Source organism: Myripristis murdjan, chromosome 8 (genome assembly GCF_902150065.1).
Source record: "Myripristis murdjan chromosome 8, fMyrMur1.1, whole genome shotgun sequence".
Taxonomy (NCBI): domain Eukaryota; kingdom Metazoa; phylum Chordata; class Actinopteri; order Holocentriformes; family Holocentridae; genus Myripristis; species Myripristis murdjan.
The window spans coordinates 33,673,889-33,741,029 of NC_043987.1; the positions used below are offsets into that span (position 1 = coordinate 33,673,889).

Genomic DNA, 67,141 nt, shown 5'->3' on the forward strand with positions numbered 1-67,141 from the left:
ATACAATCCATCAAAGAATAAATAAATAAATGAATGAATGAATGAAGTATCTCTCACAAATAGATAACCAGAACTTTGAAGTGTGTTTTAAATTCCTCAAACAAGGCAGTGATAGACAGCCAGAAAAATTGTGACTATATAAAAATATAGTGTCGGTGCTATAAACACTATTAAGTTTAAACTGATTTAATCAATAACTATCAAATACGTTGGACTGAACCCAGAATAGTGCCATTCAAACAGAACACATTTTTCTTCTATCTGTTTTCAACTTTAAGTTATATAAATTAAATATGATGAATGGTTTTTGATGCTCAAAAATAATACTGCAATGCAAGCTATGGACACACAATGCATTTTTATACGGACATTTGTTTTTTATAATTATTTTAATAATGAAAGTTTGATTAAATCTTTTGAGAACCAATTATTTCCCTTTACCCATTGGAACAAATAATATTTGTATAAAATTGTATGGGGGTGTGGGATTAAACCATTAAATGAAACTGCTGGTGTTTTTAACGACGACTTAGGCTACATCTGCAAGTTGTCTCTTAATATCCACAGTATGGATACATCTGTATCAGTCGCTTCCGATCTGTGTGTAGTTATAACCTACCTGGAGACGTGACATGTTTGGAAACAGCATCCTTCCTCAGTCGTCACCAAAAGTTAATAGTTAATAGTCAATAAGTCTGTGTATAGTTCTTTTACAACCATCCTGGAGACGTGCAGTGTGTGGGGATATGTCTACCAAACTTATCCAACTGTATGACACATCTCTTCATTTGACTGAGTAACTTTACTCGATGTCTAAATGGTCAATTTTCTTCCCCTCTATCAGAGAATAAGGTCCTAGGAAATACGTCTTTATACCTTTTCTCCTTGCTTTTTCCACGAGTGGCCAGAGTTTTTCTCTGGCCACTCGGTCCTCCGGGGAAAGTGCCTCGGTGAGACACAGCTTGTTGCTACTCTCAAGTAATTTTACGGGGCCAGGGCCACTGTTGCGTGTCTCCACCGCAGCAATTACCCCGAAGGAGAGAGTTCCTGAACTTTTACAGGCGCTAAAAAAGTCCCTGCCTCAGGGTAGGGACTCTAAGCGACCCTGAAAAACTCCCGGGCGGGGCTTGGGGCTGCTGAATGGATTTACTCACGGCGCGATGCGGTGTCAACAGAAAGAGACAAAATAGCCGGGCGCTAGCGTTAGCTTTAGCTAACGTTAGGCGTCCCTAGCAACACGGCCAACACTAACAAGCTAACGCTAACAACACACTTTTTAGCCGGCATTTCAAGGGACGCTAACGTTAGCTTTAGGGAACGTTAGCTAACGCTAACAACAGGCTTTTTTGCCGGCATTTTAGGGACGCTAACGTTAGTTTTAGTGGACGTAAGCTAACGCTAACAACACGCTTTTTTAACAACACGCATTTTAATGCCCTGGTCATGGTCGGTAACTTTACAGGAACCTTCCTCCTACTCGGCCCTCTCAGTTGGCACACGGCAGTTGAGAGGGCCGAGCGAGAGGACGTTCCTGTAGTGGCTCCTGCCCCCCAAATACTACCAGGAACACTGCAGAAGCCCCAGCCGCATGTTGTCTGGACTCATCCACGTTCGCGCTACTGGTGGGACTCCATTGTTCTGGATTTCAGCGCACAACAGTTTATACACAATTTCCATGTGTCCAGAGAGTCGTTCCAGTACCTCTGCGATCACATCAAGGATTTCCTGGCAAAAAAAAAGACATCAACTACCGATTGTGTGTCCCTGTCCAAAAGCGGCTTGCCATCGCCATCTGGAAGCTCGCTACCAGCGGTAAATACAGGACCATCAGCCATCTTTTTGGAGTGAGCCTGAGCACTGTGCTCAACTGTGTCCAAGAATTTTGCGACGTTGTTATCCGGGTGCTTCTTCTTGTGCACATTGTGTTTCCAGATGCCACAAAACTGACTGAAATGGCCAGGTTCTTCTGCAGCAGTTGGAGGGTCCCACAGTGTGTGGGTGCAGTAGATGGCAGCCACATCCCAATAATTGCACCACAACAATACCCGTTGTACCACTTGAGCCGCCGAGGAGACGCTGGCTCAGCTGGAGGAGACGCTGGCCGAGTACCAGCTGCAAAACTCTCACCTGAAACTGAAGGTGGAAAGGCAGCAGAGGCTTTTGGGCGCCATCTTGCTGCCAGAGGTGCGAGTGCTCAGAGGTTTGTATGTTTTAAATGCCATTTTTCACATCAGCGACTCACCTGGACCCTGACAGGCGAGGCTAACCGCCACTTAAGATTCAAAAGAAAACACTGAGACAATCTGCAGCATCTGTTAGATAATTATATCAATATCAATGAATGATAATAACAACTAATGATATCAATATTAATCCATGATAATAACAACTCTAAAGGACCAACTTCACAGGCTAATATGATAGCGGGTCTGTTCAGCCACAACTTTCAGATCATTTTAAAAACAAATCGTTAATTCTGAATGGAAATTATCAGCAATTAGCAATTTATATATTGGCAATTTCCATATTTTACCACAGGATCCTGCGCTTCATCTTTATTTTCCATCACCCGTTTATCGGTGCTGTCGCCTCCTGGAGAATCAAAAAATGATGCAATGGTCATTATATTTTCGGTTAATAATGAACAAATAATAAACAATAAATGAATATAAGACACAAAAGCAAGCTACAATGGTCTAATACTGAGGAATTTCAATATTCGCGAGTGGTAGCCCCATGTTTGGGATAGGCTATAAAAAAAAAATAAAAAATGAAGAACTTGCATAAAGAAAAATAGTTGTATATCCCAAGAAAGAGTAAGCTTTGAACTTTAAATTAAAACAGAGATCAGATTTTTTTAATACATTCCCACATGCAGTTATGGGCCAATGAAAATCTGACATGAAAACTTTTTTTTTGGATTTGGAGAGGCTTCCATCCAGAACTCAGTGCATATATCTGACTCCCCATTAATGCTTTGAACAGTCCATGTGTGTATCTCAAAGCTCTGAAAAAATCAAGAAGCTGGGGCAAATACAAAGTTGTTTTCTGAAGGCCCAAACATGGTCAACCATGAAACTCGTGTAAAAATTTTTTTTTTTTTCCATTTTTGAGGGGCTGGCATGCCTACCAGTTATGATGTATGACAGATGTTTTTGTATATTCTGAGAGTTGGTAGATGTAAAAATAAGGATGCGCGAAAACAGCACCAAAATCGACGCATACCCCCCTCACAAAATTGGCCGTATCTCAAAAAGTATCCATCCGAGCAAACTAAAATTTTACAGTGTGCCTATTGGATAAATAAGGAACAACTGGTGAATTTTTCAGAATTTTTTGAGACCCAAGTGTGCGGGCCATTTGTTGAAATGACATGGAATGAACCATATACTCCCTGCGACAAGCAGTGCAGTGGACAGTCCACCAGGTAGGTCTAAACATTTTATTACAACTGTAATAATTATGAATAAAATATGTTAGTTTTTGGATGTGCACATTTTGAACATCATAGATAAAGGCTAAAGAGAAAAATAATTATTGTGGGGAACAGTGGAAAGGTCAATTTTCAGGCTTGCAAAACTAGGTAGTTAGCTTGGAACATGTAGCTAGCTTGGAATGTAGCAAAGCTGTAGCAAGGCTGAGTGTGGGAGAGTAAGACACTGCAAAATTATGTATTGTAGAATGTTGATGTCACACCCGGGTGGCCGTAGGGCTTAAAACAATGAAAACCTAAGACTAATAAAACTAGGCTTCGTAATAATAATATTTTAAAAGGACTAAAAATGACAACGCCACCTAGGAGAGAGACTAGGACTCTGGAAACAGGTTCTTTAAATCAGGATGTGCAGAGCTTTAAAAGAAACAACAGACTAAAAATACACCAGAAAGAGTTTATTTATGCCATCGACCCCAACCCCACAGTCACCACGGATCCGGGAGATTTGCAACGTCTCCTCTGTTCGCCCACGCAGTCCTCTCCAGCCTGTCGGGTCCGGACGCCGCACCAATCCTCGGGGTCCGCTACAGCACCAACCCTGTGAAAATAGAGGACAACTCTGCGAATATGGAGTCCAACACTATCCTGGCGGGTTTCAATGCTAGTCTCAGGGGGAAGCGCAGGCCGCCATACATTGACAGGTACTCACACATTTCCTGGGTCGTAGTCCTAGACTAACGACCCAGGCCGGAGTAGATCGCCGTTGGCGGAACAACTGCAGCTCGGTGGCGTCGTTCGGAGAAACCCCTTCTCCGTCTCGGCCGCTGACCCAGCTCCTGCCGACCCACGGTGTCGCCCGCTACCGCTGCCATGCGCCAACCGCCTTCCTCCAAAACATGTGCTCCCATCTCTGCCTTGGTCGCTTCCACCACAGCTCCCGCTTCCCTCGACTCCGCTTCCCTTGACTCCACCTTGGGCCGTCCGCCTCGGGTTGGCCGGTTGGCCTCTCTGGCCGCTCTGGACGGCCGACACCTCCCCTTCCGTTCCTCCGGCCCCCTTTTGTCTTTCCTTCCGGGGCTTTTCACCTTGCTGCCCCGCAGGTGAGGCCCACCTCCCCGGCACTGATTGGTGGTGGAGGTCTGCTCCTCTTTCCCCAGTGGCTGTCCATCACAACAACTCAGGTGCAGGTAGTTCTCTAATCAGACTATCAATTAACAGAAGTGTGCAACTAAAACAAGCATGCAAATAAAACCAAGGATAAAAACACAATACATATAAAACCAAATTCAAATAAAATCATGCATAAATACTAAAAACAAAAGCATGCATAAACTACAAAATAAAATCATTAACACACACTTCTGCCCTGTGACATTGACATTTCAACAAAATTACATTTTGATAGATAGTAGGGGTGTAAGAAAATATTGATATTCTTTGAAATGCTGTATTGATAATGCTAAAAAAAAAAAAAAAAAAAGCCATGTCGTTAGTGACAGCAAACAAGCCATATTTATTATACTGTAGTTTTGTGACTGTTTGAGCTAAAAAAAAAAAAAAAAAAAAAAAAAAAAAACACTTCCTGAAACCAAGAAACTTAATTTACTTTCATTGTTACATTGTGCCTTCGCCCTATGTGCGCTGGGATAGGCTCCAGCAACCCCCCGCGACCCTAGTGAGGATAAGCGGTTTACAAGATGAATGAATGAATGAATGAATGAATGTTACATTGTTACTTTCATATGCTTTTTTAGAACTTAAATGTCTCCTTTACCCATGTGGTTCTTTTTTAATTATTTATTTTATCACCCCATCACTGTCACACACCTCAGGACAAGGATTTTGCCCTTGTAGAATTTTTAAAATACAAGAGTCGTAGACTGTGAAGGGGAATGTGAGAGCCTATTAAGTTTATGTTCTGTTCTGTTACATTGTAATAAAGCTTTTTCCCACTTTAAAATGTCTCTAAATTATATTTGTGATGCTGAAAACATGAAACGGGAGTTGTAGGGTAGGCATAGCATTCCATGCCAGTAACCACTGGCAGCCAGTTTTAAAAATGGCTGCCACAGTCATCAGAAAAAAAATTGCAGTGGCCCAATATCCAGATTCATTCAACATATATTCAGCTATGAGTGTACCAAATTTGGTGCTTTTATCACAAAATGAACGATACTTTAGCTATGCCGCCCCACTATTTAGTCTGACTGTTGCTTAGTTCTGTCTTGATTTGGTGTTACACTTTCCATCATGACATGGACTTTTCTTGGCTGCATTTGGACTTTGACTTGAGACAGACTTATTGGAATAAGTCAGCAGTCCTTATCAGTTTGAACAAACTGTGTTTATGGGTGTCATGCCCAATTTACAGACAAAGCCCTTGTTAATTGTAGCAGCTCCATGGCACATGTGGCGTTGTTTTATAGTGCCGCTACAAGGTGTTAGCAAATGTTACAGGTGTTAAGGTTTTGTAAACTACATAACACTGTCATTAACTTAGTCGTGATTTTGATTTCTTTCAGGTCTTGATGTTATAGTCAGACAAGAATCTGTGGAGAAATTCACCTCTAATGGAATTATGATCAGTGGCTCTGTTTGCCTAAATCTCTTGAAGGAAAATATCTCCAGTGTTGATGGCAGGCAGGGCAATGACTTTGCCCCTCAAAAAAGTATTGTATTGTACTGGATTGGATTGGACTGGATTGGATTTGGATTCCCATTAGTCACAGTAGTCATGAAGATCAAGGTTGCCATCACTCTTCCTGGGGTCCACCTAGTCAAAACTTGTTCAACTTCACATCCTAATGCACCCAAATCCAATAAGTAAATAAACCAATATATAGAAAGAAAGAATCGACAACAATAAACTGTTGTATAATGAGGCTTTATTAGCATAAACATGTGTTTACAGGCAACTCTGGGTCAGGTTCAAGATTGAAGATCCTCAGGTGGTCGGGCATGTCTGGGGGTCCCGCTCAGGCCCCGACCCCTCAAGTTCCCCCCACAAGTTTAAACTGGGGGTTCTGTCACCGTCTCAACAGTGCCTGCTTCCACGTCAGGCTGAGGCACCTGCGGCCCTTCGTAGGTCAAAGTCGCGACCCACCTTTGTGGGTCTCGGTCTACGGTGGCTGTAAGGGGGCCACAGCTGATCCCTATTGGGAAACGGCGGTCGGAGCCGAGAGCTCCGTGGAGAGTTTTCGGGGCGCAGCGGACTACGGTGGCAGGGATGAGGTCTCTCCAAGTCCAGTTGCTCATGTTCTCCTGTGTAATGTGTGAGTTGCACAGTGCATCATAGGTGCATTACAGTATGAAGTGTGAAGCAGTTTAATACTTTGAATTCTTTGAGACACGCAGAGAGAATATTGAACATGTAGTTAGGGCACTGACTGCTGGATGTGAAGACCGTCCAGGATGTCTGTGGCAGTCACAGCACACTGCTCCTTCTGATGTTTCAGACGCGAAGCCTCTCCGGAGTGGCCGCTTGCTGCAGTATATCAAGTGTGGAATCTGCGGGTGCGGCTCGGTGGCCTCGGGGCAGCTCTGCGTGGAGTTCTCAGGGCCCAGCAGCAGTCGGCACCGGGGAAGACGTGTGTGTCTCTCTCTCTGTCAGTCAAGTTGTGGGCTTCCAGGCGCGTTCCAGTATGAAGCCTGAAGCAGCTTAATAGTGTGAATTTTCGGCTCAGGCAGGCCGAAAGAATAGTGAAGTTGCTGGCACCTGGCCGGGGAATCGAACCGGCCGTCCCTCGCACCGCAGCATGGCGCACTACCCAGTGCACCACTCGACCAAGGTGTGGGGAGGAGCTCACAATCGTGCTTATATCTTGTGGTGCAGTGGCTATATCGCCACTTCACACAGTTTTTATAAGATAAGATAAGATATTCCTTTATTAGTCCCACGGTGGGGAAATTTCACTGTCACTTGGAGGTAGCACGGCGGCAAAACCCTCTCACAGGAATATCATTCACATGGTTTTGTAAACTACGTAACACTGTTATTGACACTGTTATTGACTTGCTCATGAGTTTAATTTCTTTTAGGTCTTGATGTTATAGTCAGACAAGAATCTGTGGAGAAATTCACCTGTAATGGAATTATGATCAGTGAATCTGTCCGCCTTAATCTCTCGGAGGAAAATATCTCCAGTGTTGATGGCAGGCAGGGCAATGACTTTGCCCTTCACAGATTTATTGTATTGTATTGTATTGGATTGGATTTGATTTGGATTCCCATTAGTCACAGTGGTCATGAAGGTCAAGGTTGCCATCACTCTTCCTGGGGTCCACACAGTCAAAACATTTTCAACTTCACATCCTAATGCATCCAAATCCAATAAATAAATGAACAAATACATAGAAAGAAAGAATCGACAACAATAAACTGTTGTATAATGGGGCTTTATTTGCATAAACATGTGTTTACAGGCAACTCTGGGTCAGGTTCAACATTGAAGATCCTCCAGTGGTCGGGCATGTCTGGGGGTCCCGCTCAGGCCCTGACCCCTCAAGGTCCCCCCAAAAGTTCAAACTAGGGGTTCTGTCACCGTCTCAACAGTGCCTGCTTCCACGTCACGCTGAGGCACCTGCGGCGCTTCGTAGGTGAAGCTCAGGAGCCACCTTTGTGGCTCTCGGCGGAAGGTGGTTGTAATGGGGCCCCAGCTGAGCACTACCTGGAGATGGCAGAGAGACCCCAGGAGAGCTGGGGACGCGCAGCAGACAATGAGCACATCAAGCCCCCAGACAGCCGGCCTTGAGCGACAAGTGGGGTACATGGTTCGCAACGATTCCCGGGGTGCTGCTGACAAGGTTAGTATCTTGAATCTGCAGGAAGAGCTGGGCGCCCGCGTTCTCTCATGGCTCTGGGTGGTGGTGGTGGTGGTGGTGGTCAGAGCTGAGAGCTCAGTGGAGAGTTTTCGGGGCGCAGCAGCTGTCGGCGTCGGGGAAGACGTCTCTGTGTTTCTGTCTCTGAGTCAGGTTGTGCGCTTCCCAGTGCGTTACAAGTTGAAGCCTGAAGCAGGTTAATACTTTGAATTTTCGTTTCAGGCAGGCCGAGAGACAGAAGGTGGCTGTAAAGGGTAGTTCTCTCGTGGCTCTGGGTGGTGGTTGGAGCCGGAGCTCAGTGTAGAGTTTTCGGGGCGCAGCAGCTGTCGGTGTCGGGGATGTCGTCTCTGTGTCAAGTCGTGGGCTTCCCAGTGCGTTACAGTATGAAGCCTGAATCAGGTTAATAGTTTGAATTTTCGGCTCAGGCAGGCCGAGACAATGGAGGAAGTTGTTGGCGCCCGGCTGGGGAATCGAACCGGCCGTCTCTTGCCCCACAGTGCTGCGCCGTAGCCGTGGGTGTGGCTCACACTCATGCTCATATCTTGTGGTGCACCGGCCATAACGCCACTTCAGAGACTATTTCTATCCGGGCATGTCACTTGCAGGCAGCACGGCGGCAAAACTCTCCCCCAGGAATATCATTCACATGGACATATGAAGGGCCCGATTTTTGCAATTTATTATTAAGCATTTACCCTCATGGATCCACGATCCCGACATGGTTATTTCATTTTGTTTCATTTTACTGGGATTCCCATTAGTCACAGTAGCCATGAAGGTCAAGCTTGCAAACACTCTCCCTGGGGTCCACACAATCAAACCTTTACAACTTCACACCCTAATGCATCCAAATCCAATAAATCAATGAACAAATAAATAGAAAGAAAGAATCAACAACAAGACTCAAGCGCTGTATAATAAGGCTTTATTTACCCTCATGGATACACCGTCCCGACATTTTTATTTTATTTTGTTTCATGTTATTTCATTTCGAAGATCCTCCAGTGGTCAGACTTGTCTCAGGCCCAAACCCCTCAAGTTCCCCCCACAAGTTTAAACTGGGGGTTCTGTCACCGTCTCAACAGTGCCCGCTTCCACGTCAGGCTGAGGCGCCTGCGGCCCTTCGTAGGTAAAAGTCACGACCCACCTCGGTGGGTCTCGGTCTACGGTGGCTGTAAGGCGGCCACATCTGATCCCTATTGGGAAACAGCGGAGGGAAGCCAGGAGAGCTCGGAATGTGCGGCAGGAAATGCGCACACAAAACCCCCAGACGGCCAGGCTTGAGGGACAAGCGGGGTACATGGTTCGCAGCGGGTCCCGAGGAGCTGCTGTCAGAGCCGAGGGCGTTGTGGGGAGTTTGCGCAGCGGACGAATCTGCAGGACAAGCTGGGCGCCCGCTTTCTCACGTAGCTCTGGGCGGTGGTGATGGTGAAGCAGGTTAATAGTTTGAACCTTTTTCGTCCAGTCGTGGGATTCCCGGTTCCTTACAGTATGACGCCTGGAGCAGGTTAATAGTTTGACTCTTTTTCGTCCAGTTGTGAGATTCCCGGTTCCTTACAGTATGAAGCCTGAAGCAGGTTAATAGTTTGAATCTTTTTCCTCCAGTTGTGGGATTGCCAGTGCCTTAGAGTATGATGCCTGGAGCAGGTTAATAGTTTGACTCTTTTTCGTCCAGTTGTGGGATTGCCAGTGCCTTAGAGTATGAAGCCTGGAGCAGGTTAATAGTTTGAATCTTTTTCCTCCAGTTGTGGGATTGCCAGTGCCTTAGAGTATGAAGCCTGGAGCAGGTTAATAGTTTGAATCTTTTTCCTCCAGTTGTGGGATTGCCGGTGCCTTACAGTATGAAGCCTGCATCAGGTTAATACTTTGAATTTTCGGCTCAGGCAGGCCGAGAGACAGAAGGTGGCTGTAAAGGGTAGCTCTCTCGTAGCTCTCTCGTGGCTCTGGGTGGTGGTCGGAGCTGGGAGCTCAGTGTTGAGTTTTCGGGGCGCAGCAGCTGTCGGCGTCGGGGAAGTCGTCTCTGTGTCAAGTCGTGGGCTTCCCTGTGCGTTACAGCTTGAAGCCTGAAGCAGGTTAATACTTTGAATTTTCGGCTCAGGCAGGCCGAGAGACAGAAGGTGGCTGTAAAGGGTAGCTCTCTCGTGGCTCTGGGTGATGGTGGTGGTCGGAGCCGGGAGCTCAGTCTTGAGTTTTCGGGGCGCAGCCTTTTTCCTCCAGTTGTGGGTATTGCCGGTGCCTTACAGTATGAAGCCTGCATCAGGTTAATACATTTTGAATTTTCGGCTCAGGCAGGCCGAGAGACAGAAGGTGGCTGTAAAGGGTAGCTCTCTCGTAGCTCTCTCGTGGCTCTGGGTGATGGTGGTGGTCGGAGCCGAGAGCTGCGTCGGGGAAGACCTCTCTGTGTCTCTGAGTCAAGTCGTGGGCTTCCCAGTGCGTTACAGGTTGAAGCCTGAAGCAAGTTTATACTTTGAATTTTCGGCTCAGGCAGGCCGAGAGAATAATGAAGTTGCTGGCGCCTGGTCGGGGAATCGAACGGCCGTCTCATGTCCGTAGCGCTGCAATGCTTACCCGTTTGCCTCCACTCGAGCAAGATGTGGGGAGGGGCACACAATCATGCTTATATCTTGTGTTGCACCGGCTATATCGGCACTTCACAGACAGTTTGGATCCGGACATGTCACTTGGAGGTAGCACGGCGGCAAAACCCTCTCACAGGAATATCATTCACATGGATATATGAAGGGCCCAATTTTTGCATTTTATTATTGCAAAAGGTTACAGGTGTTAAGGTTTTGTAAACTACATAACACTGTTATTGACACTGTTATTGACTTGCTCATGAGTTTCATTTCTTTTAGGTCTTGATGTTATAGTCAGACAAGAATCTGTGGAGAAATTCACCTCTAATGGAATTATGATCAGTGGCTCTGTCCACCTAAATCTCTTGAAGGAAAATATCTCCAGTGTTGATGGCAGGCAGGGCAATGACTTTGCCCTTCACAGATTTATTGTATTGTATTGTATTGTGTTGGATTTGGATTCCCAGTTGGTCACAATGAACATGAAGGTCAAGGTTGCCATCACTCTTCCTGGGGTCCACACAATCAAAACTTTTTCAACTTCACATTCTAATGCATCCAAATCCAATAAATAAATAAACAAATATATAGAAAGAAAGAATCGACAACAATAAACTGTTGTATAATGAGGCTTTATTAGCATAAACATGTGTTTACAGGCAACTCTGGGTCAGGTTCAAGATTGAAGATCCTCAGGTGGTCGGGCATATCTGGGGGTCCCGCTCAGGCCCCGACCCCTCAAGTTCCCCCCGCAAGTTTAAACTGGGGGTTCTGTCACCGTCTCAACAGTGCCTGCTTCCACGTCACGCTGAGGCACCTGCGGCCCTTCGTAGGTCAAAGTCACGACCCACCTTCGTGGGTCTCGGTCTACGGTGGCTGTAAGGGGGCCACAGCTGATCCCTATTGGGAAACGGCAGAAGGAAGCCAGGAGAGCTCGGGATGCGCGGCAGAAAATGCGCACACAAAGCCTCCAGACGGCCAGGCTTGAGGGCCAAGCGGGGTACATGGTTCGCAGCGGGTCCCGGGGAGCTGCTGTCAGAGCCGAGGGCGTTGTGGGGAGTTTGCGCAGCGGACGAATCTGCAGGACAAGCTGGGCGCCCGCTTTCTCACGTAGCTCTGGGCGGTGGTGATGGTGAAGCAGGTTAATAGTTTGAACCTTTTTCCTCCAGTCGTGGGATTCCCGGTTCCTTACAGTATGAAGCCTGAAGCAGGTTAATAGTTTGAACCTTTTTCGTCCAGTCGTGGGATTCCCGGTTCCTTAGAGTATGAAGCCTGGAGCAGGTTAATAGTTTGAATCTTTTTCCTCCAGTTGTGGGATTGCCAGTGCCTTAGAGTATGAAGCCTGGAGCAGGTTAATAGTTTGAATCTTTTTCCTCCAGTTGTGGGATTGCCGGTGCCTTACAGTATGAAGCCTGCATCAGGTTAATACTTTGAATTTTCGGCTCAGGCAGGCCGAGAGACAGAAGGTGGCTGTAAAGGGTAGTTCTCTCGTGGCTCTGGGTGGTGGTTGGAGCCGGGAGCTCAGTGTTGAGTTTTCGGGGCGCAGCAGCTGTCGGCGTCGGGGAAGTCGTCTCTGTGTCAAGTCGTGGGCTTCCCCGTGCGTTACAGCTTGAAGCCTGAAGCAGGTTAATACTTTGAATTTTCGGCTCAGGCAGGCCGAGAGACAGAAGGTGGCTGTAAAGGGTAGCTCTCTCGTAGCTCTCTCGTGGCTCTGGGTGATGGTGGTGGTCGGAGCCGAGAGCTCAGTGGAGAGTTTTCGGGGCGCAGCAGCAGTCGGCGTCGGGGAAGACCTCTCTGAGTCTCTGTGTCTCTGAGTCAAGTCGTGGGCTTCCCAGTGCGTTACAGGTTGAAGCCTGAAGCAAGTTTATACTTTGAATTTTCGGCTCAGGCAGGCCGAGAGAATAATGAAGTTGCTGGCGCCTGGTCGGGGAATCGAACCGGCCGTCTCATGTCCTGTAGCGCTGCATGCTACCTGTTGCTCCACCCGAGCAAGATGTGGGGAAGGGCTCCCAATCATGCTTATATCTTGTGTTGCACCGGCTATATCGGCACTTCACAGACTGTTTGTATCCAGACATGTCACTTGGAGGTAGCACGGCGGCAAAACCCTCTCACAGGAATATCATTCACATGGATATATGAAGGGCCCAATTTTTGCATTTTATTATTGCAAAAGGTTACAGGTGTTAAGGTTTTGTAAACTACATAACACTGTTATTGACACTGTTATTGACTTGCTCATGAGTTTCATTTCTTTTAGGTCTTGATGTTATAGTCAGACAAGAATCTGTGGAGAAATTCACCTCTAATGGAATTGTGATCAGTGGCTCTGTCCGCCTAAATCTCTTGAAGGAAAATATCTCCAGTGTTGATGGCAGGCAGGGCAATGACTTTGCCCTTCACAGATTTATTGTATTGTATTGTATTGTGTTGGATTGGATTTGGATTCCCATTATTCACAGGAGTCATGAAAGTCAATCAAAACTTTACAACTTCACATCCTAATGCATCTAAATCCAATAAATAAATAAACAAATATATAGAAAGAAAGAATCGACAACAATAAACTGTTGTATAATGAGGCTTTATTAGCATAAACATGTGTTTACAGGCAACTCTGGGTCATGTTCAAGATTGAAGCTCCTCCAGTGGTCGGGCATGTCTGAGGGTCCCGCTCAGGCCCCGACCCCTCAAGGTCCCCCCAAAAGTTCAAACTGGGGTTTCTGTCACCGACTCGACAGTGCCCACTTCCATGTCAGGCTGAAGCACCGGCGGCGCTTCGTAGGTGAAGCTCAGGAGCCACCTTTGTGGGTCTCGGCGGAAGGTGGCTGTAAAGGGGCCCCAGCTGAGCCCTACTGGAAGATGGCCTACTTCCATGTCAGGCTGAGGCACCTGCGGCGCTTCGTAGGTGAAGCTCAGGAGCCACCTTTGTGGGTCTCGGCGGAAGGTGGCTGTAAAGGGGCCCCAGCTGAGCCCCACCTGAAGACGGCCTGCTTCCACGTCAGGCTGAGGCACCTGCGGCGCTTCGTAGTTGAAGCTCAGGAGCCACCTTTGTGGGTCTCGGTGGAAGGTGGCTGTAAAGGAGCCCCAGCTGAGCCCTACCTTAAAACGGCCCGCTTCCACGTCAGGCTGAGGCACCTGCGGCGCTTCGTAGGTGAAGCTCAGAAGCCACCCCTGTGGCTCTCGGCGGAAGGTGGTTGTAATGGGGCCCCAGCTGAGCCCTACCTGGAGATGGCAGAGAGACCCCAGGAGAGCTGGGGACGCGCAGCAGACAATGAGCACACCAAGCCCCCAGACGGCCGGCCTTGAGCGACAAGTGGGGTACATGGTTCGCAACAATTCCCGGGGTGCTGCTGACAAGGTTAGTATCTTGAATCTGCAGGAAGAGCTGGGCGCCCGCGTTCTCTCGTGGCTCTGGGTGGTGGTGGTGGTGGTCAGAGCTGAGAGCTCAGTGGAGAGTTTTCGGGGCGCAGCAGCTGTCGGCGTCGGGGAAGACGTCTCTGTGTTTGTATCTCTGAGTCAAGTCGTGGCCTTCCCAGTGCGTTACAGGTTGAAGCCTGAAGCAGGTTAATACTTTGAATTTTCGGCTCAGGCAGGCCGAGAGACAGAAGGTGGCTGTAAAGGGTAGCTCTCTCGTAGCTCTCTCGTGGCTCTGGGTGGTGGTGGTGGTGGCGGTGGTCGGAGCCTAGAGCTCAGTGGAGAGATTTCGGGGCGCAGCAGCAGTCGGCGTCGGGGAAGACCTCTCTGTGTCTCTGTGTCTCTGAGTCAAGTCGTGGGCTTCCCAGTGCGTTACAGGTTGAAGCCTGAAGCAGGTTAATACTTTGAATTTTCGGCTCGGGCAGGCCGAGAGACAGAAGGTGGCTGTAAAGGGTAGCTCTCTCGAAGCTCTCTCGTGGCTCTGGGTGGTGGTCGGAGCCGGGAGCTCAGTGGAGAGTTTTCGGGACGCAGCAGCTGTCGGCGTCGGGGAAGTCGTCTCTGTGTCAAGTCGTGGGCTTCCCAGTGCGTTACAGCTTGAAGCCTGAAGCAGGTTAATACTTTGAATTTTCGGCTCAGGCAGGCCGAGAGACAGAAGGTGGCTGTAAAGGGTAGCTCTCTCGTAGCTCTCTCGTGGCTCTGGGTGGTGGTGGTGGTGGCGGTGGTCGGGGCCTAGAGCTCAGTGGAGAGATTTCGGGGCGCAGCAGCAGTCGGCGTCGGGGAAGACCTCTCTGTGTCTCTGTGTCTCTGAGTCAAGTCGTGGGCTTCCCAGTGCGTTACAGGTTGAAGCCTGAAGCAGGTTAATACTTTGAATTTTCGGCTCAGGCAGGCCGAGAGACAGAAGGTGGCTGTAAAGGGTAGCTCTCTCGAAGCTCTCTCGTGGCTCTGGGTGGTGGTCGGAGCCGGGAGCTCAGTGGAGAGTTTTCGGGACGCAGCAGCTGTCGGCGTCGGGGAAGTCGTCTCTGTGTCAAGTCGTGGGCTTCCCAGTGCGTTACAGCTTGAAGCCTGAAGCAGGTTAATACTTTGAATTTTCGGCTCAGGCAGGCCGAGAGACAGAAGGTGGCTGTAAAGGGTAGCTCTCTCGTGGCTCTGGGTGGTGGTCGGAGCCAGGAGCTCAGTGGAGAGTTTTCGGGGCGCAGCAGCAGTCGGCGTCGGGGAAGACCTCTCTGTGTCTCTGAGTCAAGTCGTGGGCTTCCCAGTGCGTTACAGGTTGAAGCCTGAAGCAAGTTTATACTTTGAATTTTCGGCTCAGGCAGGCCGAGAGAATAATGAAGTTGCTGGCGCCTGGTCGGGGAATCGAACCGGCCGTCTCATGTCCCGGAGCGCTGCATGCTACCTGTTGCTCCACCCGAGCAAGATGTGGGGAAGGGCTCCCAATCATGCTTATATCTTGTGTTGCACCGGCTATATCGGCACTTCACAGACTGTTTGTATCCAGACATGTCACTTGGAGGTAGCACGGCGGCAAAACCCTCTCACAGGAATATCATTCACATGGATATATGAAGGGCCCAATTTTTGCATTTTATTATTGCAAAAGGTTACAGGTGTTAAGGTTTTGTAAACTACATGACACTGTTATTGACACTGTTATTGACTTGCTCATGAGTTTCATTTCTTTTAGGTCTTGATGTTATAGTCAGACAAGAATCTGTGGAGAAATTCACCTCTAATGGAATTGTGATCAGTGGCTCTGTCCGCCTAAATCTCTTGAAGGAAAATATCTCCAGTGTTGATGGCAGGCAGGGCAATGACTTTGCCCTTCACAGATTTATTGTATTGTATTGTATTGTGTTGGATTGGATTTGGATTCCCATTATTCACAGGAGTCATGAAGGTCAATCAAAACTTTACAACTTCACATCCTAATGCATCTAAATCCAATAAATAAATAAACAAATATATAGAAAGAAAGAATCGACAACAATAAACTGTTGTATAATGAGGCTTTATTAGCATAAACATGTGTTTACAGGCAACTCTGGGTCATGTTCAAGATTGAAGCTCCTCCAGTGGTCGGGCATGTCTGAGGGTCCCGCTCAGGCCCCGACCCCTCAAGGTCCCCCCAAAAGTTCAAACTGGGGTTTCTGTCACCGACTCGACAGTGCCCACTTCCATGTCAGGCTGAAGCACCGGCGGCGCTTCGTAGGTGAAGCTCAGGAGCCACCTTTGTGGGTCTCGGCGGAAGGTGGCTGTAAAGGGGCTCCAGCTGAGCCCTACTGGAAGATGGCCTACTTCCACGTCAGGCTGAGGCACCTGCGGCGCTTCGTAGGTGAAGCTCAGGAGCCACCTTTGTGGGTCTCGGCGGAAGGTGGCTGTAAAGGGGCCCCAGCTGAGCCCCACCTGAAGACGGCCTGCTTCCACGTCAGGCTGAGGCACCTGCGGCGCTTCGTAGTTGAAGCTCAGGAGCCACCTTTGTGGGTCTCGGTGGAAGGTGGCTGTAAAGGAGCCCCAGCTGAGCCCTACCTTAAAACGGCCCGCTTCCACGTCAGGCTGAGGCACCTGCGGCGCTTCGTAGGTGAAGCTCAGAAGCCACCTTTGTGGGTCTCGGCGGAAGGTGGCTGTAAAGGGGCCCCAGCTGAGCCCCACTTGAAGACGGCCTGCTTCCACGTCAGGCTGAGGCACCTGCGGCGCTTCGTAGTTGAAGCTCAGGAGCCACCTTTGTGGGTCTCGGTGGAAGGTGGCTGTAAAGGAGCCCCAGCTGAGCCCTACCTTAAAACGGCCCGCTTCCACGTCAGGCTGAGGCACCTGCGGCGCTTCGTAGGTGAAGCTCAGAAGCCACCCCTGTGGCTCTCGGCGGAAGGTGGTTGTAATGGGGCCCCAGCTGAGCCCTACCTGGAGATGGCAGAGAGACCCCAGGAGAGCTGGGGACGCGCAGCAGACAATGAGCACACCAAGCCCCCAGACGGCCGGCCTTGAGCGACAAGTGGGGTACATGGTTCGCAACGATTCCCGGGGTGCTGCTGACAAGGTTAGTATCTTGAATCTGCAGGAAGAGCTGGGCGCCCGCGTTCTCTCGTGGCTCTGGGTGGTGGTGGTGGTGGTGGTGGTGGTCAGAGCTGAGAGCTCAGTGGAGAGTTTTCGGGGCGCAGCAGCTGTCGGCGTCGGGGAAGACGTCTCTGTGTTTGTATCTCTGAGTCAAGTCGTGGGCTTCCCAGTGCGTTACAGGTTGAAGCCTGAAGCAGGTTAATACTTTGAATTTTCGGCTCAGGCAGGCCGAGAGACAGAAGGTGGCTGTAAAGGGTAGCTCTCTCGTAGCTCTCTCGTGGCTCTGGGTGGTGGTGGTGGTGGCGGTGGTCGGGGCCTAGAGCTCAGTGGAGAGATTTCGGGGCGCAGCAGCAGTCGGCGTCGGGGAAGTCGTCTCTGTGTCAAGTCGTGGGCTTCCCAGTGCGTTACAGCTTGAAGCCTGAAGCAGGTTAATACTTTGAATTTTCGGCTCAGGCAGGCCGAGAGACAGAAGGTGGCTGTAAAGGGTAGCTCTCTCGTAGCTCTCTCGTGGCTCTGGGTGGTGGTCGGAGCCGGGAGCTCAGTGGAGAGTTTTCGGGACGCAGCAGCTGTCGGCGTCGGGGAAGTCGTCTCTGTGTCAAGTCGTGGGCTTCCCAGTGCGTTACAGCTTGAAGCCTGAAGCAGGTTAATACTTTGAATTTTCGGCTCAGGCAGGCCGAGAGACAGAAGGTGGCTGTCAAGGGTAGCTCTCTCGTGGCTCTGGGTGGTGGTCGGAGCCAGGAGCTCAGTGGAGAGTTTTCGGGGCCCAGCAGCAGTCGGCGTCGGGGAAGACCTCTCTGTGTCTCTGAGTCAAGTCCTGGGCTTCCCAGTGCGTTACAGGTTGAAGCATGAAGCAAGTTTATACTTTGAATTTTCGGCTTAGGCAGGCCGAGAGAATAATGAAGTTGCTGGCGCCTGGTCGGGGAATCGAACCGGCCGTCTCATGTCCCGTAGCGCTGCATGCTACCCGTTGCTCCACTCGAGCAAGATGTGGGGAGGGGCACACAATCATGCTTATATCTTGTGTTGCACCGGCTATATCGGCACTTCACAGACAGTTTGGATCCGGACATGTCACTTGGAGGTAGCACGGCGGCAAAACCCTCTCACAGGAATATCATTCACATGGATATATGAAGGGCCCAATTTTTGCATTTTATTATTGCAAAAGGTTACAGGTGTTAAGGTTTTGTAAACTACATAACACTGTTATTGACACTGTTATTGACTTGCTCATGAGTTTCATTTCTTTTAGGTCTTGATGTTATAGTCAGACAAGAATCTGTGGAGAAATTCACCTCTAATGGAATTGTGATCAGTGGCTCTGTCCGCCTAAAAAGGAAAATATCTCCAGTGTTGATGGCAGGCAGGGCAATGACTTTGCCCTTCACAGATTTATTGTATTGTATTGTATTGTGTTGGATTGGATTTGGATTCCCATTATTCACAGGAGTCATGAAGGTCAATCAAAACTTTACAACTTCACATCCTAATGCATCTAAATCCAATAAATAAATAAACAAATATATAGAAAGAAAGAATCGACAACAATAAACTGTTGTATAATGAGGCTTTATTAGCATAAACATGTGTTTACAGGCAACTCTGGGTCATGTTCAAGATTGAAGCTCCTCCAGTGGTCGGGCATGTCTGAGGGTCCCGCTCAGGCCCCGACCCCTCAAGGTCCCCCCAAAAGTTCAAACTGGGGTTTCTGTCACCGACTCGACAGTGCCCACTTCCATGTCAGGCTGAGGCACCGGCGGCGCTTCGTAGGTGAAGCTCAGGAGCCACCTTTGTGGGTCTCGGCGGAAGGTGGCTGTAAAGGGGCCCCAGCTGAGCCCTACTGGAAGATGGCCTACTTCCACGTCAGGCTGAGGCACCTGCGGCGCTTCGTAGGTGAAGCTCAGGAGCCACCTTTGTGGGTCTCGGCGGAAGGTGGCTGTAAAGGGGCCCCAGCTGAGCCCCACCTGAAGACGGCCTGCTTCCACGTCAGGCTGAGGCACCTGCGGCGCTTCGTAGTTGAAGCTCAGGAGCCACCTTTGTGGGTCTCGGTGGAAGGTGGCTGTAAAGGAGCCCCAGCTGAGCCCTACCTTAAAACGGCCCGCTTCCACGTCAGGCTGAGGCACCTGCGGCGCTTCGTAGGTGAAGCTCAGAAGCCACCCCTGTGGCTCTCGGCGGAAGGTGGTTGTAATGGGGCCCCAGCTGAGCCCTACCTGGAGATGGCAGAGAGACCCCAGGAGAGCTGGGGACGCGCAGCAGACAATGAGCACACCAAGCCCCCAGACGGCCGGCCTTGAGCGACAAGTGGGGTACATGGTTCGCAACGATTCCCGGGGTGCTGCTGACAAGGTTAGTATCTTGAATCTGCAGGAAGAGCTGGGCGCCCGCGTTCTCTCGTGGCTCTGGGTGGTGGTGGTGGTGGTGGTGGTGGTGGTCAGAGCTGAGAGCTCAGTGGAGAGTTTTCGGGGCGCAGCAGCTGTCGGCGTCGGGGAAGACGTCTCTGTGTTTGTGTCTCTGAGTCAAGTCGTGGGCTTCCCAGTGCGTTACAGGTTGAAGCCTGAAGCAGGTTAATACTTTGAATTTTCGGCTCAGGCAGGCCGAGAGACAGAAGGTGGCTGTAAAGGGTAGCTCTCTCGTAGCTCTCTCGTGGCTCTGGGTGGTGGTCGGAGCCGGGAGCTCAGTGGAGAGTTTTCGGGACGCAGCAGCTGTCGGCGTCGGGGAAGTCGTCTCTGTGTCAAGTCGTGGGCTTCCCAGTGCGTTACAGCTTGAAGCCTGAAGCAGGTTAATACTTTGAATTTTCGGCTCAGGCAGGCCGAGAGACAGAAGGTGGCTGTCAAGGGTAGCTCTCTCGTGGCTCTGGGTGGTGGTCGGAGCCAGGAGCTCAGTGGAGAGTTTTCGGGGCCCAGCAGCAGTCGGCGTCGGGGAAGACCTCTCTGTGTCTCTGAGTCAAGTCCTGGGCTTCCCAGTGCGTTACAGGTTGAAGCATGAAGCAAGTTTATACTTTGAATTTTCGGCTCAGGCAGGCCGAGAGAATAATGAAGTTGCTGGCGCCTGGTCGGGGAATCGAACCGGCCGTCTCATGTCCCGTAGCGCTGCATGCTACCTGTTGCTCCACTCGAGCAAGATGTGGGGAGGGGCACACAATCATGCTTATATCTTGTGTTGCACCGGCTATATCGGCACTTCACAGACTGTTTGGATCCGGACATGTCACTTGGAGGTAGCACGGCGGCAAAACCCTCTCACAGGAATATCATTCACATGGATATATGAAGGGCCCAATTTTTGCATTTTATTATTGCAAAAGGTTACAGGTGTTAAGGTTTTGTAAACTACATAACACTGTTATTGACACTGTTATTGACTTGCTCATGAGTTTCATTTCTTTTAGGTCTTGATGTTATAGTCAGACAAGAATCTGTGGAGAAATTCACCTCTAATGGAATTGTGATCAGTGGCTCTGTCCGCCTAAAAAGGAAAATATCTCCAGTGTTGATGGCAGGCAGGGCAATGACTTTGCCCTTCACAGATTTATTGTATTGTATTGTATTGTGTTGGATTGGATTTGGATTCCCATTATTCACAGGAGTCATGAAGGTCAATCAAAACTTTACAACTTCACATCCTAATGCATCTAAATCCAATAAATAAATAAACAAATATATAGAAAGAAAGAATCGACAACAATAAACTGTTGTATAATGAGGCTTTATTAGCATAAACATGTGTTTACAGGCAACTCTGGGTCATGTTCAAGATTGAAGCTCCTCCAGTGGTCGGGCATGTCTGAGGGTCCCGCTCAGGCCCCGACCCCTCAAGGTCCCCCCAAAAGTTCAAACTGGGGTTTCTGTCACCGACTCGACAGTGCCCACTTCCATGTCAGGCTGAGGCACCGGCGGCGCTTCGTAGGTGAAGCTCAGGAGCCACCTTTGTGGGTCTCGGCGGAAGGTGGCTGTAAAGGGGCCCCAGCTGAGCCCTACTGGAAGATGGCCTACTTCCACGTCAGGCTGAGGCACCTGCGGCGCTTCGTAGGTGAAGCTCAGGAGCCACCTTTGTGGGTCTCGGCGGAAGGTGGCTGTAAAGGGGCCCCAGCTGAGCCCCACCTGAAGACGGCCTGCTTCCACGTCAGGCTGAGGCACCTGCGGCGCTTCGTAGTTGAAGCTCAGGAGCCACCTTTGTGGGTCTCGGTGGAAGGTGGCTGTAAAGGAGCCCCAGCTGAGCCCTACCTTAAAACGGCCCGCTTCCACGTCAGGCTGAGGCACCTGCGGCGCTTCGTAGGTGAAGCTCAGAAGCCACCCCTGTGGCTCTCGGCGGAAGGTGGTTGTAATGGGGCCCCAGCTGAGCCCTACCTGGAGATGGCAGAGAGACCCCAGGAGAGCTGGGGACGCGCAGCAGACAATGAGCACACCAAGCCCCCAGACGGCCGGCCTTGAGCGACAAGTGGGGTACATGGTTCGCAACGATTCCCGGGGTGCTGCTGACAAGGTTAGTATCTTGAATCTGCAGGAAGAGCTGGGCGCCCGCGTTCTCTCGTGGCTCTGGGTGGTGGTGGTGGTGGTGGTGGTGGTCAGAGCTGAGAGCTCAGTGGAGAGTTTTCGGGGCGCAGCAGCTGTCGGCGTCGGGGAAGACGTCTCTGTGTTTGTGTCTCTGAGTCAAGTCGTGGGCTTCCCAGTGCGTTACAGGTTGAAGCCTGAAGCAGGTTAATACTTTGAATTTTCGGCTCAGGCAGGCCGAGAGACAGAAGGTGGCTGTAAAGGGTAGCTCTCTCGTAGCTCTCTCGTGGCTCTGGGTGGTGGTCGGAGCCGGGAGCTCAGTGGAGAGTTTTCGGGACGCAGCAGCTGTCGGCGTCGGGGAAGTCGTCTCTGTGTCAAGTCGTGGGCTTCCCAGTGCGTTACAGCTTGAAGCCTGAAGCAGGTTAATACTTTGAATTTTCGGCTCAGGCAGGCCGAGAGACAGAAGGTGGCTGTCAAGGGTAGCTCTCTCGTGGCTCTGGGTGGTGGTCGGAGCCAGGAGCTCAGTGGAGAGTTTTCGGGGCCCAGCAGCAGTCGGCGTCGGGGAAGACCTCTCTGTGTCTCTGAGTCAAGTCCTGGGCTTCCCAGTGCGTTACAGGTTGAAGCATGAAGCAAGTTTATACTTTGAATTTTCGGCTTAGGCAGGCCGAGAGAATAATGAAGTTGCTGGCGCCTGGTCGGGGAATCGAACCGGCCGTCTCATGTCCCGTAGCGCTGCATGCTACCTGTTGCTCCACTCGAGCAAGATGTGGGGAAGGGCTCCCAATCATGCTTATATCTTGTGTTGCACCGGCTATATCGGCACTTCACAGACAGTTTGGATCCGGACATGTCACTTGGAGGTAGCACGGCGGCAAAACCCTCTCACAGGAATATCATTCACATGGATATATGAAGGGCCCAATTTTTGCATTTTATTATTGCAAAAGGTTACAGGTGTTAAGGTTTTGTAAACTACATAACACTGTTATTGACACTGTTATTGACTTGCTCATGAGTTTCATTTCTTTTAGGTCTTGATGTTATAGTCAGACAAGAATCTGTGGAGAAATTCACCTCTAATGGAATTGTGATCAGTGGCTCTGTCCGCCTAAAAAGGAAAATATCTCCAGTGTTGATGGCAGGCAGGGCAATGACTTTGCCCTTCACAGATTTATTGTATTGTATTGTATTGTGTTGGATTGGATTTGGATTCCCATTATTCACAGGAGTCATGAAGGTCAATCAAAACTTTACAACTTCACGTCCTAATGCATCTAAATCCAATAAATAAATAAACAAATATATAGAAAGAAAGAATCGACAACAATAAACTGTTGTATAATGAGGCTTTATTAGCATAAACATGTGTTTACAGGCAACTCTGGGTCATGTTCAAGATTGAAGCTCCTCCAGTGGTCGGGCATGTCTGAGGGTCCCGCTCAGGCCCCGACCCCTCAAGGTCCCCCCAAAAGTTCAAACTGGGGTTTCTGTCACCGACTCGACAGTGCCCACTTCCATGTCAGGCTGAGGCACCGGCGGCGCTTCGTAGGTGAAGCTCAGGAGCCACCTTTGTGGGTCTCGGCGGAAGGTGGCTGTAAAGGGGCCCCAGCTGAGCCCCACCTGAAGACGGCCTGCTTCCACGTCAGGCTGAGGCACCTGCGGCGCTTCGTAGTTGAAGCTCAGGAGCCACCTTTGTGGGTCTCGGTGGAAGGTGGCTGTAAAGGAGCCCCAGCTGAGCCCTACCTTAAAACGGCCCGCTTCCACGTCAGGCTGAGGCACCTGCGGCGCTTCGTAGGTGAAGCTCAGAAGCCACCCCTGTGGCTCTCGGCGGAAGGTGGTTGTAATGGGGCCCCAGCTGAGCCCTACCTGGAGATGGCAGAGAGACCCCAGGAGAGCTGGGGACGCGCAGCAGACAATGAGCACACCAAGCCCCCAGACGGCCGGCCTTGAGCGACAAGTGGGGTACATGGTTCGCAACGATTCCCGGGGTGCTGCTGACAAGGTTAGTATCTTGAATCTGCAGGAAGAGCTGGGCGCCCGCGTTCTCTCGTGGCTCTGGGTGGTGGTGGTGGTGGTGGTGGTGGTCAGAGCTGAGAGCTCAGTGGAGAGTTTTCGGGGCGCAGCAGCTGTCGGCGTCGGGGAAGACGTCTCTGTGTTTGTGTCTCTGAGTCAAGTCGTGGGCTTCCCAGTGCGTTACAGGTTGAAGCCTGAAGCAGGTTAATACTTTGAATTTTCGGCTCAGGCAGGCCGAGAGACAGAAGGTGGCTGTAAAGGGTAGCTCTCTCGTAGCTCTCTCGTGGCTCTGGGTGGTGGTCGGAGCCGGGAGCTCAGTGGAGAGTTTTCGGGACGCAGCAGCTGTCGGCGTCGGGGAAGTCGTCTCTGTGTCAAGTCGTGGGCTTCCCAGTGCGTTACAGCTTGAAGCCTGAAGCAGGTTAATACTTTGAATTTTCGGCTCAGGCAGGCCGAGAGACAGAAGGTGGCTGTAAAGGGTAGCTCTCTCGTGGCTCTGGGTGGTGGTCGGAGCCAGGAGCTCAGTGGAGAGTTTTCGGGGCCCAGCAGCAGTCGGCGTCGGGGAAGACCTCTCTGTGTCTCTGAGTCAAGTCCTGGGCTTCCCAGTGCGTTACAGGTTGAAGCATGAAGCAAGTTTATACTTTGAATTTTCGGCTTAGGCAGGCCGAGAGAATAATGAAGTTGCTGGCGCCTGGTCGGGGAATCGAACCGGCCGTCTCATGTCCCGTAGCGCTGCATGCTACCTGTTGCTCCACCCGAGCAAGATGTGGGGAAGGGCTCCCAATCATGCTTATATCTTGTGTTGCACCGGCTATATCGGCACTTCACAGACTGTTTGTATCCAGACATGTCACTTGGAGGTAGCACGGCGGCAAAACCCTCTCACAGGAATATCATTCACATGGATATATGAAGGGCCCAATTTTTGCATTTTATTATTGCAAAAGGTTACAGGTGTTAAGGTTTTGTAAACTACATAACACTGTTATTGACACTGTTATTGACTTGCTCATGAGTTTCATTTCTTTTAGGTCTTGATGTTATAGTCAGACAAGAATCTGTGGAGAAATTCACCTCTAATGGAATTATGATCAGTGGCTCTGTCCGCCTAAATCTCTTGAAGGAAAATATCTCCAGTGTTGATGGCAGGCAGGGCAATGACTTTGCCCTTCACAGATTTATTGTATTGTATTGTATTCGTTCGTACTCGTTCCCGTTAACTCAGACACACATGCCCCAAATCCATCACCTGTATTGAGGTGTCTTTAAAATTAATTTAAAAATTAATTTGGACTTGTTTTTTCAATGTATATCATGAATTAACGCGCAATGAGGTCCGTGGCTGGGTAGGCAGGATCAGCCAGAGCTGAAGTCGCATAGTGCATGCATACAAAAATATATATATATTAAGTACAACTCAATATTAAAACCACTGCAAAGTCAATCAAGCTGCCGCTGACAAAAATGGAGTTAATGACATCGGCGGATTATAGCGCACACACAATTACTGCCAATTAATTATCTGAGACATACATTCACCTGCATTTCTGCAGGATTTACAGCCCAGGAGCTCCCAAAGACAAGATCACAACAAGAAATCAGCTGAAACTCAACAACACAGGACTTCCAGCTCCAGTGCAGTCTGGAAGACCAACAACAATACATGATAAACACTACCCGCTCCGATCACACACAGTTAAACCTCCCAGCACAACTAAGTCTGAAAAGCCTAAAAAGCTACTGAGTCACTCACATACGAGCACAACATAGGAAGACTTTATAACGAGAGAGAGAGAGAGAGAGAGAGAGAGAGAGAGAGAGAGAGAGAGAGAGAGAGAGAGAGAGAGAGAGGCTTTTAAATCTCCCTGTTAGCTTTTACCTTTTCATTGTGTGCACTGATGTGGAGCCTGAGCTGCTCCTCCAGCGCTGTGTCTGTGTCTGTGTCTGTCTGGCCCTTCCCAAAGGCCTTCAGGCTGATCAGAGAGCAGATGTGGGCTGTGGAGGTTTGGTGCTCCAGCAAAGCCTCAGCAGGTTGTGCAGGTCGCAGTCAGCCTCTCTCAGCCAGACGCTGCCGCGACCCGCCGAGCAAAGGAGACTCGGAGAGCAACAACCTGCTAGCTTGACTAATTCATCCACACAACCCAGTCGTTCTTTTTGAATCAATCCATTTGAAAGGTCCTCACAGTTTTTGTCGCTTCCTTTGGATTAAATCCTTGAGGTCAGGTGTTGGTTTCCCAGTTAATACTACGTTTCTTCCTCAAATATCCAGATAGAAAGTCTTTTCATATGCTGTTAGCCAAAAGCACTGCGCGCCGGTGACAACAGCATCGGGAGACCTTGTGGGGGGTTCAGGGCCTGTCGGGATTCCCGACATTCTTCATGAAGTTCAATTTTGTTTGGCAGTATTTTTGTTTTCTTATTCACCGGTTCGGACATGTCTGCAGATGCAAGCAGTCAATTCACAACAATGCACAACAATGAAACAGTTTTACTGGCTGATGTACAGTACACTGTATGTATTTGAATTGTGTGACGTCATATTTGATTGGATTAAAAATGTAATTATACAACACGTAGATCCGACCGAGCAATCTGATTGGTCAATCAGATGTTTAGAATGTGCTCAAATGAGCAATTGAGCACGGCTAGCCGTGCTCAAATGAAAAAAACCTCTTCACTGAAAATATTACTCCGCCCGGCAATGTTATTGCCCGAGTCTGTGTGGTTTCCATGGCAACAAGAAACGTTTCACTGGAAACCCGCATCAAAAGCCGCTGTCAACTTTGTTAGTCTACATATTGGACCGTTTTGTTGTCAATTTTGATTTATTTGGCGACCTAAGTTTGGATAAACGGCTGAACGAGGAAGACAAGACAGAAGAGAAAAAGGAGAGATACGCGAGAGTGACGAGTGAAGAGCTGGATCAGCTGGAGAGGTCAGGAAATGAAGCTGGTACGGCCCGGTCAGCGTCTTGGGCCGTCAAATGTCTACAAGACTACCTGACAAACACCGGGCAGACAGCTGATTTCTCACCTGTAAAGAAAGAAGAGCTAAACCAGATCCTCCGTGAATTTTATGGAGCTTTAATTTCTACAATAGAGAATGAAATGCGGAGTCAGCACCACGGACAGTAGGCTACCTGTAAGATTTTCCACGGAGATGTGCGGCTATAGCTTTTTTCTTGTTATTAATGTGTTAATGTTATCAGTTATTAATTAGCCTATTAATCGTTATTAATTTGTTTAGTCTTTATGAGTTGCCTAGGCCATTGATTGAATTAATTTGTCAATTTGTTTGCATCTGTACACTGAAGTGAACATTTAATAAAGCAACACATCTGTGAAAACTGTCGTCTTTATTTCAGAGGTAAATTGATAACAGCCTGATAAGGTGATTAGCAAAAGCCCCTGAAAGATGGGGTTGAAATTATATAGCCTAACTCTGTTCAGCCTTAATGTTACTGCTTAGGCCTACTGTTACTTTTGCTGCTTAGCCACATTAATCGGAGCTGACGTTAAACTGGAGTGACACACCGCCAGCTGAAATAAAACATCTGCCGGTGAGTTTATGAAAAGATTGTTTGTTGTGGTGCCGACACTGGAAAGCAGTAGCCTATATTTAAATATAGCCTAACTGTTCATATAACATGGTTGTAGATAGACTAAAGATCAGCTATGCTGCTGAGTCGCTGTCACGGCACCTGTTAGATTAAAAATGACTGAGAAGTCGGCAGAAGTATAACTATCAGTCCATGAAAAAAATATTTTTTTCCCAGCGGATATTCTAGTAACAACATGATTGAGCTATCAGAGCAGTTTTTTTGCTATCTATCTGTGGTATTTATTCAGTTTTGGGAAATCACGATGTCTAGAAAACATGGTAAGTCCAAGTTGGCTGGCTGACAGGGACTAGTTAACGTCAGATCTCTCAGATCTCCACTGAAACGGAGAGAATAGGCCTACTAGCAAAAAAAAACTTTTACATTTTGGCAGCGAAATGCCCACAGTATGAATACATTTTGATTATACATTTTATTTTGTTGGTAATAGTTGTATAATCGCATTATTACACGAGAGGGTGTGCTTGACCGTTATTATTGTCACTTCAGCGATGCTAACGGAACTCGGCGCAAGCGCCTCGTTCCTGGCCGCATCACTGTCGTGACAATAATAACGGTCAAGCACACCCTCTCGTGTAATAATGCTTAAATATTCCTCTTCTCTTGTTTTATGTTTATGTACTACGGAGCCGCGGAGGGGCCATTGAGAGAAAAATAAAACACACCAGGCTACGTTGTACTACATTGTGCAATAGGGCGTTTCCGGCGCCAGTGTTCTATAGTAAATGTGAATTCATAAGCAAATACATGTGTATGAGGTTAAATTCATGTGTGAACAAAAACAAATATTAAATAATACAGCTAATTCATTCTGTATTAATAACTTATGGTTTACAAGACAAACATTTCATTTACAGAGGTTTAAATATATTATATATATATATATATATATATATATATATATATATATATATATATATATTATATTTCATGCTAAGGTTAAAGAGGTAAAAAGAAGACACATAGGCCTATGTAGGCTATATATTATTACTAGTATATTAGTAGTCTATATTATACTGAATGTTTATTCATTGTTTTATGTTTTGTGTGCTGTATGTCAACAGTTCTCACGTTAAGGAATAAACCCCTAATCAGTAGACTTAAAGGACTGTTGTGCTGTCATCATTCACGTTACAACGGAGGGAGGCACAATTATCCATATCTGCCGACCCAGACCACACCTATTTTTCTGAGGCCCCACCTCTAGTATACTAATAAAAGCAAATGGAAAACATTTTTAAACAATGTAAAGTGGGATCAAAAGCTCTCTCTCTCTCTCTCTCTCTCTCTCTCTCTCTCTCTCTCTCTCTCTCTCTCGTCACTTTCACTTTCATTTGTGGTGTGACGCAGATCGTTTCAACACCAAAAGGTAAACAGCTCTGTATATCACGGCTCACAGTGTATTAAGTTTATTTAGTGCTCTGTGTATTTTACTGACTTTATCGCAGAGCAGATATTTTTCGGGATCCTATAATGTTTCCATCTCGTTTTGGTTTATTTCCGTCACTTTTAAGAGGAAGTCAACTCCGCGGTTAGGTATCTGTCTTGCTGACACCCGCTCATCAGCTTTAAACAACGCTCTTCTGACTGTTTCATGTACTACTAGTTTTAGTGATTGTTTAATGTGTCCGTTTTCTAATGAAAGTGTAATAATAATAATAATAATAATAATAATAATAACAGCAAAATAGATACACAATAAAACATCTAGCAGGAGGCTTTGTAACAGGGCAAGAATTAAAAAAAAAGTATAAATTTATTAAAATATGTTTCAAACCATAATCGACATTAAATTTGGCAGCAAGAAGGGTTGTGAGACGTGTTGCACATGATGACGCTCTGTCAGCAGTGTTCCTGATAGAGACAAGCTTACGAACAGGAAATGTGCAAACCCAGAACATGAAAACCAAAACAATCTAATCAGAGATACCGATTTTCCAAATGACCAATAAAAACTAATATCGTTGCTGCTGCTTCTGTTGTTGTTTTATTTCCTCTTGCGATGATACCGCTGACAAAAATCCCTTGCTCTAATAAAAGCTGGTGTGTTTTTGTGGTCAGGGTTCACAGGCGTTGAAACAGCTGGAGGAAGTGACGACTGTGAGTCAGTTTCCTGTTCCAAACTGCCGTTTCATGTATTTTATGAAACTTCATGTTCAAATCATGTCATTTTATTGAAGTGCCCTTTTGCTATTTTCTTTTAAAATTCTGTAAAATGTCGTTGTTTTTCGATGTCTGTTGTTTGTTGCGTCGCTCGTTACCAGAGTCTGACTGCCGTGTCCCTCGCTGACAGCTGTGATTTTTTTTTTTTTTCCTTTTTGATTTTCAAATAAACAACGCACTGGAGCCCCCTTGTGGTGATAATTAATGTTGCTACGGACCGGCAAGTTTTAGAAAGCGCAAGGGCGACTACAACAACTACTACTTCTGCTACTGCTTTTACTACAACAACAATAATAACAATAACAACAGCAATAATGACAATGATACATTACAATACATTGTCACTCTATCAATGAATTTTAATGCCAAAACAACTTTCAGAAAGTATCTGGATGTGATTTTAATGATCACGCGTACAAATGACTGAGTGGAAGTGCATCATATGATCCGGACTTTTCTCTGGTGTTTCTGTGTTTCCTGTAAAGACGCACACAAAGGAAAACTGACAGCAAACCATCAGTGACGTTAAAACACCTGACTGAGCTGATCTGGATGTGAATTCAGCAGAGAAGCAGCTTCCAAGGTAAAATGATCAATGTTTGATGAATGTAGTGTCTTATGTGTAAAGACCATATGGGGGAGATATGAACGGGGCTAGTTTTCTGCTTTTTCTCAAGGCATAAACATTCCTTCTGTCTGAAAAAAAAAAAAAAAAAAGTGTATTTATGGAAAGACCAGGTTTTCCATTTTTGATTTGATGTAATCTGACCTTTTAACGCCAAGTAAAACACCGAGGCTGAGGTGTACTATACTTTCTATAGTACATCTTTAGTCTTTAGTCTTTAGTCTTTAGTGTCCGATGCCAAAAAGAAAAAAAAAAAATGCAATCAGCATGTAATTTGATGCTTATGGTTATGTACAGTATTATGTTTATGTCAGCTGAGTCTGAGTTGTCCTCACTTAAATCAGCCCTTTGCAATTTTTGCAGAGTGCAGCTTATTAAAAAAAAAAGGTAATTATGACAAAAATCTAAAGGCAGACCCAGTTAATTTGCCCTTTTTTTTTTGCTGCTTTAATACCTGCTGCTCATAACGTTTTTTTTTTTTTTTAAAGGGCTCCAAAACGTTGAGCTCTTAGCTTCAACCTGGGGTCTGAAGCTCAGCCACTTCTGCATCTCTGCGAATGTTAAATTGTTTTTATCATGGCTTTCATTTTTTATTTGTTGTTTTCTTTTTCTTTTCTTTTCTTTCTTTCTTTCTTTCTTTTTTTGTTTGTTTGTTTGTTTGTTTGTTTGTTTTAAAGGGCGTACTTGGATTGCATGCCTACTTTTGCAGTGGTCAGATCAGAGTTCTGCTAAAGTACATGCCTGCCACCTAGTGGAGAGAGACAATAGCTTCCTGTTATAGGGACTGACAGCTCATAAATGTTGCTGGCTGAAATCCAGCACGTGTCATCCTGCGCTCTCACTTCTACATTCAGTGAAACCTGTTGTGTGTGTGTGTGTGTGTGTGTGTGTGTGTGTGTGTGTGTGTGTGTGTGTGTGTGTGTGAAGGTGTTCGCTCCACTATGAATGAGCCTGAGGAGAGAGAGGAGGGGCTCCCTGCCTCTAAAAGCTCTCGGTCTGGACAACATGACAGCCGGATCAAAGCTAAGAGGTAAGACGAGGATCTCTGACTGTCCATGACTGCTCTCCATCCCAGAGCACATCATTACAGCAGCATTTTCACAATAAAAGCTCCGTCTGTGTTGTGTTGAAGCTGATAACTGATGATGAAAACCAATCACTACACATGCAAAAACATATATTTTAAATGGTGGTGACCCTTCATCTACTAGAGCCGGGCAGAACAGACCGGACTCCCCTGTTTCCGGCTGTGTGTCCATGAAGAGTGACCACTCAATGGATGCTATCCTTCATTTTAAAGGCGACATGTAAGTTTTATTTATTTATTTATATTTGAAAATGTATGGTTTCAAAACATACATAAACCCATTTATACCAATGGACCCAATACAGCCGCTTTCTCTTAGTCTTGGTCATTGCGACGGGATCAGAGACGGGACCGCAAAAGTCAGAATTTAAGATGGATGTCTCTCTCAGAGGGATCTGGTCCTTCATACTCTGTTGATGTCATCGTGATGTCACTATATAATTCCTGTCCATGACTGTTCTCCATCCCAGAGCAAATCATTACAGCAGCATTTTCACAGTAAAAGCTCTGTCTGTGTTGTGTTGAAGCTCAGTCCAGCAGGAGAGAACACACTCCCGTGAACCTGAGCCAGAACCGGAACCAGAACCTGAGCCTGAACCCAGCTGTGTGTCCATTAAGAGTGACCAGTCTATTGTTCAATCCTTAAACTTCAGAGATGGAAACCTCTCCACTGAGCACAGGTGAAAATGTATAAAACTGATGATGAAAACCAATCACTACGCATACAAAAACATGTATGTTAAATGGTGGTGACCCTTCATCTACTAGAGCCGGGCAGAACAGACCGGACCCCCCTGTTTCCGGCTGTGTGTCCATGAAGAGTGACCACTCAATGGATGCTATCCTTCATTTTAAAGGCGACATGTAAGTTGTTTTTTTTTTTTTTTTTTTTTTAAATATTTGTTTGTTTGTTTATTTATTTATTTGTTTATTCTTGAAATTTATGATTTTGTTTTACATTGTGTGTTTTCTTTTTTTTTTATTTTTAAATTTCAATTTATTAAAGAATTGTTTTCCCTGTATTATGCATTTACTGCATGCTCTTTTTAATACATAATTGAATACATTTCAAAACACACATTAACCCATTTATACCAGTGGACCCAATACAGTCGCTGTCTCCTACTCTTGGCCATTGAGACGGGATCAGAGACGGGACTCCCCTCACAGTCTGCTGTCAAAACCATGCCTCTCTAATATTATTAATATTATTACCTCCCTTGTATTCTCTATCGTTTCTAGAAAGCCCAGACTCCCCTAAACCCAGCTGTGTGTCGATGAAAAGTGACTGGTTGAGGGATATTTTATTTTTTATTTGTTTAACCTTTATTTACCCAGGGTTGCACCTCTCCTGCTCCACTTTCACTCAGTTCTGCACATTCACACCTGGAAGCTGCCCAGTCAACCTGCCCTCACTCCCAGGTCGTCAAACATGGCAGCCTGGTCACGCCCCTTTCCTGTTTCATACGACACCAAAAGGCACGCTCGGGCATCAGGATGAGTCAGTTCAACATATCTTAAAATTTAGTGGATGGATTGCCATGCAATTTTTGCTGAGTGCACGTATACTTCCTTTAGAATAAACCCCGCTGATCTTGGGCAATCCATGTCGCAGTCCATCACCGTGTGTAATTTGAACTGTAACAGGACATTTTGAGAGTGCATTCTGAATTTTAACGTGTGTCCATGAGGACTGACTGGGTGTCTTTATAACTTCAAAGATGGTCACTTCTTTTTTGAGTAAAGGTAAGAATTTAAGGTGGATGTCTCTCACAGGGATCTGATCCTTTATACTCTGTTGATATCATCATGATGTCAGTATATGATTCCTGTCCACCTGCACCTGTTGAAATTTTTCCCTTTTTTCCTCACAGTCAAATTGAGTCCCATCCCGCAGGAATCCCACTGTGTCTACAGAACCAAATACTTTGTCTTTTTCTCTGCAGAGTTTGTCAAGAGAGCTCAGAGGTTCCCCTTGGACAGTCTGCCGAGGAGTACCAAACAGAGCTGACCTCTATATTTATGGTATTTACAGCGCGCGCACACACACGCACACATTTCAAGGTCTGGGCTGGTCCTTTAATAAATACCTGTTTTCTGTAAGAAGTCAGTTGTTGTGCCATCCTTTTATATGTTTCAGTCTTCTGGTTCAGCCATATTTGTTGAGGCCGTAACATATTTTGGGGCTCGTCTGGGGATATGAATGGATATGGGTGTATTCCATGATTGAAAAGGAGGCTGTTGCCCTTTTCTCAGCCCTTAAACATTTTGAAGTCAGTGTTGGTTAATATACCTACTATTGTGTATACTGATCACAACCTCCTTGTCCTTTTTAATTAAACGTGGAATTCAAATCAGGGACTAATGGCCTGGGCACTCCTCATGCAAGAGGAGTAATAAGAGAACAAAGAGACTAATGGACTCTCAGTGAATAACTTATGGATCTAATGTGTTCTACAAATTAAAAATGAAATCTAAACTTTTATTTGTTCAATACCAGAAACTTGAGCAAGATATTACCATTTTTGTGAAGACTGAGCTGGAAAGGTCATTGAAGATTCTTCGGGGTTACCCAAAACACCAAGAGAAACAGACTGAAGAGGAGGACGTGGTGAACAGTGAAGAGGAAGAACAGAAAATGAGATGCAGAGAGGCTTTACTGCAAATCACATTGCAGTTCCTGAGGAACATGAAGCAGGGAAAGCTGGCTGACCGTCTGCAGAGCAGTAAGAGGCTTCAACAGATTTCACGTAATTGAAAGAGTAAATGTTCAGCAAATTGGGAGATGCCAATATTTGTTGGAAATGCCGAAAATTAAACATTTTTTATGTATTTAATTACAATTTGGAATGTAAATAATAACAATCTTCCTGTATTTTCTGATAAAATGTGAGTAAAATTGCCGAACACAGTAGAGTACATTAAAAACACCACCACAACATCTGCACACACAGTCAGGATCTATTTGTTAAACACTAATAACATGAATATGCTTTATATGTAATAGAGAGGAAACATCACCAGTAAAGAACGCCATTTCTCATCTGACACATTTTGTTTGCTGCTTGTTCATTCAGAAACTCCTGCTGCAGTGTGCCAACATAAACTCAAATCTCATCTAAAGGAGAGTTTTGAGTGTGTGTTTGAGGGGATTGCTAAAGCAGGAAAACCAACACCACTGAATCAGATCTACACAGAGCTGTACATCACAGAGGGAGAGAGTGGAGAGCTCAATGAGGAACATGAGGTCAGATGGATTGAAACAGCATCCAGGAGACCGGTGAGACCAGAAACACCAATCAAATGTGAAGATATCTTTAAACCCTTACCTGGAAGAGATCGACCAATCAGAACAGTGATGACAAAGGGAGTGGCTGGCATTGGGAAAACAGTCTTAACACAGAAGTTCACTCTGGACTGGGCTGAACACAAAGCCAACCAGCATGTCCACTTCACATTTCCATTCACTTTCAGAGAGCTGAATCTGCTGAGAGGGAAAAGGTTTACCTTGGTGGAACTTCTTCATCTCTTCTTCCCTGAGACCAAAGAAGCAGGAATCAGCAGGTTTGAGCAGTTCCAGGTTGTGTTGATCTTTGACGGTCTGGATGAGTGTCGACTTCCTCTGGACTTCAACAACAACCAGATCCTGACTGATGTTACAGAGTCCACCTCGGTGGACGTTCTTCTGACAAACCTCATCAAGGGGAAACTGCTTCCCTCTGCTCACCTCTGGATAACCTCACGACCTGCAGCAGCCAATCAGATCCCTCCTGAGTGTGTTGGCATGGTGACAGAGGTGAGAGGCTTCACTGACCCACAGAAGGAGGAATACTTCAGGAGGAGATTCAGAGATGAGGAGCAGGCCAGCAGAATCATCTCCCACATCAAGACGTCACAAAGCCTCCACATCATGTGCCACATCCCAGTCTTCTGCTGGATCACTGCTACAGTTCTGGAGGACGTGTTGAAAACCAGTGAGGGAGGAGACCTGCCCAAGACCCTGACTGAGATGTACATCCACCTCCTGGTGGTTCAGTCCAAAGTGCAGAACGTCAAGTATCATGGGAGAGCTGAGACAGATCCAGTCTGGACTCCAGAGACCAGGGAGATGATCCTGTCTCTGGGAAAACTGGCTTTTGAGCAGCTGGAGAAAGGCAACCTGATCTTCTATGAAGCAGACCTGGCAGAGTGTGGCATTGATATCAGAGCAGCCTCAGTGTACTCAGGAGTGTTCACACAGATCTTTAAAGAGGAACGTGGACTGTACCAGGACAAGGTTTTCTGCTTCGTCCATCTGAGCCTTCAGGAGTTTCTGGCTGCTGTTTATGTCTTTCTGACCTTCATCAACTCTGGTATCAATCTTTTACTAGAAGAACGGATAACGTCCTCACCATCCATGGTAACAAGAGATGAATCTAATATTCAGCACCTTTACCAGAGTGCTGTCGACATGGCGTTACAGAGTCCTAATGGACATCTGGATTTGTTCCTGCGCTTCCTCCTGGGTCTTTCACTGGAAACCAGTCAGACTCTTCTGCAAGGCCTGCTGACACAGACAGGAAGTGGCTCACAGACCAGTCAAGAAACAGTACACTACGTCAAAGACAAGATCAGGGAGAATCCCTCTCCAGAGAGAAGCATCAACCTGTTCCACTGTCTGAATGAGCTGAATGACCATTCTCTAGTGGAGGAGATCCAACAGTTCCTGAGATCAGGAAGTCTCTCCAGAGCCAAATTCTCTCCTGCTCAGTGGTCAGCTCTGGTCTTCATCTTACTGACATCAGAGAAGGATCTGGACGTGTTTGATCTGAAGAAATACTCTGCTTCAGAGGAGGCTCTTCTGAGGCTGCTGCCAGTGGTCAAAGCCTCCAGGAAATCTGTGTAGGTGTACAGATATATCAACAGATTAAAATGATTGAATGCAATCTGTTTTTTCACAGGAGGGAAAATTGTAATATTTTCAAAGTTTTTTTTTTTCTGATTTCAGAGTGAATGGCTGTAATCTGTCAGAGAGAAGCTGTGAAGCTCTAGCATCAGTTCTCAGCTCCCAGTCCTCTAGTCTGAGAGAGCTGGACCTGAGTAACAACAATCTGCAGGACTCAGGAGTGAAGCTGCTCTCTGCTGGACTGAGGAGTCCACAATGTAGACTGGAAAGTCTCAGGTAAGGTCAATATATTATGTTTCTCAATTCCTTTTAAGATTTTTTTTTCCCACACCATGGTCGGAAAAATAAAAACATTTTTGCCAGGTTAGTATTCCCTGGTTTGCAGTTTGTTATAATTTTCTCTTCAGAATTTTTCACTGCAATGAAACGAAAGTTTGGAATTTTTCCATAATGTATTTTATTCTGATCCAAATTTTAGCAATGACCGAAGTTCTTAAGGTCTTCATCAGAGAACTCCTGTCCAAAGACAATGCTGGACTGAGAGCCCACACTGCAGATAGCCAGCAGAAACTCATCAACCGGTTTGCTGCTGCTTGCAGTAACTTTGGACAAAAACTCTATTGGAAAACCAATATCATGGCTCAGGTTGCTATTGACTCTCCCTCCATATCCACTGACAACTACATCCATGAAGCTGTAGACTTCCAGACCTATCTTGGTTCCAGCAAGTCTTGGAACTTGCGGGAACTTGTGTATGTATTGTGATGATTGATTGCTTTGGAAGATGGGCTCCAGTTAGGCACCTTTTTTATCAAGCCAGTCTTCATTCTTCTGTCTGCTTACCAAACTAATGGTTAATGTTAATAGCTGTGCTGTAGGTGTGCCATAAATGGACTGTGATAAGTTGAGTGTGACCTACAAGGGAAGTCTGGCAGAGGTAATGCTAGGTTGATGTTTTTGTTTTACATGGTGTATCTTTTGAGGGCACAGTCTGACCTTGCTGGGTAGCAAAGACCAGTCGGTTGTCACAGACATCATTGTGGTAACTCTTTGTGGGGAAGACTGAACTGAGGAGTACTCTACTGATGACAAGATCCAGTGAGTGCCAGCAATGGGATGGGTTGAGGAGGAGATTGAGGCTGGAACAAACACCTTTCAGGGCCCCATATAAGTTGGGTGTGGCTGCCAGACACAGCTGTGGTAGGCACTGGTCATAGTTGGGGCACTACACAGTAGTGGGTTGCAGCAGGGAGGAGGTTCTTTTTACCTGTTACACAAACAGAATTTATTTTTTGCAGAAAGCAGTGTGATAAAATTTTGCCATGGGGAATTCAAAGTGTTTAACCATACATATACATACATCTTCATTAAGGCTGAGTGGCTGTAAGCTGTCAGAGAGAAGCTGTGAAGCTCTAGCGTCAGTTCTCAGCTCCCAGTCCTCCAGTCTGAGAGAGCTGGACCTGAGCAACAATGACATGCAGGACTCAGGAGTGGAGCTGCTCTCTGATGGACTGGAGAGTCCACACTGCAGACTGGAGGCTCTCAGGTATTGTTCAACCTGTTAAACAGATATCCAATAAATTGTGCTTTATAGTCGCAGTTTCATTCATGATGTTTTTACATGGTTTTTAAACAAGTTGTGACACAAATTGTTCAAACAGTTCTTGCAATCAAATTTCTGGCCAATGTGAATTACATTACTTGAGAATTTTTCATTATTTCATTTTTCATCAATTCATTCCACGTCTGTTGCAGAGATATAAATGTTAGAATGGGCTTACAAGATTGGTCAGGAAACTGAGCCAAGAAGATTTTAATTGAAATCTCTGAGCAGATCCACTGTATCTGTGGTCTAGCTGTTCTGGTATGGTTATGCATGTGTGTTTCCAGGCTGTCAGGCTGTCTGGTCACAGAGGAGGGCTGTGCTGCTCTGGCCTCAGCTCTGAGCTCCAACCCCTCCCATCTGAGAGAGCTGGACCTGAGCTACAATCATCCAGGAGCCTCAGGAGTGAAGCTGCTCTCTGCTGGACGGGAGAGTCCAGCCTGGAGACTGGACAAGCTCAGGTATGGAGAGGAAAAGTCTCATACAAGGCCGAGGGCTGACACACATTTTCTGTCACAATGAAATTATGAGGAATTTTCCACATATCTGAAGACGTTTCATGTCTCAACCAAGAAGCTTCTTCAGTTCTGACAGACTGCTGTGGAGTCCCCACTGGCCAGGCGTCCCAAACAATTGTCCACCGACCCCAACAACAGTCATCACAACACTAACAAGCCAACAAACTGGATAAAGTCCCCAATCCCTGTCAGAACTGAAGAAGCTTCTGAAATGTCTTACAGAATCAACAAATGAATCCAGCTGACCTCAGTTCAATTCTATGTGGAGAACCATGACCTGGATGACTGAGAGCCTCCACAGACATATGAGGATTTTTGTTTCATATTTAGCAGTGAAGATGCATGACGTCTTATGGCAAAACAGTTAGAAGAAAGGTTATGACGGTGCCTATAGCCAGATAGAACATGCTGATCTGACTGTCACTTCCCACCTCACAGTGTGGACTACGATGGAGTGCAGATGCTGAAACCAGGCCTGAGGAAGTGTAAGTGTGTATTCAGTTTCATTTATAAAAACGAAGCATCACAAATTCCACTTCTACTGCCTTGAAACCTCAAAACTTGAACTTGCATGTGCACCATGGGATGTGGCATACCTCCTGCCGCCGGTAGGGGCGGGCGTCATATTGGTGGGTAGTAACAAATGACCTGTGTGGTTGTGTGGGTTGTTGATTTATTCATTTTAATCCTAGTTTGAAAAAAAAAAAAAAAGATGCTGACAACTTTGTCATCATGAAGCTTTTAAGAAATTAACAGCTTGTGCATTACTAAATTAATAAATATGAGTCAGTGGTTAGTTCTGTTGGATCTACTATGTTGTGTTGTGTCCTGTCCATCAGATGCCTGTGAACCCAGACTGGACCCAAACACAGCACACAGCAAGCTCCGCCTGTCTGAGGACAACAGCAAGGTGACAGCAGTGGGAGAGAAGCTGCAATATCCTGACCACCCAGAGAGGTTTACCTACTGGGAGCAGGTCCTGTGCAGAGATGGTCTGACCGGCCGCTGCTACTGGGAGGTCGAGAGGAAAGGAATGGTTCATATAGGGGTGGCATACAGAGGAATCAGCAGGAGAGGGACGGGTGATGACTGCTGGCTCGGATATAATGACAAGTCGTGGAGTCTCGACTGCTGTGGCGATTGTTACTCTGCCTGGCACAACAACAGAGATACAGTCATCCACGTCTCCTCCTCTGACGCCGACAGAGTAGGAGTGTATCTGGACTGGCCCGCCGGCTCTCTGTCCTTCTACAGAGTCTCCTCTGACACACTGATCCACCTCCACACTTTCAGCTCCACATTCACTGAGCCTCTGTACCCTGCCTTCGGCTTTGGGTTCGTCTGTGGCTCCTCGGTGTCTCTGTGTCCGATACAGGAGTGAGAGTCGCCTCAATTCTGGTGCAATGAAGAGCTTGTGCCATGGCGATGCTGTGATCACTACACAGACATGCTGGGATCTGCTATATGCAGTCCATTGAGATGCATCCAACCTTACATCTACACACACCTTACCTAATGTGTGCAGACCACGAGTGCATTTGCAATATATGTTTTACAAACACTCTAAACATACCAAGATTATTATAATTCACTAAAACCAAACTAAAGCAAAAGCGTTTTAGTTAACTGAAATAAAAATACAAACTAGACTTTAGAAAAAAATGAAAATTTACTAAAATGATGCTAACAAAACTAACATGTGTTAAGCGTTGCTGTTGGTCAGTTTGGTGAAATGTGTGAGCACAACTAACTCTGAAACAAATAAAAACTCAACTAAAACTAAACAACTTTAAGGAATTAAAAACTAAACTGAAACCAGCAAAGCCCACTCTAGAAGCATACTGACAGTAAATTGAATTAAAAAATAAAAATTCAATTAAAAAAAAAAATAATAAAATAAATATAACTAATGACTAATACAAAACTGTGAAATCTCTGAGCCATAGCAGGCAAGCCAAACAGTCCGCCCCATCTTGGCTTCAAGGTTGTGTGTGTGTGTGTGTGTGTGTGTGTGTGTGTGTGTTTTATGACTGACAGTTTAAGGTGTCTCTCTTTTAGAGTTGTTACTATACTATGCATCAAATAGATCATTATTATTACTGTTACTATTGTTTTTGTATTATTGTTGTTTGCCTATACCCTTTTTTAATGTTTTTCTACCTTCCTTTATTGTTTACTCTGTAAAGCACTTTGAGCTGCACATCCTATTTGAAAGCCGATTTATACATTTATTACCTTCAGAGTTGTGCATTTCAGATTCAGATTCAGATTCAGAAAGCTTTATTGTCTGTCGTAACAGAAACATTTCTTCGACGTTGCTCAGCATATAAAAACAGCAGGGTTAGGGTTACAATACACTGACTGCAGATTTCAAAAACCATTTATAATCATTCAGTACATTCAGTATCATTTTTTTAACATTAAATTTGCGTGTATAGGCCTACATTTAATTATATTGCATTTAAAATTGATCACATTAATCAATCCAGATAAATCCAAAAAAAAAGTAGCCTGTGTTCACTATGTAGAGGGCTCCAAATACCCACCTACAACCTGCAATTTGCAGAAAAAGTTTCGAGATTGCAGAAAAAAATAAAAACAAATTGCAATTTTGCAGGCAAATAAATCCAGGTAATTTTGTCCTTTTTCACCCAATCTGGCTTTTAATAGGTCCAATAAAGATGGTTATAAACAGTTTTCAGTTTTCAGTGTGATTCCTTCTTAATAAAATCTGCGAATACCCGCAGCTAGCTAAATCTAATGCTCACATTTTTATATTTTAATTTTTTTTTAATTTTTTTTTTTTTAAAGTCTTTTTAACTCTTTTTACTGGACTTAACACCAGAATTGAAGATGTCTCAGCTAATGGCAACATATATACTCAAGCAAACATACATACATTAAAAAAAAACAAGTTATGCTATTAAGACTTGAGCACAAACCTGTATGATTTAATTTAGGCTCAGTAATTTTTGTATAGCGGCTTTTATGGCCTGCAAAGCACTTTTTGAATGAATTAAACTGACACATCTTTAACATTTATTTTATTGTATTTTATTATTAACTGTTAGAGCATTTTTGGTGTGCTTTTCGCTCTCGTCATTCTACTGTTGAGATCATCTGTTACTGACTTGTTTTTCACATTTTCAACTGTTTGCTGGACGGTTTTCCTCTTTCAGACAGTGACTGAGCAGCTGCCGATAGATAAGGTCAATCACAAATGAACAGACTGCTTGTTTGTTAATAAAGCATGTAAACTAAATATCTCTCTCTGCTTTTGTCTCGTGGTTTGGACTGGTTTGGACTTTAATACCGAAATTATCTTATCAAGGCTGCTGATTCATATTTATTTATACCAGTTACAAAGCTTTCAGTTTCCCTAATGTCAGAAGTCAGACGGTACTCATACCATGTTGGAGCAGGTGCATCAAAGGCTCAGAGTAGAGGAGAGGTTGGCATGCAATTTGATGTGTTTCTTTAGAAATATCTGTTATAGCAAACAGCCAGTTTGTCTGTACTCTCAAATACATTATGTGAGAGATTATCATAAGTTTTCTACCAGGCAAGCTACTAAGGGTCACATGGTTAAACAAAATTCCAGAACAAATGAAATATGTAGATCTGTAATCTATAGGGCCATTACAATATGGCATATGTTACCAACTATGATCACTGAAGCACCCAGTAAGGCAAGTTTTAAGAGGCTGCTAAAAAAATACATGATGACTAACCCTAATGTGAATGAACTGAACTGAACAACCACGATTGATAAGTTGAGGTGTTATGATGTTTGTTTTTATTTGACTTTTATTTGTCTTGGAAATGTTTTTATTACAATTGTTAACTGTTTTTTATTGAGATTTGTAATATGTGATAATTATTGTTGTTTGTTGTGGACCCCAGGAAGAGTAGCTGCTACTTCGGTGGCAGCTGATGGGGATCCACATAAAGAATAAAGAATAAAGGCAAACCACAGAGTGAATGAAGAGAAATCACACACTTTCCCAATCTTTAAAAAAAAAAAAAAAAAAAAAAAAAACCTCTTACACACATTGACAGTTAGGGTCACGTAGTTTTGTCTGTGTAGGTGGAGAAACATAACCGTCGACACAACTGGAAGAAAAATGAGAGCCGAGCTCCTCATAAGATCCATGAACTGCCCTGTGGCTGTACTGCCTGCAGATTTATTTTTATTTTTTGCTCCTATGGTGGAGAAAACTGTCTCTGCCTCCAATACAATGGATTTCTCCTTGTGTATTTATATCGATCGATCTATCTAGAGCAGGTTACTGAGCATGGTGTGCAAGCTATGTTTTACTAGATTCATGGTTAATTGATTGAATTAAGGAGATTAAGACATGGAATTTAATTTAATTCAATGTCAATGAGGCTGTTTGCTGCAGCTGGAGCCAAAAAGGATCTCGTCCTCATGGAGAATACAGATCAGGTTGATTATTTGGACAAAACACTTTTTAATTTGAAAAACAAACAAAAAAAACAAACAAACTGAAAAGTCACCGGCTACAATAAGCAGAGCACTGGACAGATGAGTTTTTTGTTTAAGTTTTCATTATTATTGCCGTAGTTAGTATTTATTTGCATGCATGGTTATGTGTCCCGGTCTTATTTGGAGTAATGTAAGTAAACAGGCTACAGTGGAAGTTGATGTGTCCATTCATTCATTCATTCATTCATTCACAAAAGGAAAAGCATGAGACGATAAAGACATGTCAGTGTTTATTTCATTGTTGCAGAGGGAAACCCAGCAGGTGCTCCATATTTTATGGAAACGTCGAAGGGCCGTAACCTTTTCTTCTCTCACTCGGCCTCCGCCTAAAAAGTGAGAAAGAAAATATTTTAATAATCATGCAGCTGTCAGTGATTATGTCAGTATTATCCTGTGTGACCTGTGGAGACGGACAACTGATGATGCTTAAAGTGCTCGACAAATCAAAGAGTGTTTTATAAAATATACATTTTTTCTGGCTAATGAAAGTTCATCGATAACCTGGAGAGAAAAAATGGGTAAGAGAGGAACTAAAATAAAATCTAGCAACCTTAATAAGTGACTGAAGACTTAAAGCTATCTGTGTCATCTAGTTGCCCACTGTAGCTTGCAAAAATTTCAGTCATCTATCATTTTCATGGTGAATGAATTCTCGACGCATTTTACTGATGTTTTGACCACATTTTTTATATTTATTGTGGTTCTTTGATTCCATCTATCCCCCCAAAAATTTACCACTTTAATCTCAGAGGGTTTTTTTTTCCTCAAAATATCACCTCACCTCCCTCCCCTGGCTGTGTAATTTTTGTTTCTCCTTACAGTGTCCCTAATTTTCTGTCATTGCTTTCAGTAATGCACTTAGCTTTTTTTAGTCAATATTTTTAGTGAGTGAATTCCCGTCATTTCAGGCTGCCATGATGGCCGAGGAAATTTTTCAAGATTAACGTAATATTTTTTTGTCTGAATGTTACCCCTCTCACCCGGCTCCACGTTTAATTGCCTTCAGTGGCCTTAATACACCATCATACAAATGAAACTTTCTTGGAATGTAACAGCAAATTGGAGGATGCTTGTTTTTTTTTTTTTTTCCTAAAAATTGAATTATTCCCTGTACTTCTTCCCTGAAAGTTGAGACTGTCTCATCAAGTGACTGCGTGCAGCGGTGCAGTGTCGTCGCAGCAGATACCTTTCCAGCCTCGCGGCTCTTGGCCCTCAGCTTGTTGACCTGCGTCTCGGCGATGTCAGCGCGCTCCTGGGCTTCTTCCAGCTCGTGCTGCACCTTCCTGAACCTGGACAGGTGAGTGTTGGCCTGCTCCTCCTGTGGACACAAGGCAATTTCATCACTTAGGTAAGGCAACATGTACTTTTCAAAAAAAGAATAATTCATCTTGAAATTAATCTCTTTCATGCGGCGGCATATTAGTGCTATTTGTAGGGGGTGAGGAATTTATCAGATTCACAAATTTATGACCAAAAATGTGTAAAGATGTTTTTTCTTATACTCTTATACCTTTTGGTCTTTAAGGGCTCAAACCACCAGGATTTCCTTGTTACTAAATCCCATAGTACACTAGAAAATATTTTTCATTGTTTTTTTTATAATCTCAGAATTTTCGAGTTTTTTTTCTCTCATAACTTTGTTTTTTTCTTTTAAATGTATGACTTCAGTCCCAGAATATCTGAGTTTTTTCTCGCAAATGTTTGAGTTCATAATCTAAGAATTTTGTCAGTTATTTCTCATAAATTTTCCACTTTAATCTTGGAAAATTTGATTTTTTTTTTTTTTTCAGAATATCACCCCCTCTACCCTTGCTCAAATTTTTCTCCCCTCCCTTCAATGGCCCTAATACACCGCCATATATTTTTCAGATATGAAGTAATATATTTAACGTACAGCCTCCTCGGCCTGCCGCTTGTAGGCCTTGACTTTGAGCTGCAGCTTGTCCACCAGGTCCTGAAGTCTGGTCACATTCTTCTTGTCCTCCTCAGTCTGAAAGATAAAGGATTGTTAGTGATGAAGGAGACAAAATGAAGGTTAAATAATGTTAATGAGTTTTATAGAGGCATCAGTCATACCTGGTAGGTGAGCTCCTTGACTCTCCTCTCGTATTTGCGGACTCCTTTAACAGCATCAGCTCCTCGCCTCTGCTCCGCCTCCACTTCACTTTCCAGCTCGCGCACCTGAAATGTGAGTAAATGTCATAAGGTGAGTACAACGTATTCCACATCGCAAAAAAGGTGATTTTTTTTACAACCGAAATCCTGCCTAATTGTAAGCATTTCGGTCTGAAACCTACCCTGGCCTCCAGTTTCTGGAGCTGCTTCTTGCCGCCCTTCATGGCCAGGTTCTCAGCCTCATCCAGGCGGTGCTGCAGGTCCTTCACCGTGACCTCCAGGTTCTTCTTCATCCTCTCCAGGTGAGCGCTGGTGTCTTGCTCCTTCTTCAGCTCCTCAGCCATCATGGCAGCCTGAAATGATTAAAATTCACTAAAAATGTAAAAATGTTGACGTAGAAAAGCTAATCGCATTATTGAAATCTACAGCAGCCTATTAGGGCCATTTTAGGAGAAGAAAACTACACAACAGAGGGAGTGGGGGTAATATTTTGAATTCTGGATATTAAAGTCATGAGTTTACAAGAAAAAAACTCAGATATTCTCTGAGATTAAAGTGGTAGATTTATGAGGACAAAACTCACAAATTGATAAGTTTTTCTTCCACTTCAGAAGAAAACAGTCTGGTGATTCTGGGCTCAAATCAGCAGGATTTCCTTGTGAGAAAGAACTGTTTTCGAGTATTTCTTTTTTTGTATTTTTGTGACTTTGTAATCTCAGAATTTTGAACCTGTTTCTCATAAATTTGTGAGTTTTTTTTTTTTCTCAAAAATTTATGAATAATATCTTGGAAATTCTTGGGATTTTTTTTCTTGGAATACTACCCCCCACCTCCCCCGGCTCTGTAATTATTCTTCCCCCACAGTGGCCCTAATAGGCTATCATAGAAATCAGTAAGCAGGATAATTAAAGCTAAAAATCTAAAATAAGAGAAGCATTGCAGGAAAAAAAAACTGCTGCTGAAAACTCACATCAGTGATGGCTTTCTTGGCCTTCTCCTCAGCGTTTCTTGCCTCCTGGACTGTGTCGTCCACCTCGCTCTGGACCTGGACGAGGTCCACCTCCAGCTTCTTCTTGGTGTTCAGGAGGCTGGTGTTCTGGAGGTGAGAACAAGGCAGAACAGCACTTTCACGACATGCCTTTTATGTTTCAGGAGGGGAAATGATTCAGGAGAGCGATGAGCCAGGAACCTGAGAGTGCAGCAGTCCCACGCGCTCGCTGGCGTCCACCAGCTCCTGCTCGGCCACCTTGCGGCCCCTCTCTGTTTGCTCCAGAGCGGCTCTCAGCTCCTCGATCTCAGCCAGCATCAGGCCATTCCTGCGCTCCACCATGGCGACCTGCTCCTTCATGTCGTCCTGTCCTCTGATGGCATCGTCCAGGTGCAGCTGAGCGTCCTGAAAACAAACGAGAAATGGATGGAAACTGCTTCAGCTTACCCATGAGCCTCACTGTAAACTGTGCTGCGACAACACGGCCTGTGCTCGGAAATGTGGATGTCTTCTATATGGATCCTTTTTTGAAAATGTTTAGATTGGCAACACAGACATAATATCTCTCTCTAGGTTTATTACCTTGAGCTGTCCCTGGATGTTCCTGAGTTGTTTCTGGGCCTCGGCGGCCTGCCTGTTGGCGTGGCTCAGCTGAATCTCCATCTCGTTCAGGTCTCCCTCCATCTTCTTCTTGACCCTCAGGGCGTCGTTCCTGCTCCTGACCTCGGAGTCCAGAGTGCTCTGCATCGAGTCGATCACCCTCTGGCTGTTCCTCTTGATCTGCTCCATCTCCTCGTCCTTTTCTGCCAGCTTCCTGTCGACTTCGCCTTTGACCTGGTTGAGCTCCAGCTGAACGCGGAGGATCTTGGACTCCTCGTGCTCCAGCGTACCCTTTCGGACAAAGTCAAGATTGGCGTTTGCAAAGACAAATAGGGCTAAATACATTACAGGTCTGTTGCTTAACCTCATATCCATACAGGATTATTCCAAGTAACTCCAACCTTGGACATACGTCATCCAAAATATTTTACCTCTGCCTCTTCCAGGGCTGTCTGAATTTCAACCTTCTCAGTCTCAACTGCTTTCTTGGCCTTCTCAAGCTCATGGATGCTCTTTCCGGTTTCACCAATCTGCTCTGTCAGGTCTGAGATCTCCTCTGCAGAAGAAAAACAACATATACACATTGTAATTCCCTTATAATTGTGCATGATTATGTTTATAGCAGTAGACGGAAGGTGACGTACGCTGCAGGTTCTTGTTCTCTCTCTTCGTGGTCTCCAGCTGATCCAGAGCCTCCTCATAGGAGTTCTTCATCTTGAACAGTTCGGTGCTGAGGGAGCGAGCCTCTTTCTGAGCTCCTTCCAGCTCCGCTTGGCCCTCCTCATACTTCTGTTTCCATTCTGCCAGAACCTAGCCGTGTATGATTAAATTAAAACCATTTAGCGAAACGCTGATGCTAGTCTCATCTAATGTATCAAGTTTTTTTCTGTCCTTTACCTTGTCAAAGTTCCTCTGCTTCTTATCAAGGTTGGAGGCCAGACCATTTGCTCTCTCCACATCGATCATGAGGTCCTCCACCTCACCCTGCAGCCTCTGCTTGGTCTTCTCCAGAGAGGCGCACTTTGAGTTCACAGCCTCGATGGATTCTTCGGCCTCCTGCAGACGCTGGGCGAGCTTTTTCCTGCAGAACAGAAGGTTGATTTTCTTCATGTTTCAGACAATTAAAGACATACTCCAATGTTTTGGACGAAATCCCCTTTTCCCACTTATACCCAGACTGAGACAAGATGTTGAAGTCTATGGCAGTCGTTAGCCTGGCTCCATCAAAGTGAAAATATAAACCTTAAAGCAGCTCTGAACTTTCTGATTTACACAGTGGATCATGTGAATTGTAAATACACCTCTTGTGATTAAAAAAAAAGGTAATATAGGAAAAGTCAGATGGTGGAGCTGTAACCGCTGAACACATTTATCCATTTATCGGTGAAGGTAGAAGAAGATCCACCACGAAATTTTCTTTTAATTCCAAGATGTGCTGAAGGTTTATTTTTTCACTTTGACAGAGCCAGGCTAACAACTCCATTGACTTAAAGTCTTTATGCTATGCTAAAACAAAATGCTACCTATAAGAACCGATCCACTGATCATAAAGAGGTGAAAATGGTATCCAACATCTTGTCTCAGTCGTTTTGCCCAAACTGTTGGGAGTATTCCTTTAATGCATTAAACCCTTGAAGGAGTGGGACATTTCTGTTTACTTTGCCTCCTCCAGCTCCTCTGTACGCTGGATAGCATCGGTCTCGTATTTGGTTCTCCACTGAGCGACCTCGCTGTTGGCCTTGGACATGCCGCGCTGCAGCTCGGCCTTCGCCTCCTGCTCCTCCTCGTACTGCTCCCTGAGCAGGTCGCAGTCGTGACGGGCCGACTGGACGGCGTGGGCCAGGGCGTTCTTGGCCTGTAAAATATTCAGTTAGACGTGTCATGGGCAACACTTTAACAAAGCCATGGCCAGCAAATGGCTCATAAACTAAAAAAAAAAAAAGATGATTAAGAAGATTTAACCATAGAAACCTTTGGTTCACGGCAAATCAGAGTATTTCCAGGCTCTTCACCCGGCAAACATGGATATATAAAGAGAAGAAGTTATTTTGAAATTATGCAGCTCGTTGAAAGCCAACTCATATCCTATGTCAGACTAATATTGAAATTAACTATTTAGATGTGAACTAAGTTAATTCTAATTAGCAGTGTTCATTTTCCAGTGTGAAGACAAACTGAGTGAGATACAACTGCATGCATTCACCTCAGCATTATTAACACTTATTTAGTTTTTTTATTTATTTATTTATTTATTTAAAGGCCCTAAAAAAAAAATAAATAAATAAATAAAAAATTACATGCAAATTCATACAGTCCTTTTTCCCAAGACACAACTGAGTAACCATAGGAATATTACAGAAATATTACTGTCGCCTGTATTAAATATTACAGGCGACAGTGTGAAAGGCATGGTGTAGTTTTTCAGGTGAACCACCTGGAAATGCTCTGATTGACTATGAACTGAACTGAAGGACCACCCGGGTTTTACCCATTCAACTTCAATGGATTTAACAGACTGGACATACCTTGACCTCCTCCTCGATATGCCTCTTGAGCTCTTCAATCTGCTGGGTGAACGCCTGCTTGCCCCTGGTCAGCTGGGAAACCAGAGCCTCCTTCTCCTCCAGCTGGCGACTGAACTCCCCTGGTCGACGACACGCTCACATGTTACACCGAAAGTGACCGATACCGCTTTATAAATGTGAAACTACAGGATACACACCGTTCTCTGTCGCAAGCCGCGCCTTTTGTGCACTCGTGTCGTTTAGCTGGCGGATGTTCTCGTCGTTTTTGGCCTTGAGCTCACTCAGCTGGTCCTCCAGAGTCCTGCACATTTTCTCCAAGTTGCCCTGTGAAGAATAAAAATCACGGAAAAACATTTAAATCTTATGCTGTGTTTGCTCAAACCGGTCCTTTGTCATTTTAATAATTGTACTGATTTTGGTGATCTACAATCTACAACAATTTGCCAATTCTGTACCAGTTCTGTATTTTTTCAAGAATTTTGAAAATGTAACCCTGTCCTGTGACAAGTCTATAATATACTGTCTACCCAATGAATATACTTGATGCTTAATTCCTGGTATACTGCAGCATAAAATATTGGTTTCTACGGTATCAGCGTTACAAGGCCATAATTTTCCCTAAAAAACTGTAATTTTCAACATTGTCCAGCAGATGGCGACATTTTTTACTCCTCACCCCTTTGTATAAATGCACAAAGAGGTTATTACTCCTAGTCTCCACTAGGGGCATTTCTCCTGTGTTGTAGATGACTGGAGGCAAATGGACTGAACTTCATTGGGGGAGAATGGGTGAGGAGAGAATGATCCCTAAGAGTAGTTTGTATGTGAGTGTTGAGAGCTGAACCCATAAAATGCAATAAACACTTATTTTATTATAATTTATATGGAAAACTATATTTTTTTTGTGTTTTCTTAATTAAAAAAATACAGTGGCATCTTGTACAAAACTGACATTTAAGGGGTTAACATTCTGAAAATGAATGAACGTTTGCAGTTATGATGAAGACTGATGATGATTAAAAAAATTAACTCAGTGAATGTCAGAAAAAATATTAATTCACGTTATTTTAGTCAGTTTTAAGAGGAGGACATTTTTGTCTTAACTCAAAGGTGATATTTGGTTAACACGGCACAATGGAAACAATGATATTTTTTGTTCTGCTAGTAATTTCTCATGTGGTCGTATCATAAAACAAATGACTCACCTTGGATTTGGCAACGGCCTCCATGTTGCTGGACAGGTCGTCGATCTCCATCTTGTACTCGCTCTTCTCCTTCTCCAGCTTCTGCTTGACGCGCTGCAGGTTGTCGATCTGCTCGCCCAGCTCCGCCACGCTGTCCGCCTGCTTCTTGCGGAGCGCCGCCGCCGTGGCCTCGTGCTGCAGGGTCGACTCCTCGAGGTCGCGCCGCAGCTTCTGGAACTCGGCCTCGCGCTTCTTGTTCATCTCGATCTGAGCGGCCGTGGCTCCTCCGGCCTCCTCGAGCCTCTCGCTGATCTCCTCGAGCTCCCTGGACAGGTCGGCCCTCTGCTTCTCTACCTTGGACCGGGCGGCCCGCTCAGCCTCGATCTCTTCCTCCAGCTCCTCAATGCGGGCCTACGATTTCGTGATAGTAAGGTCACAGTGCCTGTAGAACAAATTCCTCACTGATTTACGAGCCTGAACGTGCTGCTCGAGTGTTTTACCTGGAGCTCCTTGATCTTCTTCTGAAGCTGAGCGCCCAGGGACTGCTCATCCTCAATCTTACTCAGGAGCTGGCTGGTTTCAAAGTCTTTCCTTGAAATGAACAACACATAATGTCAATAAAAATAATTTTATTTTACAGTGGCCCACACCTGAAACATGTTCCTTGCTTCCCAATTTTTTTTATTTTCTTTTCAGTTGTTCTCATTGAGAGCATTCTCAGCTGTGGTAAACCCACATGCTGTCATATACTGGAAATCATTTTTATCTATCTAAATCCCATAGACTGGACGACTTGGTTTTGTTGAAGAAAACAACCAGTACATTAAAACGGGACTTTATGTCTAATTTTTCCTTGTCTTGGTCAATTTCATAAATGTTTACTCCTCAGGAAGGCACAGACAAAATATCCATGTTTGGTAACTTTTTTCTGTTTTCTCCAATACATTCATCTTTGAAATCATATGGTGAATGGTCATACTACACTATATGGTCATGTAGTGTTTTTTTTTTTTTTCAATCTAGATTCTCAGTCCATCAGTCAATTCTCAGTCAAATCTTTTTCTCCACTATTTGCCCCTTACACACTAATTTTGACACACAGGTCAAAGATTAATCTTAATATATAATATATACTTTGCTTAGAATTTCCCTGTACAAACCCTTCTCCGTGTGTGGGCTGAAGACTCAGGCAAATTTATTTCAAATCATACACATGTTTATAAAGATGACCATCATGATATTCATATTTGTTGATCATGCTTTTGTTGTTACATGTGGCTCATCTTGGATGTGGTTCAGGGTGAGGGAGCGGTCGGGCTGGATGACGGATGGGCGGGTTTGGAACTGCAACAACATGCAGTGCATTTTCATATCATTTACATTTTCAACAATGTTTTGTTTTTCCTTACTTCTTGAGTTTCTCTTCAGATTGCTGCTTGTCGTTCTCCAGATCCATTATGGACTCCTGGGCCAGTTTCAGATCTCCCTCAAGCTTCCTCTTGGCTCTCTCAAGGTCCATGCGGAGCTTCTTCTCTTGCTCCAGTGAACCCTCCAGCTGGTGGTGACAGTCAGTGTAATAGCGGTTACTCACTGCACACGGTTACCTTAAAAACACAGCATGGAAACGGCAGTTCTCTTACATCGTCCACTTGCTGCTCCAGCTTGGTCTTGGCCTTGGTCAGAGTGTTGACTTTGTCCTCCTCGGCCTGGAGATCGTCCAGTGTTTGCTGGTGAGCCTCTTGCAGGGCCTTCTTCTCCTTGGTTAACTTGGCGATCGCCTCATCTTGCGAGGCCATCTCCTCTGTCAGGTTCTTCACCTGATTGTGGCACAGAGCATGTGTGATTTAAAAAAAAAAAGAATGGAAAATATGAATGTAAATCTCTCTCTTTATAGATGTATAAAAGATATATATAAATAAAAGGAACCTTGTTTTCGGTGGCATGTTTCTCCTTCTCCACTTTGGCTAAGGTGAGCTCCAAGTCGTCGATGTCTTTCTTCAGCTCAGAGCATTCGTCCTCCAGTTTCCTCTTCTTGGCAGTGAGTTCAGCGTTGATTTCCTCCTCATCCTCCAGCCGCTCAGTTGTCTCTTTGAGTTTGGCCTCCAGCTGGATCTTGCTCTTAATGAGCCCTTCACACCTTTCCTCCGCATCAGAGAGGTTCTCAGTTTCCTGTGTGATCATATGTGGTGTTTATTAGCAATTTCTGATGAAAAGCATTGAGGAAATAGTAAATAGTGTGCTACAAATTGCTATTACTGTGTTTGACTTACAGAAGCTATTTGCAGTTGCAGGTCATTCTTCTCTTGCAGCAGGGAAACCATCTTCTCTTCTAACTCCTTCTTCTTGGCCAGCGCAGAGGCCAAGTCCGTCTTCATCTTCTCATAGTTCTCCTTCAGATTAGCCAGCTCCTTCTCAGTCTCGGCACTCTTCAGAAGAGGCTTGATTTTGAAGTACAGATTCATCCACGGCCAGTTTTTCACATTCATGAATGAACGGATGTTGTACTGGATGGTGAAGATGGATTCTCTAAAAAAGGGGAATAGAGACACGTTTGGCACTTCTGTTCTACTGTCTATGGGATTTTATGTTGGTGTCCAAAAATCCAAGAGTCCCATCTCAGTGTTTCTCTTGGTCTGTTGAAATGGTTATAACACCGCTACCACAATTTTGCATGTCAGGGAATTTCGATTACTTTCATTACTTGGTTACATAACAGTTTAGTCAAACTGTGGTTTACTCAAAATGTAGTTACATTATAGACACTTGCGTATGTATGAAGTAATTGCTCCTAATGGTTTTACAGCACAAATTCAGTTGCTGTCTGCACAATGGCATTGTTTGTTTCATTTCACAAGCAATAGTTTTGAGTTGCTGAGTTTAAATAAATCAGTTATTTAACCAATTATTTAAATTACTTATCAAACACTTACCAACTTAGCAGACCTGAACACACTGAAAGTGTTTAAAGAGTAACTAATCAGGCAAAGAACTTTTACAGCTGAATATCAATATATATGGATGATCAGTGATGATATTGATGGATCAGGTCCAATTCTTGACATTTTAGTATTGGAATTCTACATTTTGTGTTATAAATATGCCCTCCAGTGGTTGGAACCTGGCTATGGCTGTGTTATAAACTATATTATGATCGTACCTCCTTTCCATCATCTTGACAAACTCTCTCCTCATGAGGTAAGCTCTGCAGAGAGCCTGAGTCATGGTCACCAGCTCCGCCAGCTTGTCGTCTCTCATCTCCTCCAGGATGCCCAGCAGGCCAGCTTTGAAGAACACCTGGGATTTTTTTTTTTTTTTAATGAAAGGAAATTGGCCATCAGTACGCAGGAATAAATCAGAAAATAGAAATAAAATCTAATCATGTTCCCAAAAAAACACAAACCTTGGTGTGTCCAAACTTGTACTGAGTGTGGTCGACGTCAATGGAGCTCAAGAGTTTCTCTGAAGCTTTCTTGTTGTCAATGAACTGTCCCTCAGGAATAACGCTAGCATTCAATACTTTGTATCTGCAGGAGAAACAAATGATCAACTGGATTCAAAGCTTTTAATTACAACACAAGGATGTCAGATGGGTTTAAGTATTTTGTGTTTTTGGAAGTGAAATATGGGAAGATCACCTCTGCTTGAAGTCACCATAGAGGATTCTGCTGGGGAAGCCCTTTCTGCAGATTCGGATCCCTTCCAGCACACCATTACACCTCAGCTGGTGGATGACCAGGAAGTTCTCCATAAGACCTAGACATTGTATGCAAAAAAATGAGCAAACACTGTAATGTACTTCATATCTTGTATAAATGAGCAGCTGTTTTGTTCTTACCTGGGGTCTTTGTTTCATTCGGAATCAGGCATCGCACAAAATGAGGATGCGTGCTCCTCAGGTTGGTCATCAGTTTGCCCAAGTTCTCCTGGGAGGTGAAATTTAAATCATTTAAACAAAATTTGGCCTCAAGACTCAACTCACTTTGACAGAGGCATTTGTCCTAGTTCTTAAAGGAATACTCCAACGTTTTGGACAAAACACCCTTTTCCCGACTTCCTCAGACAGAGACTGGATGTTTGACACCATTTTCACCTCTGTATGTCCAGTGGTCAGTTCCTATGGGTAGCATTTCCTGTTAGCTTTAAAAAAACAAAGGTGAGCGGTTTGAGGAGAAGTTAATTAGTGGTGGATCTTCCTGTACCTTCAGTGGTGCGCAGATCACTGTGTTAGACGGAAGGAGAAATGTGTTAAAAAAAATCCAAAATGTGTATTTAGGGGAAAATGGTATCCATCATCTTGTCTAAGTCTGGGGAAGTCAGACAAAAGGTGTTCTTTTAAACAAATATGTGAATGTGTAACATACCCTGAAAAGAGCAGATACCGTCTGGAAGGATCCACCCTTCTTCTTTCCACCCTTCTTGCCACCACCACCTCCAGAAGCCTCTGTTTTCCAAAACATAGTGTCTTACACTTCTACTGGTTGAATATGTCTGAATTCACCAAGAGAAGATGCTTGTTTTAAGTTAATTTAGTGAAGTGAATGAACAGATTAGCTTCTCACCCTCAGCTGAAGCATGGGATGCGTACAGGAAGGCGAGCAGTTTGTTTGAAGCCTTCTGGTAGAGCTGAACCACTGAATCGTTCAGGGGGTCCTTGTTCTTGTCCAGCCAGCCAGTGATGTTGTAGTCCACTGTGCCGGCATAGTGAACCAGGGAGAAGTGAGCCTCGGGCTTGCCCTTGGCAGGCTTGGGCTTCTCAAAGGCCTTGGTCTTGCCCAGGTGCTGATCGTGCAGCTTGTTCTTGAAGGTCGTGTCTGAGGCCTTGGGGAACATGCACTCCTCTTCAAGGATGGAGAAGATGCCCATTGGCTGATGGAGACAGAGGAATATGGAAGAGAATTAGGAATTTAAAATGTTTGTAGAAATTCATCAATCAGGTCTTTCAAAGAGAGTTGGCTCACCTTCTCAATCAGCTCAATGCAGGCAGCCAAGTCCATACCGAAGTCAATGAACTCCCATTCGATGCCCTCTTTCTTGTACTCCTCTTGCTCCAGGACAAACATGTGGTGGTTGAAAAACTGTTGCAGTTTCTCGTTGGTGAAGTTGATGCACAACTGCTCCAAGCTGTTGAACTGCAATTGTGAGAATCTAATTTAGCTGCAGAGCAACAACAGCGTTGATAACGTGGTGCTTCTCAAAAGATTTTCAAATCACTCACATCGAAGATCTCAAATCCAGCGATGTCCAGCACACCGATGAAGAACTGTCTCGGCTGCTTGGTGTCCAACATCTCGTTGATGCGGATGACCATCCACAAGAACATCTTCTCATAGCAAGATTTGCACAGAGCCATCACGGCGTTGTGGACCTGAAAACAGCAGCGACAGGTTTATGGCAGCACTGGTTTCCCTCATATTCAGTACTCACAAAATGCAGACAGATCTTTTTTAAAGTTTTATCAGTTTTAATGACATCTGCCTCGTACCTGTGGCACGGTCTGTCCTTTGGTGACAAACTCGTTTCCGACCTTGACTCTGGGGTAGCACAGAGCTTTCAGCATGTCGGCTGAGTTCAGACCCATCAGGTAGGCGATTTTATCAGCCTCTGAAGGAAAGAATAAAACTCACAGTACTCGATGCACTTCAGCATTACACCACAATGCATATAGGCATAAAGCCTTAAAGTATAGTTATGATAGTTACCCTCAGTTCCGTCAGGCTCAGCCTGCTCCTCACGCTGCTTCTGCTTGAAATGCATGTTCCCATGATGCATCACAGCGCCGGTGAGCTTGTAGATGCCCAGCTTCTCCTCAGCGCTGAAGCCCAGGATGTCTATTGCCGTCTGGGATTATTACACATCACATGAATTTTAAATTTTTAATCAGGAACACCTCTGACAAAGATTCACAAACTGTAAATGGTTGTAAATGAAATGTCGCATACATCTGTTGCGATGAACTCCTCCACATCGTTGATGCTCTTGACGGTGATTTCTCCCTGACTGATCATCGGGTAGTCGTACGGGTTGGTGGTGATCAGAAGAGCCTCTGCGAGAGATTACAGCAAATAATCTGAGTAGTACATTGGTGTAAAATACAGGTACAGGTACTAAATACCACAGAAAAACTATTTTTCTACGTTTTTTCCTCATAATTCTGACTTTGTAATCTCCAAATTTTTGTGTTTTTTCTCATTAATTTGTGAGTTTTTTCTTGCAAATTTACTGCTTTAATCTCAGAGAATATGCACATTTTTTTCTTATAAATTTACGACTTCAATTTTTTATCATCCAGCTCCCCCTGCTCCATAATTTTTTGTTCCCCTAAAATGGCCCTGATATGCCGTCATAATGAAGTTTGCTGTAATCCAAAACATGTTTTCCACATCATCATGAAGCTTTTGCATTTTACAGCCTTAAATCTTTCAGCCAAGTCATGTTCAGCACTGTTCTACGATTATATCAAATTGTGCATATTTTTTATCAAACATATATATTTGTATATATATATATATGTGTGTGTGTGTGTGTGTGTGTAACACACCAATAAGCTCAGGTTTGTGTCCAGTGGCCAGCTGGTAGAAGATGTGGTAGCTCCTCTCAGCAGACAGCTGGAAGGTGACTCTGGACTTCTCCAGCAGATCTGTCAAGTTCAAAGGAAACAAAAAGTTTTATTCATGAGTAAAAATGTGACGTTTATGATTGTGTAGCACATTTTTAGGACCCAGATACTCTAATACTCCACCGTAGATATGGACTCAAATAAAACTGATTGATTGATTGATTGATTGATTGATTGATTGATTGAGTATGTGAACTCATGTGGCTCTGTAAGACTTACATGTTTCAATATCGGCTGAGGCCAGCTTGCCACTCGACCCAAAGTGGATTCTGATGAATTTACCCTGAGGATTCATCAGAGACAGATCAACACGATTCTTAGCAACAACAAGCACAAAAAAAAGTCCAGTGGAGCTTTTTGACGTTTCTGATGTTTCTGACATCGTCACTTACGAAGCGGGACGAGTTGTCGTTCCTCACGGTCTTGGCGTTGCCGTAGGCCTCCAGCAGAGGGTTGGCGGCGATGATCTGGTCCTCCAGTGATCCCTGCAGGAGGACGGCGGATTACATCATGCAGAACGCAGCTTCAATCCGTGCACGACAGCATCTCGTCGCCAAGGCAACTGAGTTTACCTGCATTTTGCCGGACGAACCCTGCTCTGACTTCTTTCCTCCAGATACTGCAATTGTTGCAAAGTACTGGATGACACGCTTGGTGTTGACGGTCTTTCCTGCACCGGATTCTCCACTGGGAAAGAGACAGGCCGGGATTATCATCTAGAATATTCTGTTTTATTGCAGCAGAACGGCACGCACTCACAACCCCATGACACAGACTCTTAATTTCTTGATTTGAAGGATCATTCACAGGTGCAAACCAACAGGATCTCAGTTTGGGAGGGAAACACACTTTTATTTTGAAGGGATGAGTTGGATGAGAGAGGATGTTTACAGATTTGTGAAGGTTTTATTGGTTGAAATTTTAATTTCCAGCCACTCGTGCAGGATGATGATGTCACTGTGTTACAGGAAGTCGAGGTCATATGACGTTATTTCATGTGGACTTGAAAAGGCCTCACATGACCTCGACTTCCTGTCAAACAGAGCATCTGAAACAGCAACGTCCTCATCCTGCTCTAGAGGCTGTAAATTAAAATTTCAGCTGATAAAACCTTCACAAATCTGTAAACATCCTCCCTCATCCACCTGTCCCTTCAAAATAAAACTGTTTCCCTCCCAAACTGAGAGCTATGACGGCCTACGGGAGCCACAGTGGTGAAAAAGAAAATCACAGTGCTGGGGGAAAGGGGTAATATTCAGGGAAAAAAAAAAACTGAATTTATGAGAAAAAAAACTCACAATTTTATGGGGAGAAAAATTCTGAGATTTTAAAGTCACAAATTTACAAGAAAAATTTGGAAAAATACTTTTTCTTGTACTTCTCTGTCTTGTGTTGATTTTGCTGAAAAGTAGAAAAGTAGAAGAAAAACTAGTTCTCGTAAATTTGTAACCTTATTTTCTCAGAATTTTCAAGTTTTTTTTCTATAAATTTGTGAGTTTTTCTCTCATAAATTTATTACTTTAATCTCAGAATTGTTTCTTGTAAATTTGTGGCTTCATAATCTCAGAGATTATCTTTTTTTTTTTTTTTTTTCTTGCAATTTTGCAACTGAATATCAGAGTCCATTTCATCAGGTCCTTAATTACTGGTCTACATATATATATATATTTTTTTTTTATCTTTGTGTTTATTTTATTATTTATTTTATTATCATTTAAATTTTTGCTAACTTTTACTTTACTTTATTTTAAACATTATATAGTTTAATTGTATTTTTTTATTCTAGCATACTTTTCATTGTTGTCTATTTTTCTTTTTTCTTTTATTTTTGGGTTCTTCAAATCCTGTTATGTGACTGTGTGACTTTGGGCTGCATGTTTGTGTAAATACAGCTGAGTTGAGCTGAGCGTCGTACTCACGTGATGAGGATAGACTGGTTCTCACGATCTGAAACAGAGGAACAACACATGTTTTTGTTCTCGTCAGCAGGTCACGCGCTCTCTGAGGACGTCCAGGTGCCGCTCGTACCTGTGAGCATGAACTGATAGGCGTTGTCAGAGATGGAGAAGATGTGCGGCGGCGCCTCGATCCTCTTCTTGCCTCTGTAGGCCGTCACCACCTGGGTGTCGTAGACGGGGAGCCACTTGTAGGGGTTGACCACCACGCAGAAGAGCCCCGAGTACGTCTGCAGCACAGAGCGTCAACCTCTCACACACATATCACACCAATACTGTGAAACTATAATCTGTAAACTGTAAAATATGTGTTACAGATTACTAGTTACCACAGGAGGAAGAAACATTACAAACATTACATTTCCTCATGTGACTGTAACTAAGCAACTTTTTGTGTACTTGTTTTTTTTTTTATTCAGTAATTTCATTTTTACTTCACATTTCTGTTTAAGTTTTGTCCTTCACTACATTTTGATGATAATGATAATGATGATGATGAGAGTTTATTTCAGTTTCAGTTACAATCAATTATCATTTTTCAAATATTAATAAATTAGTTTTTCAGAGTCCAAAAAGGTGCAGGCTGAAGCCAAGGCTTATTGTGCCGACCGTTTTTACACGTGTGTTAAGTTACAAACAAAACAATTGTAATAACATAAGATGTCATAACATATCAGAAAACAATAGGTAATTCAGACACACACACAAAAAGCAAAATCAAAAGATCCATAACTACATATTATTTGGATTATAATTATAATGATGACCTATATTTACCGATTACCATGGATTTATACATTTTTTTTTAAATTGACTGATTGAGCTGCAGAGTTTTAATTCATTGTCCAAGTTATTCCATGAAGATTTCCCTTTAACTGATACACATTTGCTTTTGATGGTAGTTCTTATTTTGGTGTTTTTAAACATACATACACCCCTTAAATTATAAAGACTCTTGGCAAAAATAGTTCCTGGGTGCAGCGTGGAAGCAGATTATTATTATTAAAGTATTTAGATCAATAATGTCTTGTAGTTTTAAAGTGTGTAAGTTAATGAACAGTGGGTTTGTTGGTTCATAACAGTCTTTTTGATTTACATTTCTTATAGCCTTTTTTCTGTGAGAGGAAGATGGGATTTATCTTAGTTTTATGTGTTTTTAAATCAGATTACAGAGAACAGATGATCAATGACAGACTGTGGAACCTTTCACAATAAAAGCCCAGTCAGCCAAGATGAGAAAAAGGAACCTGCTTCTACTTGGTTGGTCATTTTCCAAATTTCACAATAAAAGCTGCACTGTGAAAAACTACCGACAACAACCATTGAGACTCAACTGGCAAAAAACAAATGTGGAACTCATCCATCACGTGACGTGCTTATTCTGCATGTGACCTCACATCAGTTTTGCGTAATGCCCCTTTAAATCCCTACTCGCGCTGCGTTTAGCCAGTTAGTGCGTAGACTCACGTAGATCATCCAGGATGCGAATCGCTCCTTGAGGTTGTAGAGCACGGCGGGCTCGTTCAGGTGCGTCATCATGGCCATGTCCTCGATCTTATCGAACTTTGGCGGGTTCATGGGGTGGATGTCGTCCTCTTTCGCAGTGATCGACTGAAAAACAAATTAAAGTTATAGTTAAAGCTTTACACAAAAAAGAAAAATCACATGCACAGTTTGTGATGTTTGTACCTTTCCACCTTCCAGCGTCTCCACGGTGGCTTTCCCTCCCTCTTTGCTGATGAGCTTGCCCTTGACGTACATCTCGTCGGGACAGGCCACGAAGTAGGCGGTTTTGGCGTCGAAGGGCGTGTTCTGCGCCTCGATCCGCTCCTTCTCTGGCTTGCGGAGGTAGATGGCCGCCGGGCCGTACTGCTCCATCTCTGCGTCTGTGCTCATGGCGGCACTTTACTGGAGACTAAAATACGGTGAAGATTGTGTGGTTTTGACACAGCTGTAATAATAAATGTCTTCACGGTAATTTGGATGAATGAATGAATGAATGAATGAATGAAGGCTTTATTTTAACATGTGAGAATCACAAAGCAAAAACAACACAAAATAGTCAAAACAACAAAACTATGATGGCGACACGTCCAAAAAGGAGCATATGCTTATTAAATCCTACCCCTTTTCCACTACTCAGTACAACTGTATCAGCTGACTTCCATACACATTAACCAAATAACAGATTTTAAATTATATACCTGTACACCCATGAACAAACATATTTACATGTACATATTTACCAATAGTAAAAATAAATAATGTGAATAAACAAAAAAAAAAAAAAAATAATAATAATAATAAATAAACAAATAATCTGTGAGAACACCTGGTGATTGTCACAGCCTTTCTTCCTCCCTGTACCCCATGAAAAACATATTTACAATAATATGATTTCTACAGAGCCCCTGAAGGGTCACAGCAAGTTTTTTTTCTCTCTGAGCCGTTTGTCTGTTTCTGCTCAGCTCAGACGTCTCCTGATCTGAGAACATGTCTACGTTTATTTGCACTGATCACATAATCGTGCAAACTGGCTCGCTCGTGCCGATTCGCCGTGTGCAACATCAGGAAAATCAGACCACACCTGTCTGGACCTGCAGCACGGCTCCTGGGCCAGGTGCCTGAGGTTTCTGCAGATGATCCAGCCCAGAACAGCTCAAATCCCTCCGCCGGCTCCCAGCTGCTGCTCGCATCAAATTCAAGTCCCTGACTCTCCAGGCCTGCTCCTGCCTCACCTGGACTCCCTGGTCCAGGTGTACACGTTCCCTCCCGCCCTCTTGTAGACAGCATCATCAGATGTTGTCAAACAGGATGGCAGAATCCTGGATGAGCCCTCTCTCACATTTTTATTCTTTATGAGTTGTTGCCTTCGGGAAAGCGTTCCAGAGTCATCAGATGTAAAGGCAACTGTTTAAAATTTCCTTTTATCCCTGCGTCTATCTTGCTACTAAACAAACAAACCAAAAAAAAAAAGTAGCAGTCTTGCAGCAGTTTACACTCCCAGGGATGGATCTCCTGTTTTTTAGCCAACCCTTAATATTTATCATATTTTTATATTTTTATTATTCCTTCTTATCCCAGGTACTTGAAAAGATCTACTTCTCCTTGGGTATGATAATTCTCTGCCGCTGTTTTTATTTATTCGTGGTTCTTGCCCACACTTTTTATGTTTTTTATGTATGTATGTATGTTCTGTGTATCTTTTATGTACGCACGGATGCACTTCATGCCCAAGACAAACTCCCCTGACGGGACAATAAAGTACATCTTATCTTATCTTATATTATCTTATCTTATCTTATCTTGACTCTGTGGTTCCTCAGTGGTGGAACAAGCTGCCAAACGTTGGATCCACAGAGTCCCTGTCAGTGTTTAAGAGGAGGCTAAAACCCCAGATCTTCAGGGAACACCTGCTCGCCTGATGGACTGAGCAAAAACTAAAAATGTTCAGCATCTGTTCTTTCTTCCTTCCTCTCTGCTCTGCCCTGTAGCTCCTCTACTCTGCCCTCAGAGCTTTACGGCCCTGGATGTCGTCGCTTGTTGGCGGATAAAAATCTCATATGAGCGTCACTTTGGATAAAAGCGTCTGCCAAATGTGTGTAACTGTAGCTGCTTTCAATGAGCCGGTCCAAACAGCTGAGCGGAAACAGAAAAGTACTGTGAAGAAATAATAATAATAAAAAAAAAAAAACTCATTATGAACCTGTAGGGGCTCCGTAGATTTCCTCATCTTTCTGAAAAAGTATATATTACCTTTATTGATTCCAGCAAATATCGAATGTTCACCTCTGTTGTCTTTAGATGCTGTGGAAGATAAATTGATAACCACAAATCAGCCCACAGTATTACATTTACTACTGCTTTTACAATAACTAAAACATTTTTCAGTATAGAGAACTTTAAAAAATTACATTTCTGAGAGTGAATAGATATTTTTTTTTGACATGGAAGCTGCTCTCGTGGCACTCACCTCCGCCGGCTGCCTGTCAGTTGCCGGAGCAGCTCCGAGCCGCCTTTTATATCGAAAGACGGACTTCTGGTTTATGACTCGGCGGCTCCATTTGGTCGAGTTATGTGGACGTTTTTATGGCTGATTGCACGCAGAGTGTCAAGTTGACATGTCACTTAATGTCACGCTATTCATAGTCCTGTGACTGAATGGGCCTTTATGTGGAGGGAGGGACGCTCCCTCGCGGGCGGCCGGAGGACAAAGGAGACATGAGCGATGAAATGAAGGTGGAGAGCTGCAGGTGTCCAGGTGGGAGTCTGAACCTGTCAGGTGTGGCCTGGAGGGTCGGCCTCCACCAGCAGGGGGCAGCCTGGTGTCTTATGTTACTGGTGGAATTCAATCCCCTGTTTTATGTTCATAAAACAGAGGAGGAGGAGGAGGAGGAGGAGGAGAAGAGGAGGAGGAGGAAGAGGAGGAAGTGGAGGAGGAGGAGGAGGAGGAGGAGGAGGAGGAGGAGGAGGAGGAGGAGGAGGACGAGGAGAAGAGGAGGAGGAGGAGGAGGAGGAGGAGGAGGAGGAGGAGGAGGAGCTGCACGGCTGCCAAGAAAACTACTAATACACTTCTCCTTCTACTGCTTCTTCTTCTTCATCTTCTCCATCTTTTTCTTTTCCACTTTTTCATCTTCATCTTCTTCTACTTCAACTTGTTCTTCTACATCTTCTTCTTCTTCTTCTTCCTCCTACTCCTCTTCTTGTTCTTCTTCTTCTTCATCATCATCTTTTTCTACATCTTCCTCTGCCTCCTCTTCTTTTTCTTTTCCTTCTGCCTCTTTTCCTTCTTCTTCTTCTTCTTCCTCCTCCTCCTCTTGTTCTTGTTCTCCTTCATCTTCTTCTACTTCATCCTCCCCTCTCCCCTTCCTCTTCTTCTTCTTCTTCCTCCTCCTCCTCTTCATCCCATTCTTCTTCTTTCTTCTTCTTCTTCTTCTTCTTCTCCTTCTTCATTTTCTTCTACTTCATCCTCCCCTCTCCCCTTCCTCTTCTTCTTCCTCTTCTTCTTCTTCTTCCTCTTCCTCATCCTCCTCCTCCCCTTCTTCTTCTTGTCTTCCTCTTGTTCTTCCTCTTGTTCTTCTTCTTCTTCATCCTCCTCCTCCTCTTCATCCCATTCTTCTTCTTCTTCTTCTTCTTCTCCTTCTTCTTCCTCCTCCTCATCCACCTCCTCCTCCTCCCCTTCTTCTTCTTGTCTTCCTCTTCTTCTTCCTCTTCTTCTTCTTCTTCATCCTCCTCCTCCTCTGCATCCCATTCTTCTTCTTCTTCTTCTTCTTCTTCTTCTTCTCAAAGCCCCATGAAATGATGTCACATGACCTCGACTTCCTGCATCTTAAACAGTGATGTCGTCCTCCTTTTCTAGAGGCTGTAAATTAAAATGTCAGCCAGTAAAACTGTCACAAATCTTTTAACATCCTCTCGTCCACCCGTCCCTTCAAAATAAAAGTGTTTTTTTTTTTTATCAGGTCCAGTGTTCCATGTTTTAGTTTTGATGCTCTTATTTTGACAGAAGTGTCATTTGTCCTTGTTATGTAAAGCTCTTTGTAACTGTGTAAAGTTTATTCTCATTATTATTATTATTAAAACCTCACAGTCCTGTTCCCGCTCTCTGCTTAAATAATAGTGGAAATTGTTTAAATTTGTTCGTACGAGTTTTAGATCCTGTTCAGCTTGACGTCCTGTTCTCTCAGGAAAACACTAAAGGGCTTAAACTCTCTGTGGTTCTTTAAAGATCCTAAAGGTTCTTCATGTTTATTGGAGTTATTGGGTGGCAGCAGCAGCTAACAATTCTGTTCCTTGTGGATTAAATGTGCAGATTATTTCCTCAGTGAAGGAACAAGGAACGTGGAGAACCGGCCAACAGCACGTTCACGTTCATCTGATTTAAAAGAGCCTTTTATTCTGAAAAATTACTAAAGAAAAGCACTCAGACAATAGAAAATGCATAAAATGTTGAAAAATGTGTGTGTGTGTCTGGAAAAAAATAGTTTCTGAGTCGGTGTGTGTGTGTGTGTGTGTGTGTGTATGTGTGTGTGTGTGTGTGTATGTGTGTGACATTACAGACACGTTTTACAGGACAGAGATGAAACGCTCCCTGAGGAAAATGTCGACCTCGTGATCAGACGACATAAAGTGGGGATTTGTTATATATAGGCTATATATGTGAGTGTGCGTGTGTGTGTGTGTGTGTGTGTGTGTGTATGACATATGACGCATGCACTAATAAAACCAAACATGACCATAATCTCAAACGTGTCTGTGTGTTTTCTTCAGTGTTTTTTCCAAGTACAGCTGAAAAAATTAAAATATTGTGTCTCATTGTCCCACGACCCATGTGAGGATAAGCCGTTTAGAATGAATGAATGAATGAATGAATGAATGATGTCTCGTCGGTATCTTCAGTCTGGACAGATTTAGTGTAAATGTGACTCAGCCCGGGAGCAGCTCCGGTGTTTGGTTGCAGGATGAGCCTCCAGCTCACACTTCATATAAAACTGAAGGTTACTGGGCTCCTTATATCAAATTTATTGGGGCAACTCGCCACAGGGCCTGAGCCACAGGAACAGCTGGCAGCACACACACACACACACACAAACACACACACACACACACACACACACACTGTGATCTTCAAGTGTGAAATGCACAGATCACAAAATGAACCGTCAGTCATGTGGGAGGAAAGCATCTGCTAAATCACATCATGAAATTATAATTTAATTTTGTACACATATGTATATGTATACTTTTTTTATAATGTCACTAAAAATTTAAAAATAATTTTAAAAAATTTGGGAAGCCGTGTATGCTTGATTTTATAATGCATCTAACTATTTTACATGAAATCATAATTCAGGATGACACCATTTTAAATACAGGAGATCACAGACAGGGCAGATAGATAGATAGATAGATAGATAGTTGCATGTTACTTAATAATCCCATTTTAGTTTTATACTCTTTCTGTGCTCCGTTTGACAAATTTACTTGTCCATCATTGTTCATTTTTATCATTTTATTTTTCATTCATTTTCATTCTGCACAGTCAGTTTGTGATAAACAGAAAAATCCATGACGCTCTTCCTCCTGCCCCTTCCAGGCCTGCAGTTATCATCAGCACCACACGGGGGCGCTGCTGTTTTGTTTTGTTTTGTTTTGTTTTATTTTATTTTATTTTATTTTATTTTGTTTTGTTTTGTTTTGTTTTGTTTTGTTTTGTTTTGTTTTGTTTTGTTTTGTTTTGTTTTGTTTTGTTTTGTTTCATCCTCCTGTGTTTGCTGAGCTTCATGCTCTTCTTCACCTCAGACATGAAAAACCCCTGCAGATCCTCTGTGGCCTCCAGACGGACGACCTGCACGTCCTCTCTGCTCAGAGTTCACGTCGACTAAAGATCATCCAGATCATCCATCGTCCTGGATGAAAATATGAAAAATGGACGTGTTCTGACCAAAAAACTATCATGAAAAATTTTTCATCCACAACCTCCACAGACAAACTTTACTCAGAGTGAAAACAAAAGCTTGAAAGTAAATATGAGAAGCTCTCATGAGGAATGCAGATCAGTCTGTGAATAATTTAATGAGGACTTTAAGGAGAAAAAAATGTGAAAAATAATTCAGTAGCACTAGATTAAAACTTTTGCTTTCACTGACTAAAACCAACGTGATCTGAAATCTGGATTTGTTTATCTGCAGAATGTGAAGATTAAGAGACGCTTTTAATGAGGATGACGAGGAGGAAGAGGCACAGGAGAACTCTGTGGATTAATATTTAGAGATTAACTTCTCCTCATGGAAGCAGAGAAGTCCTCGATGATCTCCTCCTCTGTGGTTTCCTCCAGCTCCTCCTGGACCTGCAGTTTTCATCATCGCCACACGAGGGCGCTGTTCAGCCAGAAATCACAGCACAGGCCTCTCCTCTGCTTTTTTTTTTTTTTTTTTTTTTTTTTTTTTTAATTCCTAGACATTTCTTTACTCTGGCTTTGAGGAAACAGCTTTAAAGGTAAACTTTGTGAACCTGAAGACTCAGGAGACGACAAACCACTCGGTGCTCGCCGCCAATATTTCATTAATAATAATCCACAGGGTTCTCCTGTGCCTTGCTTTGGGTTCCACGAGGCCCTTTTGTCCCAGGACCCTGAACCTCACGCTCAGTATCTCACACAAATCAATCAAAACCGACATTCAGAACCTCTAACCAACATAATCTTGCCCGTGTTGGAAATTTAGATATTTTTAAAGGCGATGGAACGTTGAACAAAAAGAGGAAAAATGTAAAAACAATTTGAGCACCGTCTGTTTATCTTTCTTCTTCAATATTTTAAAATCACAAAGATAAAAACATTCACTCTGTCATTAGA

The 67,141-nt window shown here is 44.4% G+C and overlaps 2 protein-coding genes across 2 annotated transcripts; one reads left to right on the plus strand and one right to left on the minus strand.

Moving 5' to 3' along the window:
- The first annotated feature begins 28,702 nt into the window (after positions 1-28,702).
- On the plus strand, positions 28,703-41,057 carry LOC115363494 (NLR family CARD domain-containing protein 3-like). The gene is made up of 12 exons (XM_030057747.1): positions 28,703-28,783; positions 30,063-30,160; positions 31,130-31,232; positions 31,414-31,509; positions 32,058-32,153; positions 33,236-33,314; positions 33,790-34,015; positions 34,382-36,170; positions 37,547-37,720; positions 38,065-38,238; positions 38,734-38,780; positions 39,135-41,057. The coding sequence occupies exons 3-12, from the start codon at positions 31,144-31,146 to the stop codon at positions 39,674-39,676; spliced, it is 3,312 nt and encodes a 1,103-aa protein (XP_029913607.1). The 5' UTR covers positions 28,703-28,783; positions 30,063-30,160; positions 31,130-31,143; the 3' UTR covers positions 39,677-41,057.
- A 2,056-nt stretch (positions 41,058-43,113) lies between these two features.
- On the minus strand, positions 43,114-60,681 carry LOC115363716 (myosin heavy chain, fast skeletal muscle-like). Its single transcript, XM_030057985.1, has 39 exons — positions 60,475-60,681; positions 60,253-60,396; positions 58,859-59,015; positions 58,750-58,777; positions 57,403-57,517; positions 57,223-57,315; positions 57,050-57,113; positions 56,753-56,851; positions 56,154-56,257; positions 55,914-56,052; positions 55,697-55,815; positions 55,430-55,579; positions 55,173-55,343; positions 54,774-55,080; positions 54,576-54,655; positions 54,050-54,137; positions 53,850-53,967; positions 53,615-53,738; positions 53,372-53,508; positions 52,485-52,740; positions 52,141-52,383; positions 51,855-52,031; positions 51,624-51,769; positions 50,715-50,805; positions 50,236-50,625; positions 49,228-49,354; positions 49,031-49,149; positions 48,164-48,360; positions 47,403-47,586; positions 47,150-47,315; positions 46,937-47,061; positions 46,488-46,796; positions 46,107-46,310; positions 45,888-46,013; positions 45,100-45,270; positions 44,879-44,983; positions 44,697-44,792; positions 43,989-44,120; positions 43,114-43,128 (listed from the first exon to the last, which is right to left on the minus strand). Exons 1-39 carry the CDS (start codon positions 60,679-60,681, stop codon positions 43,114-43,116), a joined length of 5,823 nt encoding a protein of 1,940 aa, XP_029913845.1.
- Between the last annotated feature and the right edge of the window lie 6,460 nt (positions 60,682-67,141).

Excerpts from the sequence above, each read along its gene's own strand:
- LOC115363494 (XM_030057747.1), top strand. The coding sequence starts at position 31,144 with ATGAATGAGCCTGAGGAGAGAGAGGAGGGGCTCCCTGCCTCTAAAAGC. Across the intron at positions 31,233-31,413 it reads AGCCGGATCAAAGCTAAGAG|AGCCGGGCAGAACAGACCGG; the intron begins GTAAGACGAGGA and ends TTCATCTACTAG. Across the intron at positions 33,315-33,789 it reads AGCTGACCTCTATATTTATG|AAACTTGAGCAAGATATTAC; the intron begins GTATTTACAGCG and ends GTTCAATACCAG.
- LOC115363716 (XM_030057985.1), bottom strand. The coding sequence starts at position 60,681 with ATGAGCACAGACGCAGAGATGGAGCAGTACGGCCCGGCGGCCATCTAC. Across the intron at positions 59,016-60,252 it reads TCGCATCCTGGATGATCTAC|ACGTACTCGGGGCTCTTCTG; the intron begins GTGAGTCTACGC and ends TCTGTGCTGCAG. Across the intron at positions 47,316-47,402 it reads AGCAGAGGAACTTTGACAAG|GTTCTGGCAGAATGGAAACA; the intron begins GTAAAGGACAGA and ends ATACACGGCTAG.